The 72,089-nt window shown below is 35.5% G+C and overlaps 1 protein-coding gene across 1 annotated transcript; it reads left to right on the top strand.

The window, feature by feature from the left end:
* The first annotated feature begins 29,485 nt into the window (after window positions 1-29,485).
* Window positions 29,486-43,479, top strand: LOC142358619 (four and a half LIM domains protein 2-like). The gene is made up of 6 exons (XM_075410069.1): window positions 29,486-29,879; window positions 30,485-30,676; window positions 37,751-37,925; window positions 41,094-41,263; window positions 42,287-42,473; window positions 42,863-43,479. Exons 1-6 carry the CDS (start codon window positions 29,865-29,867, stop codon window positions 43,228-43,230), a joined length of 1,107 nt encoding a protein of 368 aa, XP_075266184.1. The 5' UTR covers window positions 29,486-29,864; the 3' UTR covers window positions 43,231-43,479.
* Window positions 43,480-72,089: the final 28,610 nt, after the last annotated feature.

The following is a 72,089-nucleotide window of genomic DNA, read 5'->3' as shown; positions in this document are numbered from 1 at the left end:
TTCAAAATTTGTGTTTCTACAGGGGACATGAATAGTTCTGCAAGACCATTATTCCGGCATGGGTTGTGATAAATGAACAAATATGCAACAGACTCCAAACAATCGGTGCTCGTATCCATGGTTCATAAAAATTTCACAAAATAGACACGCCTAGTGAGAGCGGTTCTTTCCGCATAGTGAGAGCGGTTCTTTCGATTCCTGGGATTAGCTACCACAAATTTCTCATGCCAGTTTTTGAGAAGTTTTCAGGAACAAACATTGAAAGATCCACACTTGATGCACGTAAAGAACTTGAGCTAATTCTGCATGATGACAACGAACAGATAGTATTTTAGAATTTAAAACTTTATACATAAATGTGCGTGTTTCGGAAGCGATAGAAATAGGTCTAAGGTGCCTTTATTCAAGTGAACACGCAGAGAACATTAAAGCTTCTGTTAAAAGTGTTAAAATTGGCTGTGACAAATGATCATTTCGGAAGTAACAATAAATTGTACTCCCATGTTGAGGGCCTAGCAATGGGCGCATCTATGGCGGTCATATTGGAAAACATTTGGAAGAAATCGTTCGAAGGTAATCTAAAAGAAGAAAGTTGTATTCCAGGCTTGAAGAAAGATCCCAATGGGAAATGCTCCAATTATTCAAGAAAAATAGCTTGGAAGAGAAAAATAGCTTGAATGTGAACGATGTGGAAATTGGTTTCACGCGAAGTGCCATAATATAAGCAATGAAGAATATTCAATAATGAGGGATATTCTTTTGTTCTGTAGTCACTGCAACACAGTGTCAAAAACAAGAACCCAATTTAGAGAAAAGATATCTTGCACCATTTATTGACAATGATTTATGTATCACACAATCAACAAGCAAAGATTTGATCGAAAAAGTTAACGCAATGCCTGAAAACTTGCAGCTAATATTAGAAAATGTAGATGCAAACGGCAAACTGGCTTTTCTTGACAAGAATATATGTGTAAGCAACGCAAACAGACTTTCAAGAAAATGGTGCTGCAAGCCTACTGACACCTCTACAATTTTAAATTTTCGTAGTTTTGCCCATTGCGACATAAGAAAAATATAATGCAAGGCACTGTAAATAGGCTTTTCCGTTGCACGAGTAATTGGAAAAGTTTTGACAAGGAACTTAAAACAAATCAAGATATATGGTTGCAAAAATAATACTCTGAAATTTGACCTGAAAAACTTTCAAACGAAACTCTCGAAACACTTGTGGCAGGGTAACAGAATGCCTCAAAAACCATGAAAAGAGATATTACATTGAAGAAAAATAATTGAGAGGAAAGCCCTACTTTTTTATTGCGATACAGAGGCAATTTAAGCGTGCAATTGCCAGAAAAACTACAAAAAAAATCTAGGTAAAGTATTATTTTTACAACTTGGAAAATGAAAACTTGCTTGCTTTCGCTTAAGTCGGGTTTCGATAAAGATCTGAAATCGAACGTGCATTATGAAAGTTTTCGTAGTAGATGTGAATCCACCTATGTCGGCCAGAGTTGCAACGGAAACTTGATTCACCGGTCGGGCAGAATGTTAGTGACTACTGCGGTTTGCCAAAGGTTTTTGATTGGCGAATCATTGACCATTGCAGCGACATTGAAAAATTGATTACCCTGGAGGCATTAAACATAAGGCAACAAAAAACAAAGCTAATCACGCGCGACAAATACGGAGATCGTGAACTGTTACTCATATGTTAGTCTGACATGGGATTCGGCTTGTTCGGAAAAATTTTTAACGAACAATATATACAAAAAAGCGAAAAATTACTGTTCTAACTCATACTGTCGGAAAATATACCATCAAAATTTCAGAATTGAAAAAAAATAGCGACAGGTTTTGACATCAAGGATTTTCGAAAGTTCAAAAATTCGATTGAAAAAAGTGGATCAACTCCAAAATATTAGTTCATTACTCAATACCAGGAACTTGAAAATTTTAATCTTCCAAATCTTTCGAACGTATTCGAACTCTAAATTCATCGTCATGTTACAGATGTTACAGATGCATATCAAAATGTTTTCTATTTTAAAACCTACTTAAGTTGTTTTAAACTTACTTTGGTTTTGTTCAATTGTAAAGTCGAAATTCTCGTTTCAAAACGTGTCTTTCTTTCAAATTGGATTTTCATCTAAAAACTAAGCTTTCAGTGTCAATTCTCGTGTTCGGTATTCGTTGCGCGTGTTGATGGCTGGTGTCAGTGATGGTTGATCGGCGAGTCCGCCCTGGCATGCTCTGCAACCCTTTTGCTAATATGTCGGCATGTCTGCCCTACATAGATGGATTTGCATCCATTACAAGTGAGTTCATGAACCATGTGGGATTTGAGATCCTTATCAAAGCTAGACTTAAGGCTAGGTAAACAGCTCTTAAGTTTCCGAGTGGTGAAAATCGTCTGTACATGATGAATTTTACTGAGCTTCTTTGCAAATTCATTAGAGATGTTGCCTCTGTACTGTAAAACAAATTGTTGTTTCTCTGTATTTTTCAGTTGTTTTACGTCTACACCCGCGCTACATCTATGTCTTTTTTTGTTCTTTTCATTTGCAGCTGGTTAATTGTATCCTTGACAATATTCCCTACCCAATGCTTAGGATATTGATTACGTTCCATAATTTCTTCATTCTTTGTCAATGCTTCATGGACCGCTTTCCAATGCTGGTGGCTCGGAACAGGCGGTGTATTTTCCCTGTATTATGGTTTTGTTATGCTGAACGGGTACACAGCTACAAAAATTCAGAATTGTTCCAGTATCTGATAGTTTTGATACGATGTGCAAAAAATTGTACCTTCCGGTTGTACGCTAATTGACATGTCCTGAAATGGCAAACTGATAGGTCATCCGTTGTTTCTAATGTAAATTAAAGATTTGGATGGAGGTTATTGACCGCATCTAACAGCTCTTTGGTGTCACCTTTAACTGTTCTCAAAATATCGTCAACACATCTTAGAGAAACCTTTGTTTCCGACGAACGGTCAGTGTTAGTCTTATCATTTTCACGACAGAATGAGCACAACCAGAACTGGTTTTCCATACTATCATTTTCTGTTTTACTGTTTTGTTAACATTTTGCGTGGAACTATCTATAGCAAATTTTACAATCAATACCCCTGTAACGTGCTGTTACATAGTGTTCGCAATTGCGACAGATGCTCAAGTGTGCCTTGGTTTTTTCATTTATGTGTCTGTAATTTCAATTGTGGCTCCCACGATTTCATCCAAAGGTTAGCCAAAATCAATGCCAAGGACGCATCCATTGGCAACCCGTCCTTCTGAGAGTACCAACCTTTATGGCAATTGAAATGGACGTTTGTGACGGCTAATTAAAATGATCTCAGGGCAACGTTAATGACTTACTTAAAAAAGGATGCTATCACTGATAGACAGAATTCATTGAGAACCGAGAGAGGTAAAGCAAAGCGACTGAGAAATGTCTGTTTCTAGATTCGAAAAAAAAACAAAATTTAGGTTATCTAAAAAAAGACAGTCTTGAGGTCAGGACTAATAAAAATGAATACGTCTTGAGTCCAAGACCAAACAAGAGAGGAAAAAAAGAGAGAGAGAGAGAGAGAGAGAGAGAGAGGGAGAGAGAGAGATTGTTTTGAGTTGAAGACCAAAAACATTGTATTGAGCTCAAGACCAGAATGTTAAAAACGTCTTGTTTAAAAGAACAAAAAATTGAACATGCCTTGAGTCCAAGAATTTAAAAAAGGATGTTCTGAAGTCAAAACTAAAAATATGCATAAAATTTTGAAGCAAAAATAGATTTAGTTCCAAAAAACAGACAGGAAGACCACAAAAAACGTTTAATATGTACACTATGTGCACGGGTTGCGGAAAATTAAATCCGAGATTTCCCCAGGAGTGCATCGAGTGCATCTGCTTTAGAAGTTCAGGCATACCCCAATATTTGGCCCCGAGTTTTATATACTGAAGCGGAACTGCAAAGCTGTGTGTGAAACCAGAGTCGTTGAAGAGTACTATCTCTTTACTTCAAAAAGACCTTACTTACCGAGGTTAGACAAAAGTTATGCAACTGTTGTAATAATGTCAAAAGGGCAACAAGAGAATCAATAGAAAAACTGAGAGCCAAGTGCAGGGCGCTAAGAGATAATCTAAAGGCAGCGGCAGCCAAACAGGAGAAATCAATAGGTTTATGAAAAAGGATTTGGCCGATTTTAATTTCAATGCTGCTAAGAAGAGCGAATTCGACGAGAGAATGGAGACGGCTAATAATCAATTGCGGTCAGATCTTCAGCAGCTTAACCTTAGAAGCATTACTTGGCCGAAGAATGTTGTAGAAAAAAAGGCTGTGACTGATGAAGAAAAGAATTCATTGAAAAACCAAATTAAAGGAGACAGAGAATAGTATTTTCAACGGATCGATAACGGAAAAAAGTTTACGACAGATGATCAAAATCACTGGTCTCGAGGTGCATAGTCAAGGCTTCAAGAGAAAGGATGAGGGCGAAGGCGCTGTGTATGTTTAGCATTTATTGTTGGTTTCACCTATCGGAGAAAAAAATTTTGGTATGTGGTAATCAAAGTAAGAATTTACGCAGAACTATTTGGGAAAGCTTCCACAAAGATACATATTGCGTTTTAAAGAACCCCTAGGTTATCCAAAACTGCTTTCATCAAAACCACATTTTTTGAAGAAATTTTGGTGATTTATTTCTTTGATGATTGAGGCAAACAAACTTGTCAAAATAATAGAGATTTTATTATGAATGACCCTACAAAAACTAAATTGAATATTTTATATTAAAAATTTTAGGGGAAAATGATTTTTTGCATGGAAAGCGGGTGAGATTAATGGAAGTGCCAGGTGGCTTTTTATCACCACCAGACTTAAAAAGAGTCAAATTGCTCGAACAATTCTCCAGATTAGTAAAGGAATTATGAGTGTATGAAGCCTTCCGAGATTTGGTTGGAAAAAACAGTCATGATGAAACTTATACATGGGAAAATCCAGTTTCAACAATAAATTTTCTAGCAAAATAAAATGCAATTGAACTAAAAAACCGAAATCTTATACATTCGGTTAAAAACTAAAGCTATTGCGTGTGATTGTTAGCAGACTACCTCATAATTCAGTATGGTAAATTTTTTCCTAAATTAATAATCTATTCAGGATTTGAGTTGTTCATTGAGTATCATGGCAACAACTGTTGAGTAACTCTGACCCCAAACCATGAACACGTATGCATAATCTTCCACTAACTATTTACTGAATGCCTAAAACAAGAAAAGTATTTATAAAAAAGAGTTGTAGGTTATCTAAAAAAAGACAGTCTTGAGGTCAGGACTAATAAAAATGAATACGTCTTGAGTCCAAGACCAAACAAGAGAGGAAAAAGAGAGCGAGAGCACGAGAGGGAGAGAGGGAGAGAAAGAGAGAGAGAGAGAGAGAGAGAGGGAGAGAGAGAGATTGTCTTGAATTCAGGACCAAAAACATTGTATTGAGCTCAAGACGAAAATGTTAAAAACGTCTTGTTTTAAAGAACAAAAAATTGAATATGCCTTGAGTCCAAAAAAGGATGTTCTGAAGTCAAAACTAAAAATATGCATAAAATTTTGAAGCAAAAATGGGTTTAGTTCCAAAAAACAGACAGGAAGACCACAAAAACCGTTGAATATGTACACTATGTGCACGGGTTGCGGAAAATTATATCCGAGATTTCCCCAGGAGTGTATCGAGTGGAATCTTGTTTATTTTGAACCCAGAAGGCGTCTGCTTTAGAAGTTCGAGCATACCCCAATATTTGGCCCCAAGTTTTACATACTGAAGTGGAACTGGAAAGCCAGTGTGTGAAACCAGAGTCGTTGAAGAGTACTATCTCTTTACTTCAAAAAGACCTTACCGAGGTTAGACAAAAGTTATGCAACTATTGTAATAATGTCAAAAGGGCAACAAGAGAATCAATAGAAAAACTGAGAGCCAAGTGCAGGGCGCTAAGAGATAATCTAAAGGCAGCGGCAGTCGGAAATGCCGAACAGGAAAGATCCATAGATTTTAATAAACAGGGTTTGGCCAATTTTAGTTTTAAAGCTGCTAAGAAGAGCGAAGCCGCTGAGAAAATGGATACGGCTAATAGTCAATTGCGGTCAGATCTTCAGCAGCTAGAACATTACAACCGGTACTTAATTGGCCAAGGAATTTCGAAAAAAGGATGCTATCACTGATAGACAGAATTCATTGAGAACCGAGAGAGGTAAATCAAAGCGACTGAGAAATGTTTGTTTCTAGATTCGAAAAAAAACAAAATTATTCGGCCTGTTAGGCTGTGTGAGATTTTCTTATTTCAAAATTTGTGTTTCTACAGGGGACATGAATAGTTCTGCAAGACCATTATTCCGGCATGGGTTGTGATAAATGAACAAATATGCAACAGACTCCAAACAATCGGTGCTCGTATCCATGGTTCATAAAAATTTCACAAAATAGACACGCCTAGTGAGAGCGGTTCTTTCCGCATAGTGAGAGCGGTTCTTTCGATTCCTGGGATTAGCTACCACAAATTTCTCATGCCAGTTTTTGAGAAGTTTTCAGGAACAAACATTGAAAGATCCACACTTGATGCACGTAAAGAACTTGAGCTAATTCTGCATGATGACAACGAACAGATAGTATTTTAGAATTTAAAACTTTATACATAAATGTGCGTGTTTCGGAAGCGATAGAAATAGGTCTAAGGTGCCTTTATTCAAGTGAACACGCAGAGAACATTAAAGCTTCTGTTAAAAGTGTTAAAATTGGCTGTGACAAATGATCATTTCGGAAGTAACAATAAATTGTACTCCCATGTTGAGGGCCTAGCAATGGGCGCATCTATGGCGGTCATATTGGAAAACATTTGGAAGAAATCGTTCGAAGGTAATCTAAAAGAAGAAAGTTGTATTCCAGGCTTGAAGAAAGATCCCAATGGGAAATGCTCCAATTATTCAAGAAAAATAGCTTGGAAGAGAAAAATAGCTTGAATGTGAACGATGTGGAAATTGGTTTCACGCGAAGTGCCATAATATAAGCAATGAAGAATATTCAATAATGAGGGATATTCTTTTGTTCTGTAGTCACTGCAACACAGTGTCAAAAACAAGAACCCAATTTAGAGAAAAGATATCTTGCACCATTTATTGACAATGATTTATGTATCACACAATCAACAAGCAAAGATTTGATCGAAAAAGTTAACGCAATGCCTGAAAACTTGCAGCTAATATTAGAAAATGTAGATGCAAACGGCAAACTGGCTTTTCTTGACAAGAATATATGTGTAAGCAACGCAAACAGACTTTCAAGAAAATGGTGCTGCAAGCCTACTGACACCTCTACAATTTTAAATTTTCGTAGTTTTGCCCATTGCGACATAAGAAAAATATAATGCAAGGCACTGTAAATAGGCTTTTCCGTTGCACGAGTAATTGGAAAAGTTTTGACAAGGAACTTAAAACAAATCAAGATATATGGTTGCAAAAATAATACTCTGAAATTTGACCTGAAAAACTTTCAAACGAAACTCTCGAAACACTTGTGGCAGGGTAACAGAATGCCTCAAAAACCATGAAAAGAGATATTACATTGAAGAAAAATAATTGAGAGGAAAGCCCTACTTTTTTATTGCGATACAGAGGCAATTTAAGCGTGCAATTGCCAGAAAAACTACAAAAAAAATCTAGGTAAAGTATTATTTTTACAACTTGGAAAATGAAAACTTGCTTGCTTTCGCTTAAGTCGGGTTTCGATAAAGATCTGAAATCGAACGTGCATTATGAAAGTTTTCGTAGTAGATGTGAATCCACCTATGTCGGCCAGAGTTGCAACGGAAACTTGATTCACCGGTCGGGCAGAATGTTAGTGACTACTGCGGTTTGCCAAAGGTTTTTGATTGGCGAATCATTGACCATTGCAGCGACATTGAAAAATTGATTACCCTGGAGGCATTAAACATAAGGCAACAAAAAACAAAGCTAATCACGCGCGACAAATACGGAGATCGTGAACTGTTACTCATATGTTAGTCTGACATGGGATTCGGCTTGTTCGGAAAAATTTTTAACGAACAATATATACAAAAAAGCGAAAAATTACTGTTCTAACTCATACTGTCGGAAAATATACCATCAAAATTTCAGAATTGAAAAAAAATAGCGACAGGTTTTGACATCAAGGATTTTCGAAAGTTCAAAAATTCGATTGAAAAAAGTGGATCAACTCCAAAATATTAGTTCATTACTCAATACCAGGAACTTGAAAATTTTAATCTTCCAAATCTTTCGAACGTATTCGAACTCTAAATTCATCGTCATGTTACAGATGTTACAGATGCATATCAAAATGTTTTCTATTTTAAAACCTACTTAAGTTGTTTTAAACTTACTTTGGTTTTGTTCAATTGTAAAGTCGAAATTCTCGTTTCAAAACGTGTCTTTCTTTCAAATTGGATTTTCATCTAAAAACTAAGCTTTCAGTGTCAATTCTCGTGTTCGGTATTCGTTGCGCGTGTTGATGGCTGGTGTCAGTGATGGTTGATCGGCGAGTCCGCCCTGGCATGCTCTGCAACCCTTTTGCTAATATGTCGGCATGTCTGCCCTACATAGATGGATTTGCATCCATTACAAGTGAGTTCATGAACCATGTGGGATTTGAGATCCTTATCAAAGCTAGACTTAAGGCTAGGTAAACAGCTCTTAAGTTTCCGAGTGGTGAAAATCGTCTGTACATGATGAATTTTACTGAGCTTCTTTGCAAATTCATTAGAGATGTTGCCTCTGTACTGTAAAACAAATTGTTGTTTCTCTGTATTTTTCAGTTGTTTTACGTCTACACCCGCGCTACATCTATGTCTTTTTTTGTTCTTTTCATTTGCAGCTGGTTAATTGTATCCTTGACAATATTCCCTACCCAATGCTTAGGATATTGATTACGTTCCATAATTTCTTCATTCTTTGTCAATGCTTCATGGACCGCTTTCCAATGCTGGTGGCTCGGAACAGGCGGTGTATTTTCCCTGTATTATGGTTTTGTTATGCTGAACGGGTACACAGCTACAAAAATTCAGAATTGTTCCAGTATCTGATAGTTTTGATACGATGTGCAAAAAATTGTACCTTCCGGTTGTACGCTAATTGACATGTCCTGAAATGGCAAACTGATAGGTCATCCGTTGTTTCTAATGTAAATTAAAGATTTGGATGGAGGTTATTGACCGCATCTAACAGCTCTTTGGTGTCACCTTTAACTGTTCTCAAAATATCGTCAACACATCTTAGAGAAACCTTTGTTTCCGACGAACGGTCAGTGTTAGTCTTATCATTTTCACGACAGAATGAGCACAACCAGAACTGGTTTTCCATACTATCATTTTCTGTTTTACTGTTTTGTTAACATTTTGCGTGGAACTATCTATAGCAAATTTTACAATCAATACCCCTGTAACGTGCTGTTACATAGTGTTCGCAATTGCGACAGATGCTCAAGTGTGCCTTGGTTTTTTCATTTATGTGTCTGTAATTTCAATTGTGGCTCCCACGATTTCATCCAAAGGTTAGCCAAAATCAATGCCAAGGACGCATCCATTGGCAACCCGTCCTTCTGAGAGTACCAACCTTTATGGCAATTGAAATGGACGTTTGTGACGGCTAATTAAAATGATCTCAGGGCAACGTTAATGACTTACTTAAAAAAGGATGCTATCACTGATAGACAGAATTCATTGAGAACCGAGAGAGGTAAAGCAAAGCGACTGAGAAATGTCTGTTTCTAGATTCGAAAAAAAAACAAAATTTAGGTTATCTAAAAAAAGACAGTCTTGAGGTCAGGACTAATAAAAATGATTACGTCTTGAGTCCAAGACCAAACAAGAGAGGAAAAAAAAAGAGAGAGAGAGAGAGAGAGAGAGAGAGAGGGAGAGAGAGAGATTGTTTTGAGTTGAAGACCAAAAACATTGTATTGAGCTCAAGACCAGAATGTTAAAAACGTCTTGTTTAAAAGAACAAAAAATTGAACATGCCTTGAGTCCAAGAATTTAAAAAAGGATGTTCTGAAGTCAAAACTAAAAATATGCATAAAATTTTGAAGCAAAAATAGATTTAGTTCCAAAAAACAGACAGGAAGACCACAAAAAACGTTTAATATGTACACTATGTGCACGGGTTGCGGAAAATTAAATCCGAGATTTCCCCAGGAGTGCATCGAGTGCATCTGCTTTAGAAGTTCAGGCATACCCCAATATTTGGCCCCGAGTTTTATATACTGAAGCGGAACTGCAAAGCTGTGTGTGAAACCAGAGTCGTTGAAGAGTACTATCTCTTTACTTCAAAAAGACCTTACTTACCGAGGTTAGACAAAAGTTATGCAACTGTTGTAATAATGTCAAAAGGGCAACAAGAGAATCAATAGAAAAACTGAGAGCCAAGTGCAGGGCGCTAAGAGATAATCTAAAGGCAGCGGCAGCCAAACAGGAGAAATCAATAGGTTTATGAAAAAGGATTTGGCCGATTTTAATTTCAATGCTGCTAAGAAGAGCGAATTCGACGAGAGAATGGAGACGGCTAATAATCAATTGCGGTCAGATCTTCAGCAGCTTAACCTTAGAAGCATTACTTGGCCGAAGAATGTTGTAGAAAAAAAGGCTGTGACTGATGAAGAAAAGAATTCATTGAAAAACCAAATTAAAGGAGACAGAGAATAGTATTTTCAACGGATCGATAACGGAAAAAAGTTTACGACAGATGATCAAAATCACTGGTCTCGAGGTGCATAGTCAAGGCTTCAAGAGAAAGGATGAGGGCGAAGGCGCTGTGTATGTTTAGCATTTATTGTTGGTTTCACCTATCGGAGAAAAAAATTTTGGTATGTGGTAATCAAAGTAAGAATTTACGCAGAACTATTTGGGAAAGCTTCCACAAAGATACATATTGCGTTTTAAAGAACCCCTAGGTTATCCAAAACTGCTTTCATCAAAACCACATTTTTTGAAGAAATTTTGGTGATTTATTTCTTTGATGATTGAGGCAAACAAACTTGTCAAAATAATAGAGATTTTATTATGAATGACCCTACAAAAACTAAATTGAATATTTTATATTAAAAATTTTAGGGGAAAATGATTTTTTGCATGGAAAGCGGGTGAGATTAATGGAAGTGCCAGGTGGCTTTTTATCACCACCAGACTTAAAAAAGAGTCAAATTGCTCGAACAATTCTCCAGATTAGTAAAGGAATTATGAGTGTATGAAGCCTTCCGAGATTTGGTTGGAAAAAACAGTCATGATGAAACTTATACATGGGAAAATCCAGTTTCAACAATAAATTTTCTAGCAAAATAAAATGCAATTGAACTAAAAAACCGAAATCTTATACATTCGGTTAAAAACTAAAGCTATTGCGTGTGATTGTTAGCAGACTACCTCATAATTCAGTATGGTAAATTTTTTCCTAAATTAATAATCTATTCAGGATTTGAGTTGTTCATTGAGTATCATGGCAACAACTGTTGAGTAACTCTGACCCCAAACCATGAACACGTATGCATAATCTTCCACTAACTATTTACTGAATGCCTAAAACAAGAAAAGTATTTATAAAAAAGAGTTGTAGGTTATCTAAAAAAAGACAGTCTTGAGGTCAGGACTAATAAAAATGAATACGTCTTGAGTCCAAGACCAAACAAGAGAGGAAAAAGAGAGCGAGAGCACGAGAGGGAGAGAGGGAGAGAAAGAGAGAGAGAGAGAGAGAGAGAGAGAGAGGGAGAGAGAGAGAGATTGTCTTGAATTCAAGACCAAAAACATTGTATTGAGCTCAAGACGAAAATGTTAAAAACGTCTTGTTTTAAAGAACAAAAAATTGAATATGCCTTGAGTCCAAAAAAGGATGTTCTGAAGTCAAAACTAAAAATATGCATAAAATTTTGAAGCAAAAATGGGTTTAGTTCCAAAAAACAGACAAGAAGACCACAAAAACCGTTGAATATGTACACTATGTGCACGGGTTGCGGAAAATTATATCCGAGATTTCCCCAGGAGTGTATCGAGTGGAATCTTGTTTATTTTGAACCCAGAAGGCGTCTGCTTTAGAAGTTCGAGCATACCCCAATATTTGGCCCCAAGTTTTACATACTGAAGTGGAACTGGAAAGCCAGTGTGTGAAACCAGAGTCGTTGAAGAGTACTATCTCTTTACTTCAAAAAGACCTTACCGAGGTTAGACAAAAGTTATGCAACTATTGTAATAATGTCAAAAGGGCAACAAGAGAATCAATAGAAAAACTGAGAGCCAAGTGCAGGGCGCTAAGAGATAATCTAAAGGCAGCGGCAGTCGGAAATGCCGAACAGGAAAGATCCATAGATTTTAATAAACAGGGTTTGGCCAATTTTAGTTTTAAAGCTGCTAAGAAGAGCGAAGCCGCTGAGAAAATGGATACGGCTAATAGTCAATTGCGGTCAGATCTTCAGCAGCTAGAACATTACAACCGGTACTTAATTGGCCAAGGAATTTCGAAAAAAGGATGCTATCACTGATAGACAGAATTCATTGAGAACCGAGAGAGGTAAATCAAAGCGACTGAGAAATGTTTGTTTCTAGATTCGAAAAAAAACAAAATTATTCGGCCTGTTAGGCTGTGTGAGATTTTCTTATTTCAAAATTTGTGTTTCTACAGGGGACATGAATAGTTCTGCAAGACCATTATTCCGGCATGGGTTGTGATAAATGAACAAATATGCAACAGACTCCAAACAATCGGTGCTCGTATCCATGGTTCATAAAAATTTCACAAAATAGACACGCCTAGTGAGAGCGGTTCTTTCCGCATAGTGAGAGCGGTTCTTTCGATTCCTGGGATTAGCTACCACAAATTTCTCATGCCAGTTTTTGAGAAGTTTTCAGGAACAAACATTGAAAGATCCACACTTGATGCACGTAAAGAACTTGAGCTAATTCTGCATGATGACAACGAACAGATAGTATTTTAGAATTTAAAACTTTATACACAAATGTGCGTGTTTCGGAAGCGATAGAAATAGGTCTAAGGTGCCTTTATTCAAGTGAACACGCAGAGAACATTAAAGCTTCTGTTAAAAGTGTTAAAATTGGCTGTGACAAATGATCATTTCGGAAGTAACAATAAATTGTACTCCCATGTTGAGGGCCTAGCAATGGGCGCATCTATGGCGGTCATATTGGAAAACATTTGGAAGAAATCGTTCGAAGGTAATCTAAAAGAAGAAAGTTGTATTCCAGGCTTGAAGAAAGATCCCAATGGGAAATGCTCCAATTATTCAAGAAAAATAGCTTGGAAGAGAAAAATAGCTTGAATGTGAACGATGTGGAAATTGGTTTCACGCGAAGTGCCATAATATAAGCAATGAAGAATATTCAATAATGAGGGATATTCTTTTGTTCTGTAGTCACTGCAACACAGTGTCTAAAACAAGAACCCAATTTAGAGAAAAGATATCTTGCACCATTTATTGACAATGATTTATGTATCACACAATCAACAAGCAAAGATTTGATCGAAAAAGTTAACGCAATGCCTGAAAACTTGCAGCTAATATTAGAAAATGTAGATGCAAACGGCAAACTGGCTTTTCTTGACAAGAATATATGTGTAAGCAACGCAAACAGACTTTCAAGAAAATGGTGCTGCAAGCCTACTGACACCTCTACAATTTTAAATTTTCGTAGTTTTGCCCATTGCGACATAAGAAAAATATAATACAAGGCACTGTAAATAGGCTTTTCCGTTGCACGAGTAATTGGAAAAGTTTTGACAAGGAACTTAAAACAAATCAAGATATATGGTTGCAAAAATAATACTCTGAAATTTGACCTGAAAAACTTTCAAACGAAACTCTCGAAACACTTGTGGTAGGGTAACAGAATGCCTCAAAAACCATGAAAAGAGATATTACATTGAAGAAAAATAATTGAGAGGAAAGCCCCACTTTTTTATTGCGATACAGAGGCAATTTAGGCGTGCAATTGCCAGAAAAACTACAAAAAAAATCTCGGTAAAGTATTATTTTTACAACTTGGAAAATGAAAACTTGCTTGCTTTCGCTTAAGTCGGGTTTCGATAAAGATCTGAAATCGAACGTGCATTATGAAAATTTTCGTAGTAGATGTGAATCCACCTATGTCGGCAAGAGTTGCAACGGAAACTTGATTCACCGGTCCGGCAGAATGTTAGTGACTACTGCGGTTTGCCAAAGGTTTTTGATTGGCGAATCATTGACCATTGCAGCGACATTGAAAAATTGATTACCCTGGAGGCATTAAACATAAGGCAACAAAAAACAAAGCTAATCACGCGCGACCAATACGGAGATCGGGAACTGTCACTCATATGTTAGTCTGACATGGGATTCGGCTTGTTCGGAAAAATTTTTAACGAACAATATATACAAAAAAGCGAAAAATTACTGTTGTAACTCATACTGTCGGAAAATATACCATCAAAATTTCAGAATTGAAAAAAAATAGCGACAGGTTTTGACATCAAGGATTTTCGAAAGTTCAAAAATTCGATTGAAAAAAGTGGATCAACTCCAAAATATTAGTTCATTACTCAATACCAGGAACTTGAAAATTTTAATCTTCCAAATCTTTCGAACGTAATCGAACTCTAAATTCATCGTCATGTTACAGATGTTACAGATGCATATCAAAATGTTTTCTATTTTAAAACCTACTTAAGTTGTTTTAAACTTACTTTGGTTTTGTTCAATTGTAAAGTCGAAATTCTCGTTTCAAAACGTGTCTTTCTTTCAAATTGGATTTTCATCTAAAAACTAAGCTTTCAGTGTCAATTCTCGTGTTCGGTATTCGTTGCGCGTGTTGATGGCTGGTGTCAGTGATGGTTGATCGGCGAGTCCGCCCTGGCATGCTCTGCAACCCTTTTGCTAATATGTCGGCATGTCTGCCCTACATAGATGGATTTGCATCCATTACAAGTGAGTTCATGAACCATGTGGGATTTGAGATCCTTATCAAAGCTAGACTTAAGGCTAGGTAAACAGCTCTTAAGTTTCCGAGTGGTGAAAATCGTCTGTACATGATGAATTTTACTGAGCTTCTTTGCAAATTCATTAGAGATGTTGCCTCTGTACTGTAAAACAAATTGTTGTTTCTCTGTATTTTTCAGTTGTTTTACGTCTACACCCGCGCTATATCTATGTCTTTTTTTGTTCTTTTCATTTGCAGCTGGTTAATTGTATCCTTGACAATATTCCCTACCCAATGCTTAGGATATTGATTACGTTCCATAATTTCTTCATTCTTTGTCAATGCTTCATGGACCGCTTTCCAATGCTGGTGGCTCGGAACAGGCGGTGTATTTTCCCTGTATTATGGTTTTGTTATGCTGAACGGGTAAACAGCTACAAAAATTCAGAATTGTTCCAGTATCTGATAGTTTTGATACGATGTGCAATTGTACCTTCCGGTTGTACGCTAATTGACATGTCCTGAAATGGCAAACTGATAGGTCATCCGTTGTTTCTAATGTAAATTAAAGATTTGGATGGAGGTTATTGACCGCATCTAACAGCTCTTTGGTGTCACCTTTAACTGTTCTCAAAATATCGTCAACACATCTTAGAGAAACCTTTGTTTCCGACGAACAGTCAGTGTTAGTCTTATCATTTTCACGACAGAATGAGCACAACCAGAACTGGTTTTCCATACTATCATTTTCTGTTTTACTGTTTTGTTAACATTTTGCGTGGAACTATCTATAGCAAATTTTACAATCAATACCCCTGTAACGTGCTGTTACATAGTGTTCGCAATTGCGACAGATGCTCAAGTGTGCCTTGGTTTTTTCATTTATGTGTCTGTAATTTCAATTGTGGCTCCCACGATTTCATCCAAAGGTTAGCCAAAATCAATGCCAAGGACGCATCCATTGGCAACCCGTCCTTCTGAGAGTACCAACCTTTATGGCAATTGAAATGGACGTTTGTGACGGCTAATTAAAATGATCTCAGGGCAACGTTAATGACTTACTTTACGGGAATGTTGGCGTATAAACTTTTTACATCTAATGATAGGATTTGTTGATTTGTTCTCCTTCTTCGAGTTTTTTTTGCTCCAATGTTATTGTTAGTCATTGGTGTCAGTTTTTATATTTGCTTCTTCATTTGGAAAAAGGGTGTTAGAAACTTGTTAGGGTGTGATAGCAATTTTCCGGGATAGAGAGAACCGGTCTCAGAGCGTTATATTTTTGTGTACCTTAGCTAATCCTTACAAAATTGCCGGTTGTGCTCCGGAAGATCTTAATGCTTCGTAAAACTCAACCGGTATCTTCCCTTTTTTCTTCATATCCCAGTAGTTCTTTATTTAGTTCTTTTTCATTTTTCAATACGATATTATCACAACTCTTTTCAAGTTTTTTGAACTGTTCGCAATCTATTACTTTTTCCATTTTCCAGTTTTTCTGCGGACGTGCTCTTTTTCATAACACCCAAACCAACAACCTTATGAAAAGTGACAACAATAAGGGTGTTGTCACTCGGATATTTTGCACTTTTGCTAATGCTCTATCTAAAGGTGTTTCTCCATAGCTTGAGTACCATTCTTCGGCCGCTTCATTTTTGAACAGTTTTTCGCCTGTTAGATTGTTCTCACGCAGATTCCTATCAAATTATCTATGTCCGCCAAAGAATGCAACTCTTTAATCTTGTCCCTTATTGGATGCTTTGGACCAAAAGTGAGCAAGTCCCTGACGCAATTGCTGTGGAAATTTTCGACATTATCAATTTTAGTTGAAAACTAAGCACCGATTGATCCGAAAGCTATAATATATTGTGCACGGGCGGCTGAAAAAGTCCTGGCAACGTTTTCCGTTAGTGCGTATTCTACATGCCATTCAAATATTATTGGTTTTTGATTTTTTATCACCACAAATTTTCGAATTCCTTTTTGCAACCCTTTTGGTAAAATGTCGGCATGTCTGCCCTACATAGATGGATTTGCATCCATTACAAGTAAGTTCATGAACCATGTGGGATTTGAGACCCTTATCAAAGCTAGACTTAAGGCTAGGTGACCAGCTCCTAAGTTTCCGAGTGGCTAAAATCGTCTGTACATGATGAATTTTACTGAGTTTCTTTGCAAATTCATTAGAGATGTTGCCTCTGTACTGTAAAACAAATTGTTGTTTCTCTGTATTTTTCAGTTGTTTTACGTTTACACCCGCACTATATCTATGTCTTTTTTGTTCTTTTCATTTGCAGCTGGTTAATTGTATCCTTGACAATATTCCCTACCCAATGCTTAGGATATTGATTACGTTCCCAAATTTCTTCATTCATTGTCAATGCTTCATGGAACGCTATTCAATGCTGGTGGCTCGGAAGAGGCGGTGTATTGTTCCCTGTAATATGGTTTTCTTATGCTGAACGGGTACACAACTACAAAAGTTGAGAATTGTTCCAGTATCTGATAGTTTTGATACGATGTGCAAAAAATTGTACCTTCCGGTTGTACGCTAATTGACATGTCCTGAAGTGGCAGACTGATAGGTCATCCGTTGTTTCTAATGTAAATTATAAATTTGGATGGAGGTTATTGACCGCATCTAACAGCTCTTTAATGTCACCTTTAACTGTTCTCAAAATATCGTCGACATATCTTAGAGAAACCTTTGTTTCCGACGAACGGTCAGTGTTAGTCTTATCATTTTCACGACAGAATGAGCACAACCAGAACTGGTTTTCCATGCTATCATTTTCTGTTTTACTGTTTCGTTAACATTTTGCGTGGAACCATCTATAGCAAATTTTACAATCAATACCACTGGAACGTGCTGTTACATAGTGTTCGCAATTGCGACAGGTGCTCAATTGTGCCTTGGTTTTACATTTATGTGTCTGTAATTTCAATTGTGGCTCCCACGATTTCATCCAAAGGTTAGCCAAAATTAATGCCAAGGACGCATCCATTGGCAACCCGTCCTTCTGACAATACCAAATTTCATTGCAATTGAAATGGACATTTGTGACGGCTAATTAAAATGATCTAAGGGCAACGTTAATGACTTACTTTACGGGAATGTTGGCGTATAAACTTTTTACATCTAATGATAGGATTTGTTGATTTATTCTCCTTCTTCGAGCTTTTTTTCTCCAATGTTTTTGTTAGTCATTGGTGTCAGTTTTTATATTTGCATCTTCATTGGCAAAAGGGTGTTAGAAACTTGTTAGGGTGTGATAACAACTTTCCGGGATAAAGAGAACCGGTCTCAGAGTGTTTTTTTTGTGTACCTTAGCTAATCCATACAAAATTGCCGGTTATGCTCCGGAGGATCTTAATGCTTCGTAAAACTTAACCGGTATCTTCCCTTTTTTCTTCATACCCCAGTAGTTCTTTATTTAGTTCCTTTTCATTTTTTTTTCATTACGATATTATAACAACTCTTTTCAAGTTTTTTGAACTGTTCTCAATCTATTACTTTTTCCATTTTCCAGTTTTTCTGCGGACGTGCTCTTTTTCATAACACACAAACCAACAACCTTATGAAAAGTGACAACAATAAGGGTGTTGTCACGCGGATGTTTGGCACTTTTGCTAATGCTCCATCTAAAGGTGTTTCTCCATAGCTTGAGTACCATTCTTCGGCCGCTTCATTTTTGAACAGTTTTTCGCCTGTTAGATTGTTCTCACGCAGATTCCTATCAAATTATCTATGTCCACCAAAGAATGCAACTCTTTAATCTTGTCCCTTATTGGATGCTTTGGACCAAAAGTGAGCAAGTCCCTGACGCAATTGCTGTGGAAATTTTCGACCTTATCAATTTTAGTTGAAAACTAAGCACCGCTTGATCCGAAAGCTATAATATATTGTGCACGGGCGGCTGAAAAAGTCCTGGCAACGTTTTCCGTTAGTGCGTATTCTGCATGCCATTCAAATATGATTGGTTTTTGATTTTTTATCACCACAAATTTTCAAATTCCTTTTTTTGGTTTTTTGTGTTTTGCGTATGTAGGTTCATTGGCTTTGTGAACAATCAAATACTGCAATTATCATATAACACAAAAAATGTCGTTTTTCAAATAACTAGTCAGTCTATTCACTGTGTTGAGTTGTGCACAAATAAAATTCGGAATCGATTTATTTGTTTGCAGAGAAGAGGTAATTGTCAATTAAAATATAAATTGATTAAAATTGAACGGTTTTGATAATTGTGTTCATTTTCAGGTTTGAAAATTAAATGAAATCATTTACAAAGTATATAAACTTGTCTTTGACTCTAATTCTAGAAAGAGAATAACATCGAATTTTTGAATTTATTTACAGTTAAAATCACATTTACAACATTTTTTTACACTTATCACGCAGATCAATTCAATTTTTTTAAAACCGAGATTTTAAAAATCCCGGTGTTAATGCTTTCTATTCCTGAAAAGGGATTTTTACTTTCATTTCAATCTGTTTTTGTTTTTTACTTGTTGGGTTGACAGAATTTTGAATTAACATGTACCAGAATAATTTTTGAATTTCAAAAAGCAATTTTTTTTTGTATTTGAACTAATACTTCAATGTCAATTCCCTCCCCAGTACTCATCACGCGTATTCAATTGCGGTTTCAGTTTTTTTATTTAGATCGCTTCTATTGTCATTAGATTTTCAACTTCGCGAAATGCATCGAGAATCTCCCATTCAATATTATGCGCTGTACTACAACACTCAACGAGGTGTTGTCCAACGGGGGATCCTTCTTTTGAAGCTCCAAAATACTAGTGGTAACATGTCGGCTGATTTGGCCAACATTGATTGAAATGCAACCATCACTTGCAACATTATATATCACATGGGATTTCAGATTCTTATCAAAAGACGATTTCAGGGTGGGCAAGCAAGTTCTCATCCTTCTTGTTGTGCAAATGATTTGAATATCACGCAATTTTTTCAATCTGCTTACAAGATCTTGAGTGATATTTTTTCTCTGTATTGAGAATAATCCTCGATTTAGGCTCCTTATTGTTAAGGCTTTTAAATTTTTGAAAAGTTGTTCATTTTGGGTGGTTTGCTGTGACCTTTTCTTTTGTGTCTATTTTATCCAACACCTCATTAACAATACTGGAGGATCACTCAGTTGGATATTGATTTTCAATTTTCACTTTTTCAATTTAATGTAGCTAATGCATATTGACGCATTATTAAAAAAACCTACTTAAATTGCTTTAAAATTAATTTGGTTGTGTTCAATTGTAAAGTTGAAATTTTCGTTTCATAACGTGTCTTTCTTTCAAGTTGTATTTTCATCTCCAAACTAAGCTTTCAGTGTCAATTCTCGTGTTCGGTATTCGTGGCGCGTGTTGATGGCTGGTTTCAGTGCTCTTATATAAATCGCCTCTAGTTTCATTAACTTAGATTGGTTGCGACATTGGTCTAATATCTTCCACTGTGTAGCTGTTTTATCACCGTTGCACTCGATTGCATGTACTCCCATCGGCGAGTCCGCCTTGGCATGCTCTGCAACCATTACTTGTAACATTATATGTCACATGGGATTTCAGATTCTTATCAAAAGACGATTTCAGGGTGGGCAAGCAAGTTCTTATCCTTCTTGTTGTGCAAATGATTTGAATATCACGCAATTTTTTCAATCTGCTTACAAAATCTTGAGTGATATTTTCTGTGTATTGAGAATAATCCTCGATTTAGGCTCTTTATTGTTAAGGCTTTTAAATTTTTGAAAAGTTGTTCATTTTGGGGGGTTTGCTGTGACCTTTTCTTTTGTGTCTATTTTATCCAACGCCTCATTAACAATACTGGAGGATCACTGAGTTGGATATTGATTTTCAGTCCAGATCTCTTGATTTTTCTTGAGAGCTACATCAAAGGATTGCCAGTCACCGGTCGCATTAAAAATCCTATGCACATTCCTTTAAATCACATTTTTGTTATGTTGTAACGGTGCAGAGCTACGGAAATTTAGGACTATGCCAGTATCGGCGGATTTTTGCTACCAATGAGAGCTAATTTTCCTGTCTTCGTTTTCGTTTATTTTTAGATCTAGGAATGCCAGGTCTCCACTAGCATTTGGTGTCTCAAGAGTGAACTGTAGGAGTTAAAAAAGAATTGTCAATTTAAAACTTTCTTACGAACGTTTTCGAACTCTGAGTTCATCGTCAGGTTATAAACGAAATGGTAAAATGAAAAGCCAAATAAAATGAAAATAGAATGTAAATCAATAAAATTACTCATTCAAGGAAATTTAAAACAATTTTTCACTATTTTTTTCATTGGTCGCATTGCGGCATTGGTCTAATATCTTCCACTGTGTAGCTGTTTTATCACCGTTGCACTCGATTGCATGTACTCCCATCGGCGAGTCCGCCCTGGCACGCTCTGCAACCCTTGTGGTAATATGTCGGCATGTCTGCCCTACATAGATGGGTTGGCATCCAATACAAGTGAGTTTGTTTACCATGTGGGATTTGAGATCCTTATCAAAGCTAGACTTAAGGCTAGGTAAACAGCTCCTAAGTTTCCATGTGGCGAAAATCGTCTGTACACGATGAATTTTATTGAGCTTCTTTACAAATTCATCAGAGATGTTGCCTGTGTACTGTATTACAAATTGTTGTTTCTCAGTATTTTCCAGTTGTTTTACGTCTACACCCGCGTTATATCTATGTCCGTTTCTTTGTTCTTTCATTCTCAGCTGGTTAATTTTATCCTTGACAGTTTTCCCTACCCAATGCCTATGATATTGATTACGTCCCCAAAATTCTTCATTTTTTGTCAATGCTTCATGGAACGCTTCCCAATGGCTGTTAGTTTGGAACAGACGGGGTATTGTTCCCAGTATTATGCTTTTTTCATGTTGTAGGGGGGTCAAATTCCAACCTCACCTCTACGTGGTGTCCACTGGGTAAGCAGCTTTGTAAGGGACTGCTGAGCCAACGAGGCTCTGGTAGCAGCAAGTGACTGTGCTGTCCAAAGCATGGCAAAGTAAACCTCATGACGAAAAAAACCCAAACAAAATCGATTAACGACGTGAATGGAACTAAATATGGAGCCTCGCCCGGCAGGAATCCCGATGATGAGCAGGTCGGGCCCGGTCGTCATTCAGTTACAACATCATGCCGCTCGAAGCACACCAAAATATTCGACAGTTAGCAGGGAGATACAGGAGCTTCTCAAAGCACACCGGAATAAAGGACAATGAAGGTAAGTTGCTGATGAACGAGAGTGATATACGCCAGAGATGGAGTGAGTACATTGAGAACATGTACGATGACCCAAATCGTAGCGACGAACCACTACTCTTTGACGGAATTCTCTCAAGTCCCGAAATCCTCGTATCGGAGGTGCGCAAAGCTATCAAGACTGCGAGAATAAGAAAGGCGCCCGGACCAGACAATGTCAGAGTTGAAATGTTGAAGTTGCTGAATGAAACAGCGCTCAAATATCTAAAACATTTGATGAATGAAGTATACGAGAGGGGCCGTTTAACAAAAGAAATGTGTCAATCTATTTTCATACCACTGCCCAAAAAGGCAGGAACCGTGCAATGTGACGAATTTAGAACAATCAGTCTGATGTCGCATCTGAACAAAAATCTTACTGAAAATTGTAAGCCAGCGCATGAAATCGAAGATCATGCAAGAAATAGACGTCTGTCAATACGGATTTCGAGCAGATTGCGGAACAAGGAATGCGGTTTTCATTCTCAAAGTCCTCAGTCAGCGACCGATACAGATGCAAACAGACATCTACTTGCGTTTTGTTGACTACACCAAAGCATTTGATAGAGTGGTGCACAACGAACTCATGCACTTCTTAGATGACCTGGAACTGGACGACAAAGATTTCAGACTGATGCAGAACCTTTATTATCAACAGGAGGTAGGTATCAGGATTAATGACACTGTAAGCAAAATGGTGCCGTTCAAAAGAGGTGTGAGACAAGGTTGCGTATTATCGCCAGATTTATATTCCTTATTCAGTGAAATCCTCATGGGGACCATTAAAAACCTCCCAGGAATTGGTGTAGGAGGTGTCAATGTCAACAACAAAAACTACGCAGATGACACAGTCTTAATTGCCAAAAACCAAGAGGACTTACAAACCTTGCAAATCAACATCAAAAGGACAGAAGTCATTGTTGTATCAAAGAAGGCAGAAGCCCCAGTTTGCAAGATTCTGGTGGGCGGGAGTACATTGAACCAGGTAGAAAATTTTAAATACTTGGGCTGCATGATCTCGGGGGGCTTGTATAGATGAATACGAAATCAAGATCAGGAGCGCCCAGGCAGAAGCTGCTTTCAACCAGCTGAGGAGTGTGCTGTGTAACAAGAAATTGTCCTTCCAATGCAGATATCGGGTTTTGAAATGTTACGTGTAACCGGAATACACATATTGCAGCGAGACATGAACAATATCAAAAGTGATACAAGACAAAATCTGTGCTTTCGAAATATGGTGCTTGCGACGAATGTAAAAGATATCCTGGACAGCCAAAAAGAGCAATGCAGAATATCTGAGAATCACCTGCAAACAGAAAAGCTTGCTAAAGGAAATCAAACGACGACAATTGCGCTTCCTTGGTTATGTCATACGAAAAGTGGAGCTAGAAGCGCTGTCACTTTCCGGGAAAATAGATGGGAAGAAAGCAAGAGGCAAACAGAGGACCCTCTTTCTACAACCGTTGCCTGGAAGACCGAATGACAATACATGCGGCCAGAGGTCGAGAAAAAGGAAACTCTTCACAATTGAGGCAATCAGCGTCTTTCAACAGATATGATAATAGAAGAAGAAGAGGGGTGCACAGCTACGATAGTTCGGAATTGTTCCAGTATCTGATGATTTTAAATACCATGTGCACAAAATCGTCTGTAAGTTCTTGTTAACTGTAAGTTCTTGTGAAGAGAATGTGCATACTCAAGGTAATCTAGAGGTTTTCCCTTGACGCTGCACACTATGTCATCCACATACCTCTTGAATAATTTCAATTCCTGTGTGTCCTCTTTTGTACCTTTTTCCGCACAATAGGAACAGATCCAAAAACTTTCCTGCATGTTCTTATACTCTCTGTCAGTGATACCTTGGCACTTTGCATGAAACCAATTTTTGCTTGATTCGCACTCGACCCCTTTCCCTCAGAAAGTAACGCGTCGGTTACAACCGATGCTTTTCACCTTTGTGTCTGGATTTTTCTTCTCCCTTCCCTCATTAGGTTTCTGCAGGGATTTTTTAAAAAGATTTCATCCAAAAATTTGCCAAAATTTCAGCCAGCCGGTACATTTATGTATAAGCTTTTATTTTTATTACTATTATTATTATCATTATTATTATTATTATTATTATTATTATTATTATTATTATTATTATTATTATTATTATTATTAAAGGTTTACGCACCATTTATAAACTCAAAAGTGCTTTCAAAATCAAAAATTATATTAAAAAGTTTTCAATTTTTTGCGATACTCAATTTCATGGGGTATTAGTTTCATCTCAAAAGGCAACTTATTCCATTAGAAAGGAACAGCAAAACTGAAGGATCTTTGCCCAAATGCAGTTGTGACATTAGGAACCTTCAAATTGTACGCATTTTGGCATCTAGTCACCTTATCATTTCGGAAAACTAATGCGCTCAGATACATCGGAGTTTTCCACGGATGGTGAACTAAACAGTGACTAAAAAGTAGAATTTTGTAGAGGATACGTTGTTTCATGGGTAGCCAATGAAGCTCTTTGATATAATTTGCTGTTGGTGAACCAGGTGATAGCCTAAAAATGAGACGACATGCTGAGTTTATTATACGCTGTAATTTCTGTATAATATTCACAGATAGTCCATAGTACAGTGAGTTGCAGTAATCTAATCGCGAGAGAATCATTACCCGAACTAATTCAATCAACGACTTTCTGTCGACTGTATCTCTGATGGAATAAATTTTTCGCAGGAAATAATAACTTCTACGGCACACGGAACTAACTTGTTTCGCATATGAAAGTCTGGAATCTAAGTTAAAGCCCAATAAAGTAACATTGTTAGAAAAATTGGCATCCGTTGGAAGTTCAATATCGCTATTTAAACTACTCTTTCTACTAACAAACATGTATTCAGTTTTATTCGAGTTTAATCGGAGCTTAGCACCACTGAACCACTTTTGCAGAGTAGTGAGTATCAAATCAAAAGCCCCCTGATTTACCGAATAGTTTGAAATAGGTCAATAATTTGAAAAATCTTCATTTTCAGAATTTGCTTTCTTCAAGTGGGGCTTAACAGTGGCCATTTTAAAGGACTGGGGGAATTATCCCGCCCTCAGCGAAAGATTAAGAAGTTTCAGGAGGTCGAGAAAATAATAATCTGGAAATGACTTTACAAGATGTTGTGGAATGATGTCCAGTGGACATGTACTGTTCGACGACGCCGAAATTAAATCTCTAAACTGACTTATTGACAACTCTGAACTCTGTGAACGAATACATTGAGTTAACTTCAGTTTTCAGAATTTCAGGACCTATCGCAGTCGGAATCGATGCAATAATACTCTCCACTTTTGATATAAAACACTCGTTGAAGTCGTTTGCATGCAGTTTTTTGTTTTCAATTTCGGGAACTGTTCTATATCTTGACCAAAAACCAATTTTAATGTGGCAAACTTTTTACGGCTACAATTTTCCATCAACGCATTCTCTATGTGCAATCTACGCTTCTCTAAGAATTTTTCAAAATTCATATGGGTAACATTTTCATATTCAGATTTCAGTATAGATGTTTTCGACTTTCTGTATTTCCGCTCTGCTTTTCTCTTCTTTCGTTTCAATCTCAAAAGCTCGTCGTCAAAGAATGGGCATTGATGTTTAGTAAATGTTTTTTTTTGAGTGGTAGAACGGAACCCAAAATATTCTCCTCAAACCTTAGATACATATCCCATGCTTCATCAATACTTGAGGCAACATCTAACTTTAAGCACGACTTCAATAGATTATTAAAACCATCAAAGTCAAACTTCTTCCAATTTCTATACATCAAACGTTGTTGAGATTTGCGTTGTTTATAACTGCTGAGCGAGAAACAAATAAACGAGTGGTCCGAAGAAGTAATGAATCTATTCGATTTAACATTAATTGAAATATTGTTTGACGCAATAACATGGTCAAGAAGCCCACCAATTCCATGCGTTTTCTCGAAGACGTACTGAGTCAGGCCGAAATCTTCAAAAAATGAGCTCCACATTTGTGATGCATCGTTATTTACATTTAGTGATATGTTGAAATCACCTAGGAGAACAATCTTGTCGAATTGTAGCCTTTTCTCTTCAAAAAGAACAGTAAAGTGATCAATGAAAGATTTAACATTTAATCCAGGTGGTCGATAAACAGCGATTATTAAAATAACTGGTAGCCCCAACAGTTAAAGAGGCATAACAGCATTCAAAAAATTCAGAGGTAATCTTTTCAAAATTTTCCGAATGGATATCATTTCTGTAAGAGAGGCAAATTCCACCACCTCTTTTATTCACCCTTGGTGCACTATAGAAAAGAAACCCCGGGGTACAATACTGCTTTAGAATAAAATCGTCATCTGAGTTGTTCGTAATCCACGATTCTATAAATACTCTCAAACTAATTTCATTTACTTCCAAGAGGGCATTTACATCTTTCGTTTTGTTCCTGATAGATCGTACATTATGTAGACAAGTGTTTAGTTCTGTAGATCTTTGTTCCGTCGATCTTTGTTTTAATGGAGGACTGACTAGTCAATTTCGATCCACTTTTTTAGCCAATCACGGGCGGCTTCAATCAGGTAAAATCTTGACACCGTAACGTTTTCAGGCCAGAAATCAGGTAAAGTCAGGTTTATCTTCGTCAAAATTAAATACACATTGAAAGGCTTTCAGGTAAGCCTCTGACTTCAAAATTTGGCGAATGTGAAGTAGTTCGACGTTATTTTCTACACAATATTCCTCCATTTCTGATGCCGTTATGTTCTGACTCAATCGACCTACATATAAATGACGATGCTTCGGGGGCTTTTTGTCCCACTTGATGACCGCTGGATTGGTGTTCGTTCCCGTTTTTACCTCATTAATTGATCTTACTTTTCTCTGTACAGTTTCAAAATCAGAATCATCCGCCTTTCTTTTTTTGTTTACTGTCGCACTGTGATAACTGGATGAGCTGTCATTTCGATTCCTGCTGGGTCCACTTTTTGCAGCTTTTAGAAAAAGGGAATTCCGGTTTCTTTATCAACGCTATCTCATTGCGTAGCATTGTCACCTCGCGGATCAAAAAATCAACACAATCGAGTTTTTTCTCAACGGCCGTAATTCTGTCCAGCGCAGATAGTTCTGCATTAAAGCTAGGAGTACAACCAGCACATGACCAGAAGATCATTCCTTTGATATTTGCAGTACTTGAAATTCCCAAACACCCAAAGTGAACACATATTTTCTTACATTTGACACAAAATGCACTCCCTTTTACATTGCAAGGCTCGTTACAAATATTGCAGAGAGGTTCGGGTGGTGGCGGTGGTGGTGGGGGCACCATTGTAACCTGGGGTAAAAAGGGTCTAAGGGAAGTGGCCGCTAGGGCCTAAACTAATTAGTCAAACAAATGTGGAGAACGCTCACACCAAATATTTGACTAAGAAAAATATTTAGGATGGCCAAAAAATGTAGGGAAGCTATCAAGCAGATGCGGAGAACGCTCTCGCCAAATGCTTGATACCAAATATGGAATCGTAGATAAATCTTTTATAAAATCTAAAATAAGTACAAGAAAAGTAGTTAGATACCAGTGAAACCTATCTAAGGCTTCGTGTGGTTTGGAAAAGTCAGGTACCAGTGAAACCTATCTGAGGCTTCGTATGGTTTGACAAATAAGCTTTTAACATCGAGAGATAAGACTTTTAACTTTTTTCAAGATGTTCATTTTTGGGAAGGGGGGTTGCTATGACCTTCTGCTTCGTGACTATTTTATCCAACGTCTCATTAACAATACTGGAGGACCACTCAGTTGGATATTGATTCTCAGTCCAGATCTCTTGATTTTTCTTGAGAGCTAATCAAGAGATCTGGACTGGCAAAATTTGTTTTTTTTTGTTTGAGTAATTTTATTAGATTGCTGGATTGATTTTCCAGTTAAAGGTTCAAGCTAAGGAAATGAGAAAAATATCCTCAGTGGTTCGCACATCTGTCCATATTTTAGAATCCATCAAGTATGCTTGAATCAAATACTGTATTTTGTTGAAAGTTTGAAAGATCAAACATCATTTACAATTAAGCGAAGAATGTGGACGAGAGATATGGGCACAGTATGTGCAAACGCACATAACCGAGCCTTGTCTGTATGTGAAGCAAGATACAATGCAATGTCTGTTAAAACACTAACATGCACATTTTAAAATGCCTAAAGTCTGTAATGCCAGAAGTTGCTACGTAGCCAGAAGTTGAATTCCGCTGACTTTCGTCATTTTAAAATGTGCGCGTTTGTGTTTTAAGCATGGTTCGTGTTTTAAAATGAAATGTAAAAGTATCTGAATAAAACAGAAGTAATGGTTACGTGACCCTGTAGAAGTCACTTCGAAATTTGACTTAATATCTCGAACAGCTTCGCAGTTCTCGATAAACGGCAGAATTTCTCAGTGACTTCAAGCAGAGTCACGTAACCATTTCTGTTTTATTAAGATACTTTTACATTTCTTTTAAAAATTTCCAAAACTTTAAATGTTTTTGTTTGTATTTAGATAGTAGCCTTTTTCATGGGCAAGCTCCGTATTCTTTTTGCCACCCCTTTCATCTTATTCGCTACCTTGTGAAAATTAATTAGAGCGATTTTTGTTTTCATTAAAAGTTCCGATTTCTACTCATAAAAATATTCTCGTTCTAAACTGGTTTGCCAGTTTACATAGAATGCCGCTGTGGGGTTTACCCCTGTAGTTAAGTATTTAGTCTGCTGTAATTTGGCATTCACCTTGCCGCAGGCTGAGGTAAACAGAAGGCTGTTATAACACATTTCCTGGTTTAGTTTCCTATTTTACAAAAACTGTTTGTTCTTGACAGCTGCGGAGTTATAAGGGAAATTTTTCCCACAAAACGCTCTACAGAAGCAATGCATGTGAACGACAATGGGTATTTCCATTCTCTGCCAAAGAAAACATTTATTCCTTTGGCTTAAGTGAATGCCTTGATTTTGCACTGATCAAGATTTACCACCGAGGAGCCGAATTTGAATACTTGTCAGAATGTTTAAAGAGAAGTTAATGTTTGGCTGTATAGTTTTGTTAATAATTGGTCTTAGCAATTCACTTTGGTTATAATTTTATTAGACCTGCTTCAACTTTAGTTCAGCCATTCAGTTCAACGGCAAACCTGGTGGCTTCCGAAATAGGTGATAAGAAGGGTCATAAGGTCGCAACATTTCCGGAGAGTTGTATTACACGGGCTTGGTACGCTATTGCTTCAGTGTTGGTCCCAATTATAACTAACAGTGGAATAGGTTCTGGCTTCAAACTGGTTTTCTTGATTTGAAATATGTTGGAAATATTGACGACAGAGTGCAATGAATAGCTTCTGAAAGTATCTGGAGATCAGGCGTATTCATTTTGTGTTTGCCCACTGGTTGTCGCGAGCTCCGTTTTATAACAAGGCAATATTGAAAACAAAGTATGAAACTCAGCTGAACCGCACACTTTTGAACTGTTTTCATTGTTCGTTCGATTGCCCTTCTGTAAACTGGTTGCACTTTTAGTTAATGATACAGAGTATTACAAATTGTCGATATTAGCAGTTACGTAGTTATATTATTCAAGTTTCTTGCGATTAATTAAATTGTAATTGTTATACAATTTGAGGAATCGGTTAAGCGACGTATGGCTCTAGTTGAGGTAAGTGGGTTAAAAAGTTGCAGTGCGTGCCGAAAACCCAGATTCATATTTCAATATTTTGACGAGGCCGAAATTGAGACGATAAATTAGAGGTAAATTTTTATAAACTGATCATTCGATTTGCGATTCTAATTGAGCATTATAAAATTTTGCGATTGTGAATAATTGTTAGTTTTTGAATTCTCGTGATATAAATTTTGATGATGTTCTTAACTGAACAAACTGTTTAAAAAATTGCTTTGAAAGGTGCAAAACTTGCTACAACTTGGCTGATTTCATTTATAAGCTTCAAGTACAATTGAGCATTCAAGCAGAATTTGTTAGCTGATATCTGTACTATCTCCGAGGAAGTAATTGGTTTTCCATACTATCTCTTAGTAACAGAGCATCAGGTAATCAAGCCCATAAAAAACTTGCAGTGCTATACATAAGTGGCAGAATAGTTTACAAGATACTATTGGATACTAGTTGTACTTGATTCAGCGCAATTCCAATAAAAATGAAATGTTAAGACTTAATCAGAGTGAATGGGAGCTGTGAATATCTGACAGATCCTACTCACAATATATCTTGTCAGCTTATGGACAAGTTGCTTTATCTTTCAGAATGATGCAAATAAAGTAGGGAGTGGAAAGCAGCAGTCAGCCCAGGAGTTTGCCTGCTGGAACTGTGACACATCCTTATATGGACACAGATTCGTGAACAGAGAGGGTCATCCTTACTGTGTGAACTGCTACAATGAGTTGTTCGCCAACAGGTGCGAAGAATGCGGACAAATCATCTCAGTTGACAGCAAAGTTAGTAGGCAATTATTGCTAATATCACTCGAAAAGCAGTTGAATTGGGCTATTAGGGCAGGTGTGAGGCGGAGAAAGTTCGACTCAACATTAAAATTGAAATAACAATACCAGATTCTGCCAATCGAGTATCTCTTGAAAACAAAAGAAACATTGTATCTATTCAAAATCTTCTCAATGAAACACCCTGCTTTTCATAATTTGAATGTACCAACAATGAAATACCATCAAGGCAAACGCTCGAGAAAGATTCATTTTGTACTCAAATGTCAAACTGACTACTTAAGAAGTTGTTTTTCGTCAGTGCAGCGAATTCATGAAATGACTTGATAATATCAAATGATTTTAAGAAAAACCGGAAGCTACAGAATGTTAAGAAAATATTTGCACATTTCATTAGGAAATTCCTCTGTTCTCATAATATACGGTATGGAGACCTGTCATGGAGAGACTTTAAGTTTTCGTGATCTAAATTTTTCCTGAAATCCATGTTCTTTTTTTCAGTTAGTTATCGTTATTATTTATACACACCCCTTGCCACGGTATAATATATGTGACATTGGAGTTCAAGTGTTTTTTCAATTAACCAGCCGGGTAATTCGGACTGCTGAATTGGGATTAAACACTGTCTTCTCTGCTCTCTTAATTGCTAGGAATTCTTTTTTTAAATCAATGTCTTCAATGTTACTTGCCAACATGGGTTTTGAGATAAGCACTTACCTACAATTTTTTGGGCAAAGTGAGCTGTTTTTTGCAGGAATCAAAAATTTAACGATAACGGGAACTAAATTATTACTCAACTTGAATTATTTCCAAAACAAAAGCAAATTCTAAGTTTACAAAAATTACAATTTTCGGTAATTTTTGATTCTGATAAAGATTAATTTATAGATCTGCCTTCAAATCGTCACCCTAGAAAAAATGCTTACCGTCCAAATTAGGGACTAAAGTCATCACCAATAGGACCAAAAATGGTACCAAAAAATGATTATTTATTAGGTACCTCAACCTAATTATTTAATAAGTACAGCTTCATTTATTAATAGCCGCCTCAGCTTCTCAGCCGGCTATTATAGCGCTCTTTTTTTACTTCGAATTAAAATTTTCCGCTTTACCTTAGTTTACAGCTTGTTCAACAATTTGCGTGAAATTTTTTTGCCTTTTCTAGGCTAGTTTCACTCTTCTCTCATTCTGCTCAAACGTGTTTTTAGGCAGCAGTTGCTCAGCAAAGCAATTCAAAATGAACAGAGTCAGCAAAAAACAAAATCAGAAATAGAAACGGGATAAACCCATAGAGCCCAGTTTTAGATGCCTGTTTCTCGAACTTGGTTCTTATAAGTCTTAGTTAGCATCTCGAATGCTTATTGGTATTGATACTAGCTCCTATATCGTCTCACTAGAAACAGGAGTAGGTTCAGCTACTAAATGACATCAAAATAGTTCGCACTTTAAACTTTTCTACAAAGAATTATTTTTGTCATTATTTTTTTCTTTGTTCAATCCCAATCGTGATTATGGGAATCAACGGCGGCTGTTTTCCGGCAATCTGTCGGGTATGTTTTAGATATAGCTTAGTTGTGTGACTATAAGTTATTGCGATCAACCAATCAATAAGTAGGTTAAGATAAACAAAGGACCCTGGAGGACAGCATAGACAACTGTGTGTATCATCAAAGACGGGTTATATTTCAGAGTTTGAATCGGCCGCGCTCCTTCCTGGAGACGATTTAGAATGCGTCACTCTGAAGATAGGGTTGCCTATTTGTAGACGGCTTGACTAGTAGGACTTTTATGTAGTATGGAAGGGTGAGCCAGGTAGACATTTTTACTCTCTGCGGTTAAACAGGTTCCTTATAGGCAATAGATCTTGGGTTGTTGAGTGAGCACCGTCTGGTTGGGTTGTTGAGTGAGCTCCGACGTGCTCTTCACGCCATATCCAATCTTGTTTTCAGCATATTTGTTGATCAAGTTTTTACTTAATTGAATTAAGAACCTCGTATAGTTCTCAATCGTGCAGTTACCAACTTATTTTATTTGGTAAGGCAATTTTTACGATTAGAGCGTAACTATATAACTAGAGAGGCACGAAGACATATACGCGTGTTACCTGTTATCAAAAAATTAATTAAAGTGTTATAACGTCTCGACATTTTCAAAACAAGGATTGAACACAGGGCTTGGTATAACCTTTTTTCCATTTAAGAGAAATAAGTTTGTGACGTTACTACCCCTCCCTGTTGTATATTCTGTCAAGGAGTTATTCTAAAACTTGTGGAATTTTTAATAGGATAGACCTCCATTCTAGATATTCAATTTCTATATTTTTGACCGCCAAGAATGCAAGCGACCGAGATAGTGAACCCTGGTTCGAAGGAAATGATTTTTTAGAGGCATGCAAAATTTAATGGAGGGGAAATAACCCCAGATAAGAGTGCTTCAGAGATCATAACTAGCAATTAAATCTGCTCTGCGCCAACTTGGCAACTCCTGTACTGGCAAATTATTTTATTAATAGCCGCACAGCGATAGCTGGGCTATTATTGGCCTTCTCTTGGTTTTTTTTTATTTCGTCGTCATGATTTTTGTTACGACCATATGACGTCACAGCCACTTTTTGTTCATTCGTTCATGCAATTTCAACTGAATTGCATGTGTGACGTCATTTTTCGCTCTTAGTGGAGCGAGTTTTTTTGTTCATGCGCGTGATTAAATTTTTGGTCACACTTGACTTACCTCACTCTCAAAAATGACTTCCTCACTTTGAAATTGACTTTTATTTACTTTAATTCAAAGAGATAAGGTCAAATGGGTGTGTGTCACTCTAAATGAAGTTTATTTGAGATCAGCTAATAGAGGCAGCAATAACTTCAAAATATAACAGATCAGCCTTCAATGAAAAGACGAATTTTTTTGGTCTGTCTTTTTTACTGTTTTTTTGAGACTGCCGGTCTACAAATCTATTGCGGCTATTTTCTGGCAACCTGCCAGCTATGTTTAATGGTTGTGAAAACTGTGGCTGAGCGAGTTATAATGGCCTCTGCTTTTTTGTTACAATTCGACGAATAGCATTTTTTCGGGTTGCTGTCTTTACGGACCTAAGTGAAGTAATGATATCCTCTACTTCTTATTTAATTTTTTTGGAAGTGGTGATTTTGGAAGTGCCGATTTTGGTCTCGCCAAAACAGGAACAGAAGCGAAAGAGATATGATTTTGTTGTGCAAAATGTTGTTTTGTTTTTTCATACCGCATCTATAGTAAGAATTGGCGTGAGTTTCGTTAAGGTGAGTCAGTTTGACTTCGCACATGACACAAGATTGCTTGTCAGGTTCTTAGTTAATTCACTTCCTAGTAGGCAGAATCGTGCATTAGTAATTCAATGCTAGAAAAATCTTAGCTAGCTCATTTTTGCAGAAATGCCAAAAATGTTATTAATTTTTCTTTGCGTCAGTCAATCGCGATCAATTGTTGTTTCCGATTTCAAAATTGTGGTTTGCTTGATGGGGTGTTACTCGTAATCGGAAAGTAACTTAAGTCGAGAGAAATTGTCTCTGTCAAAAGAGAATAGCATTTTTTTTCATGGTTTGATTGGCTCGTTTCAATTATATTCGTTTGCGAATATTTATGCGAGGGAGGCATTTTGTTTCACCGGACCAAATCAACAAGTTCTAACAAACCTTGAGAAAAATCAGCAGTACCATGTGAAAGCGAGGTAACTACTTATTTTCTAGCAAATTCAAATTGCTAGATTGCCAAGAGCATTCCTTGCTGATACAGTTGATACCCAGGTAAATATGCCATTATTTAAATTTCACTATCTGGCCAACATTTTTGAAAAGAGTTCTCAGAGATAGTTCAAAGACTTAGATACTTTTTTTAAAAAAAATGGGAAAAATTAGAAAAAGAATGATAATGTTTAAATAAGAGTTCTTGTTATTTAATAGCCACCCTCAGCTTCTCAGCCGGCTATTATAGCGGCGAAAGCTATTATAGCTAATTTTGTCCATTTCAGCTTTCGAAAGAGCGAAAAATAAGTGTGAAAATGTTTTCTCTAAGCGAGTGTAATTTTTGATCACTTGCGGCTTTTTGAACGCATTTTTACTTTACGTTTTTGGATACCGTGGTTTTCTAAACCATTTTTGCAGGTGTTTGTTTCGGTGCTTTTTGAACATCTCAATCATATATTCGAGCTTTATGTACAATTTTAATTGTATTCGTTGACTTTTTTCTTCTTTATTATCAATTGAAATTTGTTTAGTAGTAAATAGGCTAAATTTTAACATTTTTTTTGCTTAATTTCTGTTTTTGAAGTTTTTTAATTGCTCTCAAAATTCGTAGCAATTACTGTAAACGTGGTGGTCTTTTTGTATGCAAATTTTTTGCTGGACGGTTTTGCGCTTTTCTTCTAGAACTTTCTTTGACTTCTCATGTGACTTTCTCACACTTTCCTTCATCATTTTTGAGTGATCTCTATCGCGATCTCTATCGCTCTCTCCGAAATAAAGCTTTTTGCTAAAATAAATTGATTTCAGCCTAGCAACAAGGGCCTGATAGCTGAGTGGGCACTGCTTCTGGTGAGGGATGGGGAGGTCCATATTTCGAATCCCGGCGTGGTCGACTACGTTTGCACCCATAAAGATAAATTTATCTAGGCTACAGCCCCCGAATTAAATTGCATAGCCTTTCGTTCGTTTGCCTATTTCTTCTGTTTTTTCTAACTTTTGGAATGTTCTGTCATATTGAGTTGTTTTATTAAGTTTGGTGGAAGGATTATTATCATCAAGTGAAAACAATTGAAGGCTTGATAGCACATGTTTTCGTAAAATAAATTAATCAATTCTGCAGGCTTTTTGTAGGTTTCAATTCTCATGCTTTAAGTTTTTAATTGCATTTGAGTGTCGCGTGGCTGCTTAATGAATAAAAGCATTTTAAATCAAATTGTTTTGAGAAGGCTATTTAGACTTCGCATTTTTTAGAGAATTTTATAAAATTTAATTTTTGACTTTTGTTCGCTCTCCTTTTTCCCCTTTTCGAAATTTATCGCTGGTTTCCTTTTTTCATAACTTGAATTTTGTTAAACACATTTGAATTGTACCCGGCAATTTATTATTGGAGTTGCAACTCATTAAAGGTTTCCAAGAAAAAAGTTTCAGAATTAATTTTTTTCCCTGGTGTTTTTTACATATTTTTTCGTTCTAAATTGAATGGTTTTATAAAGTTAATAGTTCTGTCAGCTAGTGGTTGGCTAGGGTTTAAATTTTATTTTAAATTAAATAAGATCTGTTCACACATTGTCATGACTTTTGAGGTCAAATTGAAGTAATGATTTGGTCCCGCCGAAACAGGCAGTGAAGCAAAAAAGCGAGTGGTTTTGCGGCGTGAGATTTTTAAGGAAGTGTTTTTTTTCACAGTTGGATTTTTACGCATGCGGCAATATGACTGCGATTTTTGCTGTTTTCGATTTTTCGATCGGCTTTTTTTCCTTAATTGTTGTTCCAATCAATTCATATCATAGTCCATTCTAGTTCTAGGTTTTTGTTTAATCAATGAAAATTCTTTGAATAAAATTTTTTTTTTCGCTTCAACCTATTTTGCCGCCTTTTCGATATTTTGCATGAAATCTTTATGACTTCTCTAGGCTATTTTCGTTCTTCGCTCGTTCTGCTCAGCGTCTTTTTAATCAGCAGTTGCTCAACAAAGCAATCTAAAGTTACCAGAATCTGTATCGAAAAACAAAATCAAAATAGAAACGGGATAAACCCATAAAGCCCAATATTAGATCTCGGCTACTTCAACTTTGCTGTATTCGTCTTAGGTAACATCTCTTAGCGTTCTGACATAATAATAGCCCCTGCATCTCTCATTAAGAAACAGGAGTATGTCTAACTTCAAAATCCAATCGAAATAGGTCACACTTTAATTTCTTTTGTACAACAATCAATATTTATCGTTGTTTTGCTGTTCCTTCAATCTCAATCGGGAATCAATGGTGGCTATTTTCCGGTTATCTGCAGGGTATGTTTTTAATTGCTCTCGAACGAAATTTCAAGCACTTATTCTAAACCTCGAGTTCTACGCCCGTTGACTTTTTCCGTTTTGCGTGATCGAAATTTTTCTCTTCTTCACAAATCTGAGACGCCAAACACAAATGGTTGTAGCTTAACACTAAAAGTCAAATCAAAATTAGGCAAACTGAGAACGGTTGCTGAGCCGTTTTCGTAGAGCCTTTTCTAGAAACTCGCCTTTTTTAGTTGGAGGTTTACGGAAACTTTGAATTATAAATTCACGGTGTGAAGGGCGGTGCTTATAGTTTTACCCCTCCCCCCACTTCGCGCCCTACCCCCCCCCCCCCTCCTCACACACACACTTCCCCTCCAAACCTCAGCCCCTGCACATCAGTCCACCCGTAACCCAGAGAGCTCGGTTTTTCTGCGTTTTTCTTGCCTTTGAGTTTGGGTTGCAAGGGTTCATCAACTCGAAAAAACTTAAATTGTTTGTCTTTTTAGCTGTTAAGGGTCTTTTTAGCCTCTTCGTGAGCTCGAATGAACAAAATTATATCTTCTGTTCAAAGTAATCATATTGTGTTAATATTAAAACAGAAAATTTTTATTTTGCCCTCGAATGAAATTTGGGCCAAGTTTTGTTTCTGTGTGTCTTTTTCAGCGCTAACTTTTTGATTGTCGGTGTCATTTTCGACTTCTTGCGTTGTGCGTATTCTTAAGTGCTCACATGCATGATATAAGACAATTGAAGTGATTTGTATACAGTAGTGCTAAAATTGAACCAAAATTGGTTTCATTTTTTTCACACAATCGGTTTCATTTCAAATCTTAGTACGGATGTACAATAAGGTTTAAGAGATCATTTCAAACTAGCTCTTGAGGGAAACAAGCTACATCCCCGTAAGACAAGCTACCTTTAATTCGGACCCACTAGAGACCAATTCTGCCGACGTTAGTTCAAAAATCTTAGATTGAAACTCCTCCTGGTTTATGGATGTCTCCAATATCACGTGGTCTCGAATCAAAAGATTCTACTATGAAGTGTATTATGTTGGTTTGTTGCATTGTTTGATAGGACTTGGCCTTCAAAGACAAGCATTGGCACGAGGCCTGCTTTAAGTGCTCAGACTGCAAAGTGTCTCTAGTGAGCGAGACATTCGGATACAAAGACGACAAGCTCTTCTGCGGAGACTGCTGGGATAACAACTTTGCTCCCAAATGCACAAAGTGTGGGCAGCCATTCAAAGCTGGTAATGACATCTTGCCATATTCATTAGCTCTATTGGGCAGTCGTAGGGACACACATCGAGCATGCGGTAAGGTGTGGCATGGCGGCCAAACCAAACCAGGATGTATCTGTAAATGTAATATGTAAAATATTTATGGATTACAGCGCAAGTGAGCTGTGGCTTAATATTGCCGCTGACCAGTAATATAATGACAACTTAATTCAGGCGCTTGAATTCTTTCAAATTCTTTAATTCTTATCTGCGCCTGAAAAATTCTATCACGTCTGCAGATGTGAATTGTCAAATACCAATTCTTCCAAATTGATTGCATGTCTCATCCTCTTGCTTTTCGAAGCATATGTGAAAGGGGGAATGTCATAGAGTCAAAACTATTATACACACATGTTGACGGAGAAAGCATTAGCTTTAACTCTTTTCTATTGGCATTGAAAAATCTGTATTTTTATTGATTAAGTGCCACCGTCAGCCTATCAACGGCTATTGTTTAGGCGCTCTTCTTTTTTCAATTCAAAGAACTTGAATTGTATTGGGGCGCTATGTTTTTTTACGACTCGAAAAAAGTATTGGTTTTCTTAAGCTTTTTTTTTTACCTGAAGTACTATTTGTTCAGGCGGGGTTTTGACCTAATAGTGAAAGTGAGTAAAATTGCCGTGTGCACTAACTTTTTCTCAGCGAGAGAAGTTTTCTGTTCATGTGCTGCGTTCAGATAATGACTTTTTGACTTTGAAAAGAGTTTTTGAGAGATTGGCGCTTATAGATGACAGTTTTTAGCCGTGCTTTCGTCCATTTGGCCAAAATTTTGTTATTTTAACTTGGTTTATTGTAGAAGCAAATTTTGATCGATGCAGCATGAATATGCAACCATCTCAAACCGGTTATGTTTGTTTTTATTTCGAGTTGTTTAATGGCTCTCGAACAAAGTTTGAAGCAATATTGTAAACGTGTGTGCGTTAATGTTTCCGATTTACAATTTTTTCGATTATCTTCTAGAACATTCTTTGACTTCTCAAGTGACTTTTTCACGCTTTCGTTCTTCATTTTTGAGTGATCTCTAGTGCTCCGAAGTTGCTAATATAAAATTGGTTGCATCATAGCAAAAGTAAGTGACTCGTAGCGCAGTGGTTAGTGGGGGCGGTAATCGATCGAGAGGTCAGTGGTTCGAATCCCGGTAGGGTCAAAATTTTTTGCACCCATAAAGAAAAATTTGTCGGTTCATGTTTATCTTTCCACAATGTATGTTTTCTCCACAGTCTAGCAGTTTTCTTTCTAACATTCTCCTAAGATCTATGGTTTTATGCGCCGTGCCTTTATCGAGATGAAATTTATCAATCTTAGGGCTTGGTTTTGCTAACATACACATTTTTGCGTTTGAATATTGTTCTTTCTCTTTAGTCTGATAATTTTTTTGTCTTTGTTTAGTTTTATCGCGTTTATTGTGTTTTAAAGCAACAACTAATGTTTATTGTTAAAGCGACAAAGGTTATTTGGTTACCAATTGATTACTGTTTTTATATTGTAAAATAATGTTTCGATTGAGAGAACTTTCGGAAATTGATAATTTTTTAGAACAATTTTTGGCCATGTCTCGCAGTATTCAAAATTTTCTTTCCGAAATAAAGTTTTGAGAGCCTAACATGGGTTGACGTTTGCTGCTCGCGTATTGATATTTTTAATTGCGTACAAAAAATTGGCTTGTTTTATATATAGGAGTAATGTAATTAGTTCGGTTGGCTTTTTTGGCTATCTTCATTTTTTGACTGTTTTATTTTTCGATTTTAGTAGTCACTTTAGTAGGAACCAGTTGATTTGAAAGGTAATTCCTTCACGAAGATGACTCTTCGAGTCGGTTCCCTAATTCTTCGGCTGTTTTTAAGATCTGTTCACACATTTTCATTACTTTTGAAGTGAAATTGTAGTGTTTGTGGTCACGCCCAAAGAGAAAGTGGAGCCAAAAAGCGAGTAGTTTTGCGGCGTGAAATTTGTTCACTAGAATTTTAAAGTAGAGTGAGAAAATTGTTTGAAAAAAACTTTGCTTTCCCGTTCGTGGTTTTTTGTTCACATGCGGCATTTGGACTTTGATTTTCTTTTTTTATTATTTTTTGATCTGATTTTTTTTTCGAAATGGTTTTCCCAATTCACTCATAGTCCGTTTTAGGTCTAGCTTATTGTTTAGTCAATGAATATTCTTTGAATTATACGTCAGGACTTTTCCTGCTATGTTTTTTTTAAATTCGCTTTACCTTTTGATCACTTTTTCGTTTAAGTCACGATAAGTCGCTTGACTATAAATCACTTTACAATGACTTGACGAAATAAGTCGCTTTTTCGTATAAGTCACGATTTTCACGCTTTCTAACTTACTTCACTCATCTCAACTGAATTGGTTTTAAAGTCTTTCACGTATTGAATTACGTAATGTAGTGAATACGGTCAAAGTTAAAAGAGCAAAATCAAAAGAAACGGGATAAACATATGAAGCACGGTCACTAAATCATACTGCATTAGGTTTTCAAAGTTCATTAAAGCGATTGCTGTCTAGCATTAGTATTATGCTTAATAGCCTTCAGTTTAGAAGCCAAGTTAAGTGTAATCTTAGAATCTAACCAAATGTGCAGAATATACACACCAAATAAGAACACTTTGACACTTCTGTCAATCTCTTAATTTTTGCTTTTTCTGTTTCAATCACAATGGGCGTCGAGCGGGTCAACGACGTCTAATTTCCGGCTATTTGCCGGCTATGTTTCTAATTTTGGAAGACTGTACTTTTTTGCGCTGAAAAGTGAATCTTTAAATGTAATTGTTAGTTGATGTCCATTCATGACAGTAACTGATAAAGTGTTATATATTGTGTATCTATTGAGCGTGAAAGTTTGAACACAAGTACATGTATTACTTTGCCTCTGAAAAGATGTTTTACAAATATGGACAGCTACGTATTTGACCTGATTTGTTAATCGCAAGCACTTTCATTTCGATTGCCTATTAAGTGGGGAGATAAAATAAAGGTTACTCAAGTGGAAAAGAAGGAGAATAAAGATAGAAAGTACTGTTACCAATTTGAACATCTGATTGGGCACTAACTTAAAAAATACCTCGATTATACAAAACCTAGATGTTTATGACTCAATGTTGTTGAAAGGATGTGTGTGATGTAACTAATTGCAGGCTCAATGAAGCTGAGTTGGAATGGAGGGGAGTGGCACAAGGAGTGTTTCACGTGCACCAACTGTGACAAGGTCATTGGACAGGAGGCTTTCCACCCACAGGACAACCAGCCCTACTGCGAGGCATGCTGGGAACAGCTGTTCGCAATCAAGTGCACAAAATGCACAGAGGTACCATTTCTCTACTTTTATCATTAATAGCTGCGAAGCGATAGCGGCTATTATTGGAGACAGTGTTTTTTAGAATCCAAAGAATTTGGAATGTACTGGTGCGCTGTTTTTTTACGATGTTTTCACACCTTTTTTCAGGTCATTGGCCGCATTTAGTACTTCACGTGCTTAGAGTGGTGAAGCTACTGGGAAGGCCTTAATTCAATGCTAGAAGATCATTTTTAGAAGTTTTTGAACCCAAATTGTTGCAATTTTCCGCGTTTCGTCATTTTTCGATTTTTCTTGGACCAGTCTAAAATTGAGGTTCGTAAAAGTTGATAAAGGTCTTTTGCAAGAAATTGTTTCTTTTTATGACCACTTTAAGAGCTATATATTTCTTTGTTTAATCAAACAGCAATCATACCAATGATTGGTAGCTTTTGTTTAAAATCTAAAAGCTATTATCTGTTAAATGAGCTAGATACTGTAGTCCACTGTGGAGATTTTTGTTTTTTTTTGTATTTTTAATTGCTCTCAAACGAAGTTTGTAGCAATTATATTAGTCCTGTGGTCTTTTTGAGGGATTTTTTGCTTGACCGATTCTTGTGGCCAATTTGACTATTCGTCCTCAAAAACGGGATAAACAGGTAACGCCCGGAGGATTCCCCTCCCCCCTCAGATTGAAAGTTTGACCCCCCTTCATCTCTCAACTTATCTCCAGTTCACCCTCCTACATGTCATACACACACATCAATCCTTAACCACTTAGACTGAATATGGATTCATATCGTGCTATGGCAGTTGGCGTTCGAGAGCAGTTCTTCCACCATTAGGTTACGTTTTAGTCGATAACGACCTGGATTGCATTGCTAAGAGCTGGCCAAATGAAACAATTTACTTATAGTAGTTTGTCAGATCCAGTTTTTGATAATTTAAACGAGACATGAGCTCCTGCGTAGAAGCAGCTCTTGCAACTGCAATATTGGATATGCAAATGGTAGATAAATAAATTTTTATTGGAATAAGTCGAGTGATGTGTTGTAGCCGATCAAAGCAGGAGGAGTGACGTACAAGTTGGAGCCTTACCACAGAGAGTGCTTCGTCTGCTTCGAATGTGGAGTCTCCTTGGCCGGACAGAGATTCACCCTCAAAGATGAGAACCCCATCTGTGCAGAGTGCTTTGCTGCCCACTACGCATACAAGTGCTTCCACTGCAAAGAGCCAATCACAGGTGACCATTCTAATTTAAGTTATTATATAGCCAACCTGTTATGATTGGGTGAAAGGCCTTTGACACTTTAACTATCAAAAGTTGAAGTTCCGCCTTTCTCGTTAATTTGCAACATTTTTTGCCGCATTGATTATTATCAATTCTTAGCAACTTCATTGTCAGATTTAAGTTTCCAATTGCATAAAATTTGAATGACTCGCTCGAATTGATTTGGTCTCTTTTTTTACTATATACTTACTGTAAGACCAGGTTTTTAAAATGAGAAGAAAGTTGAGAAAATCAGAAGAATGAGAAAAATGGAATTGACAAATATCTAGTTTTCATTGTCATGGTCATAAATGTTGTAATGGTCACCAACATCGATTAATATGGAATGTATGTGTTTTTAGGCATCGGAGGCAACAGGTATATCATATTTGAGAAGTCACAGTGGCACTGTCAGTGTTTCAACTGCAAACAGTGCGGCACTTCCTTAGTCGGAGTCAACTTCGTAGCAGAGGGATATGGAGATGAACTGGAGATATACTGTCAGCCATGTGGCTTCCAGAAGAGAGGATGGGAGACAGGGGGATCCGGGTCACCCCCTCAGACGTCGCAGGCTCAGCAGGCGGAAGTGCCTCACATGAAAAACGAAACTGTGCAGCCATCGCACGAGAGGGTTGGAATGGGAGCGAGTAAGAAGACTGAACCAGCCCCGGCCAAGAAAGAACCGGCGTCAAAGTCATCTGTCGGATCCAAGTTTGGAAGGAGATTCTAATCATTTTAGCATTTAAATTGTACAGATAGCAACAAGACGTGTTCGGGACAGCTTTCAATTTGTAATTACTCCTCGGAGCAAAATTTGTAAACTAATTGGGTCAATAACAAGTAAAACAGTTTTTGTATGTTAATGTTTGAGTTAATTGCGTTAGAGATTGGTTGGGGGCATGGATTGTAGATGTATGTTTTATTTAATGTAATTAAAACAACATTTGTCATAACTTGAAATTTAGTATGACTGATTTTATGCGCTATTCTCCCGTGACCTGGAACCGGAATATTACTCTGTCTATCAATAGTCAGGGTTTATGAATCATGAATGTTCAAGCTGGCCAATTCTAGGGCCACAATATTGAAATCTTTTCCAGTGTTATTCGATCAAAGATGATTGAATGTGTCGTTAAGCCTTCTTGTTCGGAAGACATTATATAGTGGTGGTGTGTCCGTCCTGTCAAATAGGGAAACTGTCGGTTATTGTAGCAGAAGCTTGATCAAAAGATTTTTTGCTTTGTTGTGACAATTTGATGATAGGAAATTTTATTCAAATGCAACCAAAAAAATGTATTCAATCTATTACGCGTGGTTACTGTATTTTTTTTTGCGTAATGTGATTACAAATGCCGCAACTTTTTAATTGCTCTGGAACAAAGTTAGAAATTAGTGTAAGCGTGTGTGTCTTATGAATAGCCGCCGCCAGCCTCTCAAACGGCTATTATTTATGCGCTCTCCTTTTTTAGAATTCAAAGAATTTGAATTGTATTGAGGCGGTGTCTTACAATTCAAAGAATTTGAATTGTATTAGGGCGCTGTCTTTTTTACGACTCGAAGAGGAGTATTGGAGAAGTCCTTTTTTAAATCAATTTTATTGGAGTGATTTTTGAAGCGGGAAATGAAACGCGTGAAAAATTTTGGAGTGATTTTGGTGCTGAACAAAAAGGAAGAGCGGAGCGAAAAGAGAGTGGTTTTTTGTTCATATCGCTGTTTTCTAGAGAGCGAGAAATTGCGGTGTGAAAAACAATTCTGTAAGCGAGCGAATTTTTTTTGACGATAGTTTTGTTTTACTTGCTCAAGGCCCCTTATACTTGAGCGAATTTTAGATAACAATTGATTACAGTTTTGTGGATATAAATCTTGTTTCTGTTGAAAAATATGACAAAAATTGTCGAAAATTGGAACTAATTTTCTTAATTTTTTGCATTTTTCCTTTTCTGTTTTTAGACGAGTTTCTTAGCCTATGAACCATTAGTTGCCTCTTGTTTTGCAAGCATCTGGATACCCTACTGGCTGAATGGAATTCTTTGGTTTTATATGCTTGTGTAATAATAATAAAATTTATTAACTTCCATTTTTTAGTGCAAGTTGTTTTTAAGAGCTTTTCATAATTTGGCCTCAAGTATTTTTAAAAAATTCACATAAGTGATTTAAGTAAATACTAGTTGTTTTGATGAAGTAATTTTTGGCAGAGATAGTTGTTTCGGGATCTCAATTTATAACAAAAATTGATCAGATTTTTAAATCATTTAAACGTTTGATTTTCTTGTTACTTTTGTTTTATGGTTTTGTTTCAAGATAATCACAAATTAGTGGAGGCAAGTTTTGTTTGATGAGTAGTTGGATGGCGTTTAAATGGATTTCCACTTCGTCATTTCCCGAATTCTTCCGGCTATGTTTTTTTAATGTATATTCACACATTTTCATGATTTTTGTAGTCAAATTGGAATAGTGATTTGGGTCACGCCGAAACAGGAAATGGAGCGAAAAAGCGAGTGGTTTTGCGGCGTGACTTTTTTTCGCTCTAATTTTTAAGTAGAGCGAGAAAACGGTGTTTGAACAAAAATTCACTTTCTCGCTAGTGGTTTTTTGTTCACATGCGGCAGTTCAACTTTAATTTTTACTGTTTTTTCGATTTTTTGGATCGGATTTTTTTCTAAATGTTTTTCACAATTCATAGTTCGTTCTAGGCCTAGTTTTTTGTTTGAACCAAGTTTCCATTTCTAGATGGCGGTTTTTGTTCACATGTGGCATTTTGACATTAATATTCTGATTTTTTTGTCTGATTTTTTTTAGAAATGGTTTTCCCATTTCACTCATAGTCTAGGTCTAGTTTTCTGTCAATGAAAATTCTTTGAATTGTACGTCAGGACTTGTCCTGCTATGCTTTTTTAATTCGCTTTACATTTTTATCTCGTTTTTCGTTTTACATAAGTCACGATCTTCACGTTTTTCTTCTGACTTGCGTCACTCACTGTTTCAACTGAATGGAATCTAAATTATTTCGCGCCTTGCTAAGGTCGAAAGAGCAAAATCAAAAGAAACTGGATAAACCGATAAAGCCCGGTCATTAAGTCATAAGGCATTAGGTTATCAAAGTTCGTTGGAGTGTTTGTTAGCTGATAGCGGTATCAAGCTTATTAGCATTCATTTTAGAAGCTGAATTAAGTATAGTTTTAGGATATAACTGAAACTGCACGCCAAATTAGAACACTGAAATCAAAAACAAAAATTCGGTCAATTTTTCTTTTTTGTCTATGCAATCCCGATGTGCATCAAGCGCGTCAACAGCGGCTATTTTCTGGCAATATGCTGGCTATGTTCTTATTGCCAAATCTTTGAAAATGAATGAAGGCGTTAGTGGTAAGGATGTTGGACTGGCATCCTTGAGCTCAGGGTCTAAACTTTTTGGGCTCAATTTGCTCTGGAAAAAGCTCTAAGCAATAAGTGTAAACGTGTGTGTCCTAATACTACATTTGCGAAAAAGAATGAAGACTTCAGTAGTAAGGACGTTGGACTGGCATCGCTGATCTCAGAGCATCGAGTAATGTGTGACTGGTACTTAGAGGCACACAGGAGAGAATTTGTAAAAAATTTTTAAATAATTTCTAACTCCATAAAATGCACAAAATCAGAATTTCAATTAAAAATTTTTAAATTTCAAACAAAATTGAAAAGAGGTACTTGCCAATTATCTGACATATATTGAATAAAATGTTTGTGTGTAATGAATTTTATCACACAGAATTTTTGGTTGAATAAACAACTCAACACTCTTGTATCTAAGCCAACAAAGAAACAACATCACGTAAACTTTGGTTGAATAAACAGTTCAACATAGCAGTGAAACTGTTTTCGCAGATTTTGCATCTTGCCTCAAAGAAACTGAACTAAAGCGATTATTTTCAACCTAACTTGTTCAAACCAACAAAATTGAAAATCAACGAATGAAACACATCTAGTTCTGTCTTTGCTCGGAGTATAGTAATAATTAAGACTGACAGAAAAGTGGTTTCAATTATCAATAACCGACTCAGCGCCTAAGCCCGCAAGAATACTGCTCCTATTTTTGTCGTACTAAAATTTCGCTTAACCTTAGTTCATAGATTGTTCAAGGTTTTGCGTGACATTTTTAAACTTCCCTAGTTTCACTCGTCCGTCATTCTTTTACAAGTGTTTTTGGACAGCAGTTGCTCAGCAAAGAATTTCAAAATGTTCAGAGTCAGTATCAGAACGAAATCAGAAGTAGAAACGGGATAAACCCATAAAGCCCAGCTTTTTGTCCGTTACTCAAACTTTGTCTTTAGTTATTATCTCTAATGCTGATTGGTATTGATACTAAACCCCGTGTCGTCTCACAAAACAGGAGTATGTTCAGCTCCAAAGCTACATCAAAATGGTTTGCACTTTAAAATTGTTAGTACTAAAATTTTGTTCATTAGTGTTTGGCAATCTGCATCTTGCATATGGAATCAACGGCGACTATTTTCGAACAATCTGTCGGAAACGTGAAATTCTTCGTCACATTGAAAATGAAATAAGTCAACAATTCTTATTTTCAATAAAATGGATTAAGAACAAATCCTAGTTTATCACAGCATCTAAGTGACTATGAAGTTTTTTAGGGTTCTTACTGAGTATGCTTTATTTAGGTTATGCTTAGAACGATAAAAATGGGCAATCGGCCATGAGATACTTTGATGCCAGGTAGGCTTAGTGAGAAATAGGTTAACTGTCAACCCTAGTGTCACCAAGGTGCATTTATCACATCATATGATTTTCAAACTTGAGAATTTCGAAGATAAAATATCTAATTTTAGTTCTAGAATATTCAGAACTTTCTAGAATAATTCCTCCTTTGTTGTGTCAATACTTTTTTCGCCATGAGTTTCACTTGGTTACAAAAACTATCTAAAAATTTTAAAAAGTTTTCTTCGTTTGATGAAACTTTATGTGGGTCCTTATCAATCGCATTTTAACTGAAGCAAATCGAAACAAGTTGACTCTTAACAACTCAATTGATAAACAACTGAGCAATTAAGTAGTCAGTTATAATCTAGCTGTTCGTCGGAATTACAATTTTCAAAATTGCTAAAAGTGGTTTCGTTATTGGGAAATATATTTAGCATTGATACCAATATCACCCTTCTGAATAAAACTTGTTTAATTTATCTCCGTTTCAAGTTCCAACTATGTCTCTAATTCCTCGCTTGTTAAACGGAATGAAAGTTCTCATTTTTGTTTCAACTCGAAATCGCTTATATAATCTATACAATGGTTTAAGATGCATCTAGAATGGTTAAGGACTGGTCGAGTTTGACATTTTCCAAAGCTTTATAATGCAGCAATAATGATTATGAAAAATTTGAAGCAGGTATGCATTGAAATTACACAATGGTATTTGAGCAACGTAAGATTATCGATAGAGTGGTAACTAATGATACGTTGAAGTAATACGAATTCCCTGCCAGTTGCCTATCAGCTGATTGAGAGTGATTTACGTTTCTCTGCTATAATGAGCGAACAAAATTGTCTAAGTTTTAACGATTTTTTCACAATTGAGACAAAGAGTGTAAATACTCGTAATATGGACCTGGAACGCTTAGTCGTCTCGCGAGCAAGGAAACGTATTACTGAGAGTCCTTCTTCCGAGTGCAAAGAGTGGTCAATGACACAACTGATGTCCTGAATGTCGTTATAAGCAGCTTCAAATCGAAAAAACGATGTCAAGATCTTATATATAAATGTCTTTTGAACTTTACAAAAACGAAATATGACATCAATAATACGTGTACTTGGGCTCTAAAATGTAGATGTAGTGTTTGCGCAGGATAGGCATTATTTTAATGTTTAATTTCATTTTTGTAATTGTTAACCTTATTTTCTTTTGACATGTTAACAATGCTTACTCTATTTATAATGCTGTAATATCCTAACAAAGGTAATAGAACTCTTTTACTACCACTACTACTAATAGCAATAGATTTAAAAATAGGCTAAGGTTTTTCGCTCATAACCCAAAAAATTTCTTTTTTTGCTTTAGTGGACGAAGTATCTAATTTTGGCTTAGACTTTGCTCTTTCTAATAATATAAATCAAACTCAGAAAATAATAATCAAAGAATTATGATTGTTTTTAGTGGTGAAAAATGATCATTTTTGTACTCAATTTTGTGGTTTTCCTTTAATCAGAATTTTAAATTTTTACTATAGGTGATGTGGTTTTAATTTTTAGCTTAGGTTTTTTCTTTCTAATGATACAAAATGTACTAAAAATAATTATCAAAGATTTATTAATGTTATAAGTGATGAAAACTGATTTAATTTTATGGTTTTTCTCAAATATAAAATAAGCGAAGCTAAGACAGGGTCTATGAATAAACTAAAAACACTAATAGAATTAAACAATCTACGAAAACATAAACCGATTAGATAAATTAAAAAAAACAAGAATATTACGGTAACCTAGAAGAGTTATTTGATCCATTAACAAAAACTGTAAATTCACAAACTTGTGCACTAACAGCAAACAGCAGACCATTATTATATGAAGCTTTACGATCAATTACTGATGCGACCTATGCATTAGCTTTTAATAAACCATAACAGACAAAAGATGATGGTAATCTAACCATGACCTCTTATGAGACAATAGAAGTTTTGTTGAAAGCAAATTCTCAGGGTTATAGGTAATCGAGAATAATAACAACAAGCATTAGTGTGAAAAAAGTTAAAATTAATGGTGTTGATGCTCCAACATTGTTAAAAGGAATCATTTTAAGAGATAATAAACTTTTTCACACAAAAATTTAATGATCTTTTTATCTTTTAATAGCGTGAAACTGAATAATATAGAGGGAGAAGATAAAATATCGGACTTTCTTAGAGATATACATAATGATTATAACACAGGTGATGGAAATAGCAATAGTGGCAACTAATAATTTTTTTTTATTAAATACTGGGGGTTTAGCGTCAGGACTTACTAACCCAAATGATTTAGAAAGAATAGACGTACCTCTACTAGAAACAAGCGCTGTATCTGATGGATTATATGATGAGATAATAAAGATATCAGAACAACTATTATTTATGTATGATATTACTCAAGAACGATTAGAAAACTACAATTAAGAACAACAAGAACTAGCTAATCTATTTCCGCGCACACAAAAAAATTCCAAAGAGAAACAATAATACCAAAATGAAACGATGAAACATGCTAGTTTGATTTAATTGATAAATAATCTTTAAGTAAATACAATAATAGGTTTTAATTTATTTTAACAGTTATGCATATTTTTACCAAATATTCTTGAGCCGTACCTTGAGTGAATAAATCTGGTATATCTAAATCTAATGGTTTTAAAACTATTTTACTAGAACATAGAATACCAGAAAATTTATGTGTTGATAGAGGTAGTGAGTTTATAGCAAAAAATTTAAATGTTTACTTGAAGAACATAAAACGGACATATACTCAAGATATAGTGATTTAAAAGCTGTGTTTATAGGGATTTAATGGAACATTGTGGGGCATGATTAATAAATCATTGTTTTCAAACGGTAATTGTAATTGGATAAACATACTAAATGATGTTTTTCTAACATATAATAAGAATGATAATGAAGACTCGACAACTAACACGACACCTGTTGTTGCATCAAACAGTCCCGAAAAGATTAGAACTATTGTTACTACTGGCACAACTACAGCAAAGGGTACAGTTTGCCCAGCCCAACTAAAAATTGGTGATTATGTAAAAAAGCTGTTAAACTTAATATCTTATTAAAAGCACGTGCATCTAATTGGAATAGAGAATTCTGAAATTTTTGAAGTTCTTATGAGAACAACCGACAATTTATGAAATAGCAGATTTTAGACGTGAAATACTAGACGGTGAAACTGAGGAGTCTTGTACCTGATCAGCAGAACAATTGAACAATCAAGAAAAGACTAAATCTCAAACGTTGAGAAACTAGAACAATCAAGCAAACTAAACAAAAATGTAATCATTGCTGAAACTCTTGAATCTTTTAACCTGAAGGCTAAAAATTACACAATTCAAAATAATCATGAACTCACGCGCAAGCCTTGAACGAGAATTACTTGCCACTAAAGGTAGATAAACTCGAGAATTATAACAAATGCTTTAAAAAAACTGAGAAGTGTTAAACCCAAAGATTATTTCTAAATTTTGCTGAAACAAATGTTCAAAACCATTTTATTTCCGGAGTTGTGTCGTGTAACTCATCTTGAAGACTTAAAATTTTTGTGGCCGATAAAGAAGTTCAACTCAAAAAAGTGAAAAAAACATTTAAAAACAATTGCAAGTTTTAAGAAAGTGTTGCTGAAATTCGTGATTTTTAATACCTTCAGATATTAATAGCTTCAGAATTTGTGAAATTAATAACTAAAATTTCTTAAAAATTTTGAATTTTATCAAAAAATTGCTAAGCATTCCATTACCTCTAACATCTATGTAATAACTTATTATCAAACCCTGGAGGAGGATCCTGGCCCATGCTGACTGCAAAGCTAAAAAAATTCAAAGGTTTTGGAAAAAATTTGAAAAGAAAACCTGCTTAAATTGGTAAAATTTAGAAATTGAAAACTGTTTCGTTATTTCAAATTATTCTTAAAAACAATGCAGCAACATACTAGCAAACCTATAGGAAGTTCCCTGACCACTGGTGAAAATACAATACTTAAATTTAAATAAATTTAAAAAAAACTGTGAATTAGAAAAATTTAAATCCTGAAAGCATTCGATTGCAACCTATGCAGTTGCCTATTTTCAAACCCGCTTAGAGAAATCTAAAAGAACTCAAGTTTTTTCAAACACTCGAAAAACAAGAAAATTTTTAATGAAAAATTGTCAAAATTTGTAATTTTAAATTTTGAAAACCATTCAATGAACAATTGCAATTTTTTAGTAACATGTTATCGAGCCCCAGAGAAGGTTTCCTAGTTCCTGGGGCCAGAAAAACTTAAATAATATAAAATTTCAAAATATTTCAAGAAACGCTAAATATTGCGATGTCAAATTGCTTAAAGTTTTTTGACCACAAAAGTTCGTCACACTTAGAAAATGAAAAAAAAAAAATTCAAAATCTTGAAAACAATTGCAAAATTTAACAAAATCTTGCTAAAATTCGTCAATTTATTATCTTTAGACCCATTTTATTGTTTCCAGAGACTATCCAGTATTGCTATTTCAAGCCTCAAATAGCTTCACTGCCTCGTAAATAGTGATAAATTCGGAACATGATAAAAATTCGGAACATTGATAAAAATTCGGACCGGGATAAGAGAAAAGTTAAAAATCTTTAATCAAATTAAAAAAAAACTTGAAAAAATTACGCAAGTTTTAACAAGAAAAACTGGTAAAATTTGTGATAATAAAAAATTCAAAAATATTTCCTTGAAATTAGAAACTATACAGTAACAAACTGGTAAACCCTATAGGAGGTTCCTTGGCCCTTGAGGCTTGAAAAACATACAATAAGGGCCAAAAATTCAAAAAATTGTGATATTAAAATGTTGAAAATCTTTTCACGGCAATAAAAAGTTTTTCAGTGACCTTAAAAAATGCAAGTTTAATCAAATGTTAAATTGTTGAAAACCATTCCGTTACCAATATAAAATACCACTATGCAGTAGCCTGTTACCGAACCCTAGATGAGGTTCGTTGACAGCCAGGGCTGAAAAAACTACAAATTGAAGAAAAAAACTGAAAATAAGGGTCAAAATTGTTAGAATTTGCATTTTTCTGTTTGGAATACAAAAACATATAGCACCTAAATTGTCATAAAAAGTAATTATCTCTTGCAAAAGAAGTTTTTTAGTTTTTATAGACTTGAAAATGTTAAAAATGTTTTATATTAATATGTTGAAAATCTTTCCACGGCAATAAAATGTTTTTCAGTGACCTATTATCAAAGACAAAAAAAATTGAAAAATGCAAGTTTTATCAAATGTTAAATTGTTGAATACCATTCCGTTACCAATAGAAAATACCAATATGCAGTAGCCTGTTACCGAACCCTAGATGAGGTTCGTTGACAGCCAGGGCTGAAAAAATTAAAAATTGAAAAAAAACCTGAAAATAATTGTCAAAATTGGTAGAATTTTGCATTTTTATGTTTGGAGTACCAAAATATATAGCTCCTAAATGGACATAAAATGTCATTATCTCTTGCAAAAGAAGTTTTTTAGTCTTTTATAAACTTGAATTTCACAAAATGACAAAAAAAAAACGCAAAAGTTGCAGCATTTTTAACCTTTTTATTACGGCCTTCCCGGTATCATCACCACTCTAAGCAAATGAAGGACTACCAAACGCGGCTAAGGGCCTCTAATGAAACTTGATGCCCGCTGAGCTACAAAAAAAATAGCTGGACAAGTCCTGAAAAAAATCCGACGAAATGAATGAAAACCTCTGAACTGACTTACTTGACCAGCAGATCAATTGAAAAATCCCAGCCGAAACGACAATCTCAAATGTTGAGAAACGAAAATAAACAAACAAACTGAACAAAGGTAATCATTGCAAAACTTTCGAAGCTTTAACCCTAAGGGCCAAAAATGATGCAATTCAAAATACTCATTAATTCACGTACAAACCTTGAAAAAGATTTATTTGCCACTAAAGGTAGATAAAATCAAGAAATACGATAAATGCTTCAAAAAACATGAAAGTGCAAAATTCAAAGTCTCTATATTTTGCGAAAAACGTTCAAACTCTATTTTTTTCTCTGGAGTTCTGTCATGTAACCCATCTGCAAAATTTAGTTTCGTGGTCAGTAATGATCGTTGAAATCAGAAAATGACAAAAAGTTGCAAACACAAATGCAAATTTTATTAAAATCTTGCTAAAACTCGTCAAACTATTATCTTTAGAACTATTTTTTTCAATTCCTGAGACTATCCAGTATCGATTGCTCTTCGAAGCTTTAAATAGCTTCACTGGCTCAAAAAGATTGATAAATTTGGAACATTAAAATAATTTTCAGAAAATTTAAAAAAAAAACTATTTTATCAAACACTTGATGAAAAGTGTTTTTAAAATATTGATAAACATTAATACTTCTAGCAACTATTCAGTAACATATTGTCAAACCCTAGAGGAGGATTCGGGGCCCCTGGTTCAGGAAAAAACTTAAAAAAATATCAAACAATTGCAAAAATCTTGAAACGTTTGTTTGAAGTTCCAGAACATATAGCTCAAAATGGTCATAAAAAATTATATTTTGCAAAAGAAATTTATCAATTTCTTAAAAACGTCAATTTTGGACTGATCCAACAAAGAAATCGAAAAAAAGCGAAACAATTTCGGGCTTAAAAGCTTCTTAAATTGACTTGGATTGTAAAAAGACAGAGCACCAATACAATTCAATTCTTGGGTTGTTAAAAAAAGAGAGCACCTACATAATAGCCGTTGAGAAGCTGACGGCGGCTAATAAACAAACATTAAAGTTCAATTTGAGAGAGCTCCGAAGAGAACAGAAACTAAACCACATCTGGCTTTTTATATTAGAACACACCTGGGTATGTCGAGGAACAAAAAATACACACCAAACAATTTGTAGGAAATCTTTTTTACAGTTTCTGCAGAGTTCACTCAAATTCTTTAATTTTGATTAATAATGTGTTAACGATAGTAATACTGGTTTAACTTATAAACATAGAGGACAGTTGTTAAACAGTTTGATCCAACTTAAAAAATTCTGCCTTTTTCATGAAAACGGACTAATAACGCTTCTTTAGCCTACTTTGTCCAAATTTGCAAAATACAGACATAAAAACTGCAAAATCTTCTACAAAAAAATCAATTCTCGTAGAGATGTTCACCTAATGTGCAATCTCAATTACTTTTATACGTGGCCAATGAACAAACATTATATTTTAAGAGAAAGACCCATAGAATCCATGGCTTCGACAAAGCGTTTGTACACTGTAAATGAATTCTGCTATCGTCAATCTAATTAATCGTATGTCTCGAAAAAGTTTGCTATCTAAAGAGGTAATACTAAAACTATGTAATGCCTGCAGATGATAATTTATGGCTCCAATGATAACTAATGATTATATCTTTGTTTTAAAAAAATATCGTTGACCTTTTAATGAGACTAAGCTACAAGTTGACAAAATTACGATTGAAATAGTAATAAAGTTCAAAAATTGACAGTTGTTTTTTAATAGATTAAATTGACAGTTATTTCTTAATAAAAAACAGTCAATTTTTGAACTTTATCACTTTTTTAATTGTAATTGTGTCAACTTGTAGCTTAGTGTCATTAAAATCAGGTCCCACTTTTGTTTTCATTTTTTTAAAAATCTGTACTGCGGTTGGTTTTCTGACTCTGATACTACGAGGCTCTCTCTAGAAAATTTTTTCTAAGAAATTTTATTCTGAAAATTGATACTACGGGGCTCTTTTCTAGAATTTTTATTCACATTTGGCTATATTTGTTGTTCTTTTTGGTCTCCGGTTACAACATCACAATAATTACACGTCCCATTGCAGCTCAAAATCCTCTTTTCTAGCAAAATCTTCTGGATTTTTCTCTTTGCTTGATGTTTTTGTACTCGTATGAAATAATCTGAACAACGCCAGGTCTGAATGACTTCCTATGAAGGTATAATTGAAATTACTATCTTCATTTGATAGCTAATAGTTGTAACAAATTTGAATTTGAACTTTGCCCAATTTGGCCTTCTTTTTGTAGCTTAGTTGCATTCTTGAAAGGTGCAAACATAAATGTCTACTTTATATGCTTCAACCCATGCTTTTATGACTTAGACATTAAGAGCAATCATGACAAATTTTGTGAAATTTTGAAACTATTCAATATTTGTTGTTCTTGTTGTTTTATCACATCACCCACACAAAAATAGGCCCTATTGATGTTTAAATGAGGCAATAGTGAATATATAACCTTTCCATGATTTTGCTATGAACACCATGGAAATCAAAACCAAGAATGCTCAGTCTATTTTCAGAAAAAAAAGTATCTATGCAAAAGGACTGCATATAATGAGGTAGCAATATACTCTTAGGATACACTGATACAGTACTGGGTCGACGATATACAACTAGAATACAATGTTTCAGTACTAATATGCTATGGGACTAAAGTCCGGCAACAAATAGAGGAATCACTTGAAAAACTTATCTGCGCCTCTTAAAAAACGATATATTCAAGTTTTTTGGCACAAAACTCGTTCTGCGGAGTGAGGTAAATTACGCATGGTCAAAATATGTCAAAAGATATTAATGGTGAAATAATAGAAGTTTATGATGTGCACTGTACATTGGGGGCCGATCAACAGTTTCAACTAGAAGGCACTGAATTTTGTTTAAACTGGAGGACAATTGCATGCATTCTCAATGTTAATTCTCGCTAAACATTCGACTTTCTGACTATTCTATCCATGTAGTCACAAGCATCGTTAGTGACTGAATTTAACGAGAAAAGAGTAAGGAAAAAATATGCAGACCGCTGTCCCTGGCCATGACCCGCTGTGGGATGAAATTTAATAAGAGATTTTGAATGTATAAATTATGGTTGTCCATTTGATTAAAAATTTTTTGTACTCCATTTGAAACGTCGTCCATTTGAAATGCTACCACTGTGTATACAAAAAATTGCGAAACGGATAAAATCCAAACAATCATGTATTCTTGATGTTATTATCACACGAATCAATGACATTATAGGATTCGAAAACGTAAAAGAAAAAAATTACTTTTTCTACCGTTTTAGTGAAGTTTGGAAGAAACTAACGAAATAACCATCAGATTTGTAAGTTCTTGCGAGTTAGAAATCTGACTTTTAGGTTCTAACAAGTTAATATACCTTCGTAAGAAATTTGTAAGTTCTTGTAAGTTAGCCATCTTGTCTCAACCCGGGTAGTTACTTTGAGTTTGCACTGTTTAACTGTTTTATGAGATATCTTGTTCAAATAAGGACATTAAGGTAACTCATATTTGCCAACGTGTGCACACTTTTGAAAACTTGCTTCGTATTTTGTTTTAACTATCGGTTAACTAGGTCGCAGATGCTGCTAATGGTATTCACTTTTTGTAGACTGATTTGAGATTTAAATATTAATTCCGTTGTAGCGTTATATTGCAAGCTCGAAATTATACATTCAAAGTTGCATATTTTTTTGTTCATTAAATGCTAGTTACTGTCAATTTTTATTGAAGCAGTTTTAGTTATTCATTTTCTAACTCATATATAGTAAAGCATTGTGAGCTCACCATTTGGTAAATATCATTATTACACTCACTCGTATATAGACAATGTTTGAGGTGATGGACGTCGCATTGGCCGACAGGGCGTTTAGCCGACAACGAGGAACACATTTAGCCGACAATTAACTTAAAATGCGCTTGTAAAAATTCTGAAGCTCTGAGTCGCCAATTTAAAACGGTATTTCATGAGCGGGCAAATATACGGCACAGTTTTTGTCACCTAGCGTTACAAAGGTCTCCGTGGTTTGCACCCCCCCCCCCCCCCCGTCAGGGGGCGGGGTTCGGCCACGGAGAGGCCGAGTGGAGCGCCACCAGACCGCACAACAAAGATAAATGAACCAGTGATTTATAGACCAATGTATTTTTTTTCCAATAGTGATAAAACTGTCGGTTAATTTTTATCATTTTTTGCTTGTCGGCTAAAGGCCCTGTGGGCCAATTTTCCTGGCATCGTATATGGTGCTGCAAACAAGAAGCATTGGAGTTTGATCTTTATCGTCTGTGAAGATTGCTCAAAGTCAAACTTGCTGTTTGTTCACAGTGTGTTCACTCATTTTGACCTCCAATTACCTCGAGTGTTATCTCTTCACATTACGCCTCATTCACTCTGTCTGTCACGGCAGTACATTCTTGAGGTAACAATTCGTTTATGATGTGCACTGTACATGGAGGCCGATCAACAGGACGACGTTTTATCTGGACGGCACTGAATTTTGTTTAACCTGGAGGATATTGCATATTCTTATTGTTATAATTATCGCTAAACATTTGACTTTTGACTATTCTATCCATGTCGCACGCACAGTTTGTGACTGATTTAAACGGGAAATAAGGAACCAAAGTTTAGGTGCGCGACCCTAGACCGCTCTGATCAGAATATTTGGGTCGCACACCGGTGGCGTGCTGCGACCAAAATACGTGGTCTGGGAAACGCTTGAGTCGCACGATGGTCTGGTCAAGTCGCATTACGGTCTGATCAGAGGGCAATGTCTGGGAGGATCTATTCTGTTTTGGCCCCTCCAGCTTGGTGAGCATAAATTTTTTATGACCCCCAGGCGCACGTGCTACTTTCTTACATAGTAACGTGCTATATAACAACATATAATTTTTAACTGGGAGTCATAAAAACACGGGGGGGGGGAACAGAATAGATCTGTCTGGGAAATGTTCTGGACAATGGTCGCATTACGGTCCTGATCATAGGTCGCAGTAGTGGATAGAACGGGGGAATCAACCACTCAGCGCTAACGCACATTCGTCGTTGATTCCCCCGCTTTATCCATTACTACAGTACGTAATTCATAATTCATCCCCGGTTTTCTCCACTACTAACGCAAGTAATTGATAGTAGCGATATTGAACCCAATGATTTATGATCTCCATTTTTCTTTTTATCTAAAATAGGCCCCTATTTGCATTTTTAATTTTATCTAAAAATAGACCTCGAATCCCATTTTTATCCACAACAATGATGTTAGTAAAACTATATCATAGAACCGCTAAGAAAGCTTGCTTACCATATATCAAGATAGTTTACCCTCAGGGCTAAAAGCCAACATATTTACCAAGGTAGTTTACCAAGATAGTTTACCAAGATAGTTTACCAAAATAGTTTACCATAATTTTAAATTTTCTGTTTTTCTTTTATAAATCTCTTAGCTAATAACCATTGATTAATATTAATACCATTATCCAATAACTTCCTTAAAATATTATTACAATGCTCAGAATTATAATTAGCCGAATGCATCTTTTCAACGTGTGTTTAATGTTGCCTCTATAGAAATTTGTGGAGAACAACATTTACAACTAATTTTTTCAGCTAAACACTTAACTTGTACTTTTATTCCTATCGAAAAGTGTTATAGTTTAGCATTTTTTACATCCCCTGATATATTCTATAATGGTTTCATCATTGTTATGGTCATTGGTTTTATCATTACCGTTGTTATTGGCTTTATCATTACCATTGTTATTGGCTTTATCGTAACAGTCATTTTTAACACAAACACCACTGAGTAGAAAACTGGTTACTACTGAGTAGAAACCACATTCACAGTTACTTTTTTTATCTCCATGTCTTAAAATATAATGACTAATGCTACTCAAAAAGTCCCTCAGTTAAAATCCCTCCAGACCTGAAAAACCATCACCAAAGATTTCATCATTATTATATTCTTCATTCAAAGAGTTCACGCCATTTATTAATTGCTCTCAAACGAAGTTTGTAGCAATTATATTAGTCCTGTCGGTCTTTTTTTTTATGCGATTTTTCGCTTGACCAATTTTTCGTCTGACGCTTCTGACTTTTCGTCCTCAAAAACGGGATAAACAGGTAGCGCCCAGCGGGCATTAAGTGCTCTTAGAGCCTTTTAGCTCTGTTTCAGCTCAAACAGTTTTGGAGTCTTATACTTATGGTGTGAACAGCGGTTCTTAGAGGTTGAAGACCCCCCCCACCCCCCCCCCACTGCTGACCCCCCCCACTATTGCCCCCCACCGCCCTGTTGCCCCCCACCCCCCACCCGAATGTCACCAACCCCATCGGCACCCCCGTGCACCCTCCCCCCACCCGTGGCTAGCTACTGACGAACAACCGCTAGCTAAAAACGCAAATTTATACTAATTTTCACAATTTTTTTCAAGATTTTTGAAAATTTTTCAGTTTTTTAAGTTTTTTCAGCCCTAGCAGCCCTAGGTGTCAAGGAATCCACTCTAGGATTTGATAATAGGTTATTGAATAGTTTCTAGTGGTAATAGAATGGTTTCAACATTTCAACACTGCAAATTTTTTGCATTTTTTTGATAAAAGTTGCAAATTTTTTCAATGTTTTTGAAAGTTTTTGTCGTTTTTTAAATTTATCCAGCCTCAAGAGCCAAGGAACTTCCTCGAAGGTTTAATAATAGGTTACTATGTAGTTTCTAGAAGTAATGGAATCATTTTCAAGATTTAAACAACACGAATTTTAGCATTTTTTGACAAAAATTGCTATATTTTTAAAATTTTTTGACATATATTTTCATTATTCAAGATTTTTCAGCCTCAGGGTTCAGACAACCTCCTGAAGGGTTTGATAATACGCTGCTGCATAGTTTCTAGTTGAATAGAATGTTTTTCAACATTTGAACATCACGATTTTTAGCAATTGTTGGATAAAACTTGAATTTTTTTTTTTCAAATTTTTCAAAATTTGTCATTATCTAAGTTCTTCCAGCCCCAAGAAACCTCGTATAGGCTTTGATAATAGGTTACTGAACAATTTTTATTGCGATAGAATAGTTTTGAAAATTTTAATATCACAAATTTTATCGATTTTTTAATAAAACTTATGATTTTTTCAATTTTTTTTTTGAAATTTTTGTCATTTTATTTGCAGTTTTTGAGTCCTTTTTTTGAGTTTAACGATTAATACTGGCCAACGAAGCTTTTTAAGTCTTGCAGATGGGTTACATGACAAAAATCCAGAGGCAAAAATGTTCTTTGAACATTTTCGTCACTGCGAAATGTGGAAAGTTTTCTTCTGAATTTTGCACTTTCAGTTTTTTATATGATTTAGTTACTAACGAGGCTAGAATCTCATGGAAAAAATTTCTAGCTCTCTCTCTTTCTCTCTGTGTGTGTGTTGGTTGGCGTTTCCTTCCTTCTCTTTCTCGCTCACGTTTTACCTCGCACTCTCTCTCTCTCTCTCCTTAACTCTTTTGTTGACTTCAGCGGCTGTTATGTGGCGTGATAATATCGTCTATTACCCTAGCCTCACGCCTCTTCAATCAAGCGAAAGCTAACCTCACTAAACAGTGGCTAGGTGCTGACAACCGCCCGCCGGTCGTTTGAGAGCAATTCGCCCGACGTTAGTCGGTTATGTTATTTAAAACCTTTGTCTTTTTATTGATATCTTTCTCATTTAGTCTGCTTAGTAAGTCATCTTTTAACTATTCGCCTTGATGTTCACTTGGGATTTATCAGTTAAACTGCTCCGCAGATTATCTTTGCAGGATACCTGGTCTTGATTGTGTCAGCTGCCGAGAACTGCGCTCCTTCGCTGTTTCTTATCATCTGCGAAGCAGCTTCCGTGATTATAATTACGATCTGTGAAGCAGTGTCCCTGGTTATCATTATCATTACCATTATCTCTTTCGGCACAATAACCATTATTTCGACCATTTATCCAACATCTACCATTTTTCGAAAAGTTCTACCCACTTCAATTACTGTATTAGATCTATTTAATATACAACTTGCACCAGTTACTATGAGATCAGCTGTATTTTTCATACTATTTGGAGACATATGTTTATATATCGGTAATAAACCACCAGCAGTACCAGCGAATTATGATAACCAGATCATCCATTTGGTTTTAACTGACTGCATTGTTAAAACAACCTTTTATATTTCAAACCTTTTATGCTCAAGACATTTATTGAAAAAGAATTAAAAATTATCTTTGTCGATACTGTTTCTATCTATACTATCTTTCATTCTTAGCTTTAGATATCGTATTGTTCTTTCTATATCATTATCTGATATCTCATCTTATAAACAAAAAACCTCCTTTTCTATTGAAACAATCTTTGAATCGTATAATATATTTCTATCTCTATCAAAATTGCTAAATGATTCACCATCTGTTTTATGTTTAAATTATCAATTGTTTCACAGAAATTTTGTTTCCAATTATGTGTCTTTGAAATTTTTAAATAGAACAGGTCGATTACAAGTTGTTAAATAAATAGTATCTGTTTTTACCCTTGCCATATTATCTATATGGGCTGGTTTATGATTTACTACTATCATTTGAATATTATAGTGTCTACATTCTGTGAAATAATAGGGTGTGAATTTTTTTGTCTAATTTATCTCCCATAGCAACAATTACAATTACAAAATTCGCGAATTCAGACATATGATTTATAGTGATCTGTTTTAATGTTACACAAAGTACAATTCCTGCCTATCCAATCATTTTCATCTTTACAGACTATAATTATTGCCCTGCCTTCATCTTTTTCGTATAATTTTAAAAACTGTCAAGCAAAATAGTTTTAACCAGTTGCTGTCGCACCATAAACAACAGTATGAAGTGATGACTTTTTGTACTCTAATTCTATTACTTTTCTATCTTCATATTCTTTAAATCTATTGGCTAGTCTTGTTGATTTACTCGGTTTAGAATCATATAGGATAAAACATAATAAAATGTTAAAAGAACAATAAGAAATATATTTTTTATTATATATATATATATATATATATATATATATATATATATGTATATATATATATATATATATATATATATATATATCTACAGTGGTTATTTTAACTGTAAAGAGTTTAATAATAAATATAACATCGAAAAATATCCATGATTATTGTTGAAATCGTGAATATAGGTATAGATATACGCCTAATTCCAATTACAATAGTGATTCGAGACCAGACACCAAAAACCATCAATAATGTTGGGCATAATATTGTTATCAATTCACACCCAACTAAAGGTGTTCATTGGTTTTTAGTAATAAACCGAGACAACACAAAGTCTTATTACTTTGATCGTTTTGGAGTTGAAACAATGCCAACATTTTTATTAAAAATAATAAACTAGGATCTGATAAAAGAATACAAGAATAGTATGAATCTTATTGTGATGCATATGGTTTAAATATAATATTTATTAATGATAAGGGATTTATAATTACGAGTGCATTCAATATTCCAAAGAATCAATGTTAAAATCCTGAAATATATGATGAATGTCATTGCTTATGTTGTAGTTATGTTAATAGCAATCGTATTAGTATTGATATTAGTAAAAAATAATATCTATGGTCATGGTGAAAGTAATGGTGATATTAAATCTATGGTAATGGTGTTAGTAATAGATATGGTAATTGTGATAGCTCTATTATTGATACTAGTTAGAGTAAGGGCAATGGTATTAGTACTAGTAATGTTATTAGTAGTAGTAATGGTATTAGTGATAGTAATGGTATCAGTTATAGTAATGGTAATTATTATATTAATAGTAAAGGTAATATCTATGGTAATAGTAATAGTAAAAGTAAATTCAGTATACTTAGTAGTGGTGAAACATCGTCGAAGTCCAATCGGAGAACCTGCTTTGCAGATAGTTATGATTATGGTAACTGTTTTATGGTAATCGATAGCGGTTAAAAGATCAGTTGCGTAACTTTAATTCAAGCTGATTTTCATTGTTGAGTTTGGCAAAAAGCACTTTGCACTTTTCTCGCAACGTTAGCATAGGCGTATGTGACAGACAACATCTGTCCTTACGGATTCACAGTTATGAGTACAACGAAAAGATTAAGTTCAGGAGTATGTAACTTTACTGCAACAAATGTGATTTAGTTCTAACATAGCAATCCTGCATTCCATATGGAATGATAATACTAGTAATATAGTTTTAGTAGTGTTCATAATAATAGATGAAATACTTGGTTTCATAAGTCCTCCACCACACTTCCCCCGCTTGAATAATTGATATTATTCAAATTTCAATTTATTCAACTCTTCCATGTCCTCAGTGTTGAGGGATGAGATTGGTCTTTGTTCCAGGGTCTTGGTTGCATGGGTAGTGGTTGTGTTGCTGTCTCGTGGTGGTGGTGCGTTGTTAGTGGGTGTGCTGCTTGGTTGTGGTTCATTCTCGATGTCTGAAGTTGAATCATGTTCTGCTGATTGATGATGTTTTTGATTGTCTTGCTGTATCGGAGTTGAGTAGTGTTGTGGTTGTGGGGTGGTGGCGTCTTGTTGTAAGGTGATGTTTTGTTTATTATAACTGTAAAGAGTTTAATAATAAATATAACATCGAAAATAAATCCATGATTATTGTTGAAATCGTGAATATAGGTATAGATATGCGCTTAATCTAGATATTAATCGCATGAACACATAAGGCTGCATGTTTAAAAGCCTTTTTGGCAGATCGTGAGTGGCATGTTTAACACGTACATAAGGGAGCCGTGTTTTATTGAAGTTTAGGTTGGCCGGCTTAGGTGGAGCAAAAAGAAAGAAGCCGAGTAGAGGATTGAACCCGGATCTCCAGCGTGGAAGGCGAGTGCGTTTGCCGCTTGGCTATAACCCATGTTGAGTGGTGGGAATTCATGAATATATGACTATGTATGACTGTAGTTCTATTGTGTTTTAACGAATCATTCCCATTGTGCTTTCTCTTTTATTGATGTTTGTTTTTGATTTGTGTTTGTCTGATTTAAGTTTGTCTTTGATTTATGGAGTAGCCCTCCCTCTTTGATTTATGGAGCCGCCCTCCCTCTGTGATTTATGGAGTCGCCTTCCCTCTTTGATTTATGGAGTCGCCCTCCCCGCTGCTATGGATGTTCTAGCCTTTTCATGGGGATGATGATTGGGGAGCGGGTGAAGTCAGGGGAGGGGGAGTGAGGGGGGGGGGGTTGATGAGTAGTGTGTATATGCATGTGATGTGTGTTTCTGCGTGCGTGCGTGAGAGAGTGTTTGTTTGTGCGTGTCAGGGTGTGTTGAGAGGGGGGGGCGTGGGTGTCAGGTGTTAGTGGGTGAGATGGAATCAAACGATCGAATTGAAAACGGTCATTAAACTATTCGTGTTCTTTTTGACCGATTAACTTTTGTCTGTGTCTGGTAGATATTAGATACCTGCTAGAACCTCTTTGTTTGCTTCATTTGCCGTTTTCAGCTTTGCCGAAACAAGAATGTTGAACACGTCGTATGCCTTAGCGACTTTACAAAATAACTTTAAGAAATCGTTCGAGAGCTCCGAAAAGGAAATAGCTTTGGCAATAAATCACCTAGAAAGGGCGGTTGGCGGCGATGTAGCGGCTTCTGAAATTGGTGATCTTAAAAAGAAAGTCAATGACTCATTTCTTGAGATAAAAAAGTTGGTGATCAAGTTCAATTCATCAGCATTATTTTTTATCGGTATAAATGTTGACCCATTAAATCCTCGTTTACATGAACTTCTCACGGGGTCACGTAATGAGCTCTCCTTATTGTCAAAACCAAAATCGAAGAAGAAGAGGTCGGACAAGGAAGGTGGAAATAAGGTCCTGGATGTGGAACCGGCACCAAAGCAGATGCGCACTACAGGTCCGGAGTGCGCAAAAAGGAATGTTCAAGGGAAAAATCTTGCTGTTAAAGCCGCAACTGCTGGAGTGACCAAACAGGTGGAGTCGGTGGTTGGACAACTGACTACTCCTTCCGCAGTTACTGATGTGGACACTGTGGAGAATGCTCAATTGAGAAAACAGGAATCTGCAACCGAGCATATTATACAGAGCGGTTCAGGTGGCAATCCTTGTGTCTTTATAGAAGCAGGCGGTTTGGCCGGGACCGGAAATAGCGGAGAGTGCTCAGGTCAGAGTGTTGAGCGGTCAACAGGTATCCAAAAAGTTAAAAGAGAGTCAATAAAGAGGCGGTCTGGGCATCCGCGAAAGTCTGGCGAAAAGTTTTCGAGGGAAGAAATTGAGCGAATACTGGCCGCAATGTCTGCTTCGTCAGATGAAGGCGAGAGTGGTGATGCACGAAGAAGTCAGAGCAAGAATAAAAGAGAGAGTAGTGATATCGAAGAAGGAGAAATTGTAGATCTTGGCTGCCAAGTTTGATGATTCAAAATTTTGATGGTATTAACTTTTGATACTGTTGTACTATCTGATACTATTACAGTTTTGACCCTGCCATGATCTTTGATAGTTAGAAATTTCGTTTTGTGTGCATATTGAAAATCTTTTATGTTAAATTGAGTGGTTGCCTGCTTGCTTTTTACAAATTGCCTGAAACTGTTTCAGAGGAAACGATTACGCAAAGGACTAAGTGATGAGAAATGAAAATGTAGTCCTTATAAAAGTGAAAATCTACGGAGGTACACTAGTGTTTGGCAAAGAAAAAGAATTATGGCTCATGTTAAAACCATTGTTTCGTCGCGCTAATTGATTTTCTTGGGCGACATTTACGAATAGCGGTCTATCATAAAAAATATGCATAGTGAAACTAATATAGCTTTTTTAGAGTTTTATTTAGACCGAGGATCTCGAATGCAGAATTTCTATCTGCTCAAAACTTGCTTGAACTATAAGTTCTTTGGTTTTCTTGAACTTGCCAATTTTTTATCCAGAAATACGACTTCTTGATTGATAATATACGCTTATCTGAACTCAATGGTCTCTAACAATGGTCTGAAAATTAATTCCAATTGTTAACCTCTTTTTTTAAAGGAAAATTGAATATCATTGTGATGAAAATTTCTTAATTGTCTCAAACAAAATTTAAATAAGTCGTACAGCTGATGGTCTTTTGAAGACAGTAGAACTTCGAAAGCAGAATAGTTTCGATGAGCTGATAATTTCAGGTTTATGAACTTTCAAAACGTAGTTGAATGATTATGATGCCATGACTTGCCCTCTTATATGAATTAAAGTGGACACTCTAGCCTCTCAAGACTTGCTCTCTTTGAAAACAAAAAAATTAAATGCTGTTATTTCCATTATTGGTTTTTAGATTTACCGATTCTGCAAAATATTATGAATACAACTTTCAAAATGCAAGTTTTCGAAGAGCTGATATTTCTTTCAGCTTTATGGAACTTCGAAAACTTAGTTGATTGCTTACGATGCAATGCCTTGCTTGCTTATGTGAATTATAGTAGACACTCTAGCCCCTCATCACTTAAATGTTTGATGTTTCTGAAAACGAAGAATCCAAACGCTATTGAAAATTGTGAAAACATGGATTTTTGAAAAGTGATCAAAAGGTTTTGACATCAAAAAATTTCTGCTTTGTTGCTTTCAAGTATGAGTGTGCAAAAATACAATAATACTGACGTTGAAAAAAAACTATGCTCTTAGCACTCGAGCACTTGAATGTTCTCCCGTCAAAAACGAAAAATAGCAAAAGCTGCTTTTTCCAATTTTGGGTTTCATTTGAAAGCCTTCTACAACAAAAACATCACTGCTGCTGGGAATGAGTTGATAACACGAAAATATATTGCGGTCAATAATTGATTTCGATTTGACAAAAAAATTGATTTGTTGCGTCTCCGTATACCTGATTCTGTAAACATACCAATAATACTGACAATGAACAAATTATCAATTGAATCAATACCACTATCGAAATAAAAAAAAATGAATGATCTTATCCTGTCAGCTTTTCGGAGTTTGGAAAAATTGTTGATTGCTTATGATACAATGCTTATATAAATTATAATAGACACTCTAGCTTCTCAGCACTTGAATGTTCTCTCGTCGAAAACGAAAAATATCTAACGCTGCTGTTTCCAATATTGGCTGGCAATTTAAAGCCTTCTGCGACAAATATCACTGATGCTGGGAATTAGTTGACAACACGAAAATATATTGCGTTAAATAATTGCTTTCGATTTGAAAAAAATTGCTTTGTTGCGTCTCCGTATACCTGATTCTGTAGACATATCAATAATACTGACATTGAATAAAATATCAATTGAATCAATACCATCAATACCACTATCGAAATAAAAAAAATGGAATGATCTGATCATCCTCTCAACTTTTTAGTGTTTAGAAAAATTTTTGATTGCTTATGATACAATGCTTATATGAATTATAATAGACACTCTAGCTTCTCAGAACTTGAATGTTGTCTCGTCGAAATTGAAAAATATCTAACGCTGCTGTTTCCAATATTGGCTTTCAATTTAAAGCCTTCTGCAACAAAAACATCATTGTTGCTTGGAATGAGTGGATAACATGAAATTACATTGCGGTCAATAAATACTTTCGATTTGAAAAAATTGCTTTGTTTCGTCTCCGTATACCTGATTCTGTAAACATACCAATAATACTGACAATGAACAAAATATCAATTGAATCAATACCACTCTCGAAATAAAAAAATTGAATGATCTTATCCTGTCAGCTTTTCGGAGTTTGGAAAAATTGTTGATTGCTTATGATACAATGCTTATATAAATTATATTAGACACGCTAGCTTCTCAGCACTTGAATGTTCTCTCGTCGAAAACCAAAAATTATCAAACGCTGCTTTTTCCAATATTGGGTTTCATTTTAAAGGCTTCTGCAACAAAAACATCACTGATGCTGGGAATGAGTTGACAACACGAAAATATATTGCGGTAAATAATTGCTTTCGATTTGAAAACAAAAATTGCTTTGTTGCCTCTCCGTATACCTGATTCTGTAAACATACCAATACTAATGACAATGAATAAAATATCAATTGAATCAATACCACTATCGAAAAAAAATTGAATGATCTTATCATCCTCTCAGCTTTTTAGTGTTTAATATGATTGCATATGATACAATGCTTATAATATGAATTATAATAGACACTCTATCCTCTTAGCACTTGAGCACTTGAGTTTTCTCTCATCAAAAACGAAAAATGTCAAACGCTGCTTTTTCCAATATTGGATTTCATTTTAAAGGCTTCTGCTACCACGATGAGTTGATAATTTCAGGTTTATGATTTTAGAAAACTTAGTTGAATGATTATGATACCCTGACTTGCCCTCTTATATGAATTAAAGTAGAGACTCTAGCCCCTCAGGACTTGAATGTTTGATCTCTTTGATAGCAAAAAAAATCAAATGCTGTTATTTCCATTATTGGTTTTTATTTTTACGGATTCTGCGATATTATGAATACCACTTTCAAAATGCAAGTTTTTGAAGAGCTGATAATTCTTTCAGCTTTATGGAACTTTGAGAACTTAGTTGAATGATTATGATACCATGACTTGCCCTCTTATATGAATTAAAGTGGACACTCTAGCCTCTCAAGTTTTGCTCTTTGAAAACAAAAAAAATCAAATGCTGTTATTTCCATTATTGGTTTTTGCTTTTACGGATTCTGCAAAATATTATGAATACCACTTTCAAAATGCAAGTTTTCGAAGAGCTGATAATTCTTTCAGCTTTATGGAAATCCGAAAACTTAGTTGATTGCTTACGATGCAATGCCTTGCTTGCTTATGTGAATTATAGTAGACACTCTAGCCCCTCATCACTTAAATGTTTGCTGTTTCTGAAAACGAAGAATCCAAACGCTATTGAAAATTGTGAAAACATGGTTTTTTGAAAAGTGATCAAAAGGTTTTGACATCAAAAAATTTCTGCTTTGTTGCTTTCAAGTATGAGTGTGCAAAAATACAATAATACTGACGATGAAAAAACTCTATGCTCTTAGCACTCGAGCACTTGAATATTCTCCCGTCAAAAACGAAAAATAGCAAAAGCTGCTTTTTCCAATATTGGGTTTGGTTTGAAAGCCTTCTACAACAAAAACATCACTGCTGCTGGGAATGAGTTGATAACACGAAAATATATTGCGGTCAAAAATTGATTTCGATTTGACAAAAAAATGATTTGTTGCGTCTCCGTATACCTGATTCTGAAAACATACCAATAATACTGACAATGAACAAAATATCAATTGAGTCAATACCACTATCGAAATAAAAAAAATTGAATGATCTTATCCTGTCAGCTTTTCGGAGTTTGGAAAAATTGTTGATTGCTTATGATACAATGCTTATATGAAATATAATAGACACTCTAGCTTCTCATCACTTGAATGTTCTCTCGTCGAAAACGAAAAATATCTAACGCTGCTTTTTCCAATATTGGGTTTCATTTTAAAGGCTTCTGCAACAAAAACATCACTGATGCTGGGAATGAGTTGACAACACGAAAACATATTGCGGTAAATAATTGCTTTCGATTTGAAAACAAAAATTGCTTTGTTGCGTCTCCGTATACCTGATTCTGTAAACATACCAATACTAATGACAATGAATAAAATATCCATTGAATCAATACCACTATCGAAAAAAAATTGAATGATCTTATCATCCTCTCAGCTTTTTAGTGTTTAATATGATTGCTTATGATACAATGCTTATAATATGAATTATAACAGACACTCTATCCTCTTAGCACTTGAGCACTTGAGTTTTCCCTCATCAAAAACGAAAAATGTCAAACGCTGCTTTTTCCAATATTGGATTTCATTTTAAAGGCTTCTGCTACCACGATGAGCTGATAATTTCAGGTTTATGATTTTAGAAAACTTAGTTGAATGATTATGATACCCTGACTTGCCCTCTTATATGAATTAAACTAGAGACTCTAGCCTCTCAGGAGTTGAATGTTTGATCTCTTTGAAAACAGAAAAATCAAATGCTGTTATTTCCATTATTGGTTTTTATTTTTACGGATTCTGCAAAATATTATGAATACCACTTTCAGAATGCAAGTTTTCGAAAAGCTGATAATTTTTTCAGCTTTATGGAAATTCGAAAACTTCGTTGATTGCTTACGATGCAATGCCTTGCTTGATTATGTGAATTATAGTAGACACTCTAGCCCCTCATCTTTTAAATGTTTGCTTGAGCGCTTGAGCACTTGAGTATTCTCTCGTCAAAAACGAAAAATGTCAAACGCTGCTTTTTTCAATATTGGATTTCATTTTAAAGGCTTTTGCTATCACGATGAGCTGATAATTTCAGGTTTATGATTTTAGAAAACTTAGTTGAATGATTATGATACCCTGACTTGCCCTCTTATATGAATTAAACTAGAGACTCTAGCCTCTCAGGAGTTGAATGTTTGATCTCTTTGAAAACAAAAAAAATCAAATGCAGTTATTTCCATTATTGGTTTTTATTTTTACGGATTCTGCAATATTATGAATACCACTTTCAAAATGCAAGTTTTCGAAGAGCTGATAATTCTTTCAGCTTTATGGAACTTTGAGAACTTAGTTGAATGATTATGATACCATGACTTGCCATCTCATATGAATTAAAGTGGACACTCTAGCCTCTCAAGACTTGCTCTCTTTGAAAACAAAAAAAATCAAATGCTGTTATTTCCATTATTGGTTTTTATTTTTACGGATTCTGCAAAATATTATGAATACCACTTTCAGAATGCAAGTTTTCGAAAAGCTGATAATTTTTTCAGCTTTATGGAAATTCGAAAACTTCGTTGATTGCTTACGATGCAATGCCTTGCTTGATTATGTGAATTATAGTAGACACTCTAGCCCCTCATCTTTTAAATGTTTGCTTGAGCGCTTGAGCACTTGAGTATTCTCTCGTCAAAAACGAAAAATGTCAAACGCTGCTTTTTTCAATATTGGATTTCATTTTAAAGGCTTTTGCTATCACGATGAGCTGATAATTTCAGGTTTATGATTTTAGAAAACTTAGTTGAATGATTATGATACCCTGACTTGCCCTCTTATATGAATTAAACTAGAGACTCTAGCCTCTCAGGAGTTGAATGTTTGATCTCTTTGAAAACAAAAAAAATCAAATGCAGTTATTTCCATTATTGGTTTTTATTTTTACGGATTCTGCAATATTATGAATACCACTTTCAAAATGCAAGTTTTCGAAGAGCTGATAATTCTTTCAGCTTTATGGAACTTTGAGAACTTAGTTGAATGATTATGATACCATGACTTGCCATCTTATATGAATTAAAGTGGACACTCTAGCCTCTCAAGACTTGCTCTCTTTGAAAACAAAAAAATCAAATGCTGTTATTTCCATTATTGGTTTTTACTTTTACGGATTCTGCAAAATATTATGAATACCACTTTCAAAATGCAAGTTTTCGAAGAGCTGATAATTCTTTCAGCTTTATGGAACTTCCAAAACTTAGTTGATTGCTTACGATGCAATGCCTTGCTTGCTTATGTGAATTATAGTAGACACTCTAGCCCCTCATCACTTAAATGTTTGCTGTTTCTGAAAACGAAGAATCCAAACGCTATTGAAAATTGTGAAAACATGGTTTTTTGAAAAGTGATCAAAAGGTTTTGACATCAAAAAATTTCTGCTTTGTTGCTTTCAAGTATGAGTGTGCAAAAATACAATAATACTGACGATGAAAAAACTCTATGCTCTTAGCACTCGAGCACTTGAATATTCTACCGTCAAAAACGAAAAATAGCAAAAGCTGCTTTTTCCAATATTGGGTTTGGTTTGAAAGCCTTCTACAACAAAAACATCACTGCTGCTGGGAATGAGTTGATAACACGAAAATATATTGCGGTCAATAATTGATTTCGATTTGACAATAAATTGATTTGTTGCGTCTCCGTATACCTGATTCTGTAAACATACCAATAATACTGACAATGAACAAAAAATCAATTGAGTCAATACCACTATCGAAATAAAAAAAATTGAATGATCTTATCCTGTCAGCTTTTCGGAGTTTGGAAAAATTGTTGATTGCTTATGATACTATGCTTATATGAATTATAATAGACACTCTAGCTTCTCATCACTTGAATGTTCTCTC

Source organism: Convolutriloba macropyga, chromosome 2 (assembly GCF_964194025.1).
Source record: "Convolutriloba macropyga chromosome 2, txConMacr16.3, whole genome shotgun sequence".
NCBI classification, from domain to species: Eukaryota; Metazoa; Xenacoelomorpha; order Acoela; family Convolutidae; genus Convolutriloba; species Convolutriloba macropyga.
Note: the sequence above shows the minus strand (reverse complement) of the source record. Positions and strands in the feature narration are given on the sequence as shown.

Coding starts and splice junctions, on each gene's coding strand:
- LOC142358619 (XM_075410069.1), top strand. Junction 37,926..41,093: donor TGGGCAGCCATTCAAAGCTG/GTAATGACATCT, acceptor AACTAATTGCAG/GCTCAATGAAGCTGAGTTGG. Junction 42,474..42,862: donor CTGCAAAGAGCCAATCACAG/GTGACCATTCTA, acceptor ATGTGTTTTTAG/GCATCGGAGGCAACAGGTAT.